Source organism: Saccostrea echinata, unplaced genomic scaffold (assembly GCF_033153115.1).
Source record: "Saccostrea echinata isolate AGI-Se365-2 ecotype Australia unplaced genomic scaffold, CSIRO_AGI_Sech_v1 ptg000030l, whole genome shotgun sequence".
NCBI classification, from domain to species: Eukaryota; Metazoa; Mollusca; class Bivalvia; order Ostreida; family Ostreidae; genus Saccostrea; species Saccostrea echinata.
In genome coordinates, this window is record NW_026889779.1 from 4,712,198 (window position 1) to 4,784,286 (window position 72,089).

A 72,089-nucleotide genomic window follows, 5' to 3' on the forward strand; every position below is an offset into this window, starting at 1 on the left:
AATTTCAAGTTGATATATGCTCAAATAAACAAGTTATGTGTGGTATCGTCTTACGGCGCACGGATATCATCAAATGTCTTAAGCAAAGTCACATTTCATCTTTGCTTGGAAAAACACCATTTAAATTCTGGAAATTTCACTGATGTACACGCTCGAGTTCCCCTTTATTCCCCCATTAACACTCGAGGGACCAATTTTGCACACACATGAGACCTTTTGAAGATTTGTTTTAGTAAGTTATGCAAGGTATTTCACTTTCATTGAACTAAATGGTCAATTTTTTTCCGACGGTCTGCAGTAATAGCGGATTTCGTTATTACTAGTAGCTGATTGTCTTATGTTTTGTTCTACCCTGGCGGGGACTCGATCAAAGAGCTTCCGCTTAAAAAAATTCCCATCCACTTAAAACTAGAGTATTGCTGTTATTTTCTGTTGTCGTTTAAAGTCTCTTAAGACGTCATTACTTAATCTACATATAAATGAACTGCTCTCTGGTGCGCCGTAATTACGTCATCAAACGTCACCATTTTCTCTTGTTACGTTTACCACTTTCCCATTTCCAATGATTTAAAATGTACCTAAATGTGATAAATAAACATTTGTTGGAATTTCAGCTTAGTGTGCACATTATTTTTCGATAAAAACGCGATGTCCACGATTTTACCGGACAACCATCGTACAGAGGTTTGCTTTTATTAATAGCTTTTCCTTTATATATATATATATATATATATATATATATATATATATATATATATATATATATATATATATATATATATATATATATATATATATATAGGCACTAATGGGCTTCAGTAAGTAATGATGTAGTGTGGTTGTTGGCGTAAAGAAATTATATGCTCTCTAAGCAAGAACGGAAATAGCTCCTTATTCTTGTCCATTAGGCACACTTTCTGCACGGAAAATATTTCCTATCAGTTACAAAATGTACAATTTCTAAAATACCATTTAACCGAATTCTAAAATATGGTCAAATATAGAAATCATATGGAGAAGATTTATTTTAATGAAAATTCTACAATGATGACTTAATATTATACTGTATGTGTACTTTAAAAAGCAGGCTTCCTATTTTAGCGGCTTTGGCGCAGACAACGATGCGCTAATTCATGAATACTGCTAAGAAATCTTTTATAAATACAATATACGGCACAGACATCTACAGTCCTAATTCATAATTTTGCCAACAACTCCATACCCAGTGGTTGCGCTAAATTTTTAACACGCCAATTTATGTACACGTACAGTACTCTCTCAGAATATTTTTTTTAAAAAAGCGTTTTATCAATTTATGTATAATTATATTGTTACGATGTTTTAAAAAAAAATCCCTCAGATTAACTCTAGTGAGTATTATTCCATTTATGGTTCATCATTCAATGAAGTATTAAGGATAAATAACACAAACTTTTTTCAAGAAATTAGCAATATTTCTCATAGATTGAAATTCAAATAGTTAACCTGAATAATGATTGCCAGTTAATTAAAGTGGGAGCTTTGTAAGATTGTGTCACAATGTATGTGTAAATGTGTGCAAAATTTTATATAAAATTACATAGAAAAAGACACTAAATCGCATATCTAAGCACCAAAGAAAACTAACGATTTCCATATATTTTAGGGATATTTTATTTCTGTCATTTCGTTTCAAAATCAGTCAACAAATACAATCCATACATCAAATACCTGTGTTATAAATCCTTAAAAGAAGCAAAGAAGTCACCCAAACATAATTTCATAGTTTTTTTTTTCTTGAACAAATACACTGTTTATTGACGGTTATTGTGAATGATTAAGTTTAAGCTTATTTTTTTACAAGACAAAACAGAAAAAAGGCCATAATAAACAGAGGAAACAACAACTATTGGATTAAGACCAATAATTACTTCTTTTATCCGACGGACGACTTGTCAATACCAGTTAAATTGGTGGATAAATATAATACAATTGTCAAGCCTAGCGGTAATGCTTTTCAAAAACAGTGGTTTTAGAATCAGAGACGAAAACGAAAATTTTCTCTATTTTTTGCCATCAAAAACAATAATTATACAAGTCACAAGGATCACTGGTCTATCAGACAAAAAATGAAAACTAACAAACCACAACAAATAATATCAAAGTAATCAGTTTGTAAACGATCTCTCTTCATCAGAGGAGAATGAAATGTCATCATAAAATCTAGGCATCAGCTGGCATTTGTAAAGAACCATGTAAAACGAATGATGGAAGAAAATTAGTTTTTAACAGAGTCTTAGTCCGTCATATCGTCAGCTTCAATGGCTTGATGTCCGCCAATTACATTATAGTAACTTTGTTTATAATTCGGAAACTTTCTCGTGTCCTCTTTGCTAATACTAAGACACTTCCTTAAAAGTAAGTCGTGTACTAACATTACATAATTTTTGGAGAACATGCATTACAAAAGTAAAGGTCAGACAAAAAGCAAGTACTTAATTTTTTTTTCTCAAGCTACATAACTTTGTATCGGATACTGTGCTAACTTTTAATTTGTCATACAAATAGTAAGAACAAAATGATTCATTCTATTTCCACAGTATATTTTGAAAAAAAATATGATCACATATGTACATGTATATTCTTTTCAAAAACTATAAACAAAAGAATAAGTTGTACATTACATCTCACAAATGTAAAATACATGGTTTAGAACGAAGATAAAATCACTCCTCCTTTTCAATTTTTAATTGCAAGACGTAAATATTTGAGTTTAAATTTGATTTTTTTTTTGCGAGAAATATTTTTCAGATTTTGAAGTAAATTCTTTGCAAGATTTCTTGGATCATTTTGCTTGTTTGACATGCGAACCACACCATAAGTCTGAGTATTCACGACACTTCACGACAGCTGTTGCCTGAAATTGCCCCTTAGAACGGATTGCTTTTAATAGATTAGAATTTATTTAGTATGCAATGTAGCATTTTCAGCCAAAACTAATTCCAGGAAGTGTCGCTCATGGACATGGAACTGTTGCATACCATTGGTTTTTTTTTTATACGTGTACTCACTACTGGAGAGAATATTTGACAAAACTATTATAGAAATATTAAAAATTATTTCTCAACCTACTTGCAGATCTCTCTCTCTCTCTCTCTGAGAGAGAGAGAGAGAGAGAGAGAGAGAGAGAGAGAGAGAGAGAGAGAGAGTATGTTTTCATTGTATGACGTGATAAAATTTTCTTTGAATATACCCTTGTTCGTTTGCTTAAAAATTAAACACTTAAGGACAGATGATAAAAAAAAAGAATGCATGGACTGGTTTATATTTTTGGACCTATTTTGAGTGTAAATGATGCAAGAAATAAATTTCTAAAATATTAAGAATTTGTAAACTTTGTATGATGTTCAAAATTCTACCTTTCTGCAACCCACCTTATTAATCTATACAATTGTTTGTCGCTTAAAATTACATTATTGTAAGACTTTGAATAAAAAATTAAAATTTATGCGGTTAAACTTATTCATTTTACTCACGTAACCATGACGAAAGTGGTTATTTTCAATTTTTTTTAATGAAAGGTTGTTTGTATCATCTGTCCTTACACAGTAGCACATGACATTAACTCGAATCTGTGGCATGTATACTGTGCAGCAACTTTTTGTCTTATATATCCTTCAATGCCAGTGATTTTGTCAAAACTTCATTGATTACATACCGGAATAAGTAATCTTTTTTGTTCTGGCAGATGTTTTCACCTTGTCTTTTTGCTAGAATATGATCAAGATTAGTTTACTTTTATTTGTAAAGTCATTGAGTCATTTGGTCAAAGGTAGTTTTTTGGTCTTAAGTGCGAGTATGTAATGTGTTTCCCTGTGATTTCACTCGGTCAGAAAGCAATGATAACTTCGTTGCTATGGATTAATTTTTTCCATGGTATCAGGTAAAAAAAAATGTTTTTAGCAACATATATTTGTATTGATTTCCTCAGTGTGCCTTTGTGCAACTATGGATGAAGAATGGAAATGACCATATATATAGGAAAAATAAATCTTATGCTTAAGATGAAATGGGGAAAAAATCTAGGGAAAATACACTTGATATAGATCGTAAATAAAGTGATAATTGAATAAAATCCTGAAATTAAGAAAAATTCATGTAAATTCTATTTGTTTTATGCTTTGATTTGGAAGATTTAGCAGACCAAAAGACATGAAACATACAAAGAGGCTGAAGAGGATTAAATATATTGATATCTACTTAATGGCGCCTTAGTTACCATGATAATAGAGCTTTATGGCACTATTTTTGTATAGAAAAGAATGATTTATCTCTCAAATTGTAACAAACGCAAAGATTCTATTTATTTGATATGATTAGACATATATTTATGCATATTTTTACACAAATTATGCCCAATTATCAGATTTGATCTTAAAATTGAATATTTGTTTAGATGTCATAAAAGTTACACTTGTTTTCAACCACTTACTAACATGCAAGTAAATGTGGCAACAATGAAGAAAATTCCAGCATTAAAATTCTGTTTGCATCTTGCAGTTTCTTGCATTTAGTTACTGAACCTTATTAACTTATCTCCAGGTGAAATTGAGAGCTAGTTTACTGAATTATAAATAACCATTAGAAATTAAGGGAATTTTTCTTTTAAAAAAGTATCAAATGGAACAAATGATGGCTTTTTCGTCTTCTTTCCATAACATTGCTTTATAATTGTCCCCTTTTCAAGATGACTACTATAGTTTATCTGACACCAATGTTACTCTTAATAAAACAATAATTATTTTCAAAGAATCAATTTTTCGTTTGTTGATGCTAACCACTACTTAGAACTAAAAATTTCAATTTCATTTTATGATTCCATTTCCATAGCAACGATGTAACTGATGTGATTATTCGACATTCAATAAGTCTATCTTAATTATATTCTTTTGTTTCTTTTGTTTTCAATACAATTGACTATATTCCCTGTAGACGTTTTGGTGGACATGAAACATTAAGTCGGAAACAGCAATGATTACAGTTCAATTTTGCCATAGGAATTTGCAGTTTGATTTTAAAATTGCCAAAAGTTGCATTTTCCCAAATTTGAGACTAGTTGCTATGATTACCATTTCTCTTTGACATCCCAGATTTCCAAAATTATTTCTAGGAAATCTTTTTGCTATGGACAGTTTGGGGGAAATCTGTGATCATGCGTGCCACATCCCTTATGTAAAACTGTAGCAAAAATGGCTCTTAAAACGTAATGTTTATTTGTTACACTTCGCATTGTCAGGGGGAAAATTAACATCTTTTTCTCTTCCTTATGACCTTTTAAAACACAAAACATAGCTTCTCTTGTTTAATTCAAAACGTTATTCTACGTGTGTAGTAATGCTATTGTAGTTTTAAAAGTAGGATTCCATGTTTTATATCATCAAGCGTCATAAGATCGTTGTAGTTGATAAACATTTCATGTTTACATAAGAAATTATTACAATATCATTGTAATTAAATAAACTTTCGGATTCGTTCTAAAAACAAGCTGATATCTATGTTCTTCAAAATCAAATTTCAGTGTTTAATACCTTTAACATTCCAGTCCACCAATGTGAGTTCAATCTACCCTACCTTTACTGGATTCCCATGCAAACCTCATAAAAATCCTTACAAACAAACAAACAAACAAACATATACATCACCGGATACAGCAAATGCTCTTCCAACCCCCTGTCTTCTTACAAAAAATGTAAACTGTCATAAAGGAGAAACTTCAAACGCACTGTAGTACAGCATATTCTAGAAATTATGTAAATCATATTGTGGATTCTCAAAGACTCCGTAAAGCTTTTAGAAAATTTAAAATAACCGATTTATTCAAAAGTCAGCAGCATCAAAACGCACGACTTTTCTACATTTTATACAAATATTTCTCACGATAAATTAAAAACTAGGCCCTTTGATAACAAAGACAACTGCCTCTTCAATAAAAATGGAACTCGGATATTTTCATGTGATTGATCACATCAATTACGAGGGGTTATCAAAAATTTCGTGGACTAGCGTCATAAAATTAAAACCGCTTTAGGTACATCAATGAATTTTTACACATTTAGTTAGCATCATCTTTTCTATCTATAGAATAAACCATAAATCATAATTTTTATTTTTTAATAAAATGTTAGTGTTTTTGTAAGCAAAAGTATGTCCAGGCGGCGCAACCTCTAATATGACGTTTTTTTCTACCTGAGTGTAACTGAGAAAAACTCTTTAGATATGAGTATTTGTCATCAAAAAATCTCGTTAATTCAGGCATGTGGTACGACACATTTGTTCAGTAAAATTTGCAATTTTTACCCCATTCTGTAATTTCTATGAAATTTTATCGTAAATTTTATATGGAGTGTCCAAACAATTATGGGCTTGAAAATAACGTCAAAAGGGGGATGGGTTTCTTTTTCAAACACTGTATAGAGTTTCGGTCCTGGAAAAACTGGTATTGACCTAAGGAATGTCTAAACTGGCTACAGAAAAATAAAATGCATCCAGAGTACTTGTTTTTTAATGCCCAAAAAGATTCAGAGAGATGAAATATGCACAGTTAGTGTCGATTTGTAGTCAGGGTGTCAAAAATCAGTCACGTCGAAAAGTGACGTTGATCATGTGTGGTAGAAATTGAACTCCAACAAGCTTAAGTATTCTGGCATAATCAAGTGAGGATCTTTCCCCATATAAAGATCCATTTACAATATTATATGCATTGAAAACAGCTGCTCATGACATTGTAAATTCATATAAATAAGACGGGTTTAAGTCCTTACTTAACTCCAGGTAATCTCATCAAGATAGGTGTATGAGGTAGAGAGAGAGGACATTAAGAAACAATGACTTTAAGCGGATGTCATGACACTAAACGGCGACAGCGCCGGGTGATCACATAAAGTCTTTTTAATTTTAGAATAATTTGGCAAATTATCAACTTATTAAGCTAAAATTTTCAACATTTCTTAAACTTTTGTTGTTTTATGTTCCGCATAAATTTTGTAAGCAAAGACTACATATTATTAATTTTATCGCGTCAGTCCACGAACTTTTTGATAACCCCTCGTACTTTGTTAAAACTCACTCTGATTCTACACACAAGTACTCTGAGCTGATATTAAAAGGATACTGGAGTTCCTCATTAACAACATCTATGTAGTCTTTGGAGATCAAGTCTTCTAACACTGTTGGAATTTCGATGGGAAGTAATTGTACTCCTTTATCAGTCGACCTGTTTTTATATTCCTATGAAACAGAATTTATTCAAAACTTCTACACGAGAAGAAAAAAAACCCACTTAGTGTGGCCTTCAACTCGGCAAAGAGATATAGCTATGACGTTTAATCAATTATCAATAGTTACTAAAAAGTCTTCCAATCATATGTCGACTCGATATATCCAAGTAAACTTGAAATTTAAAAAAAAACACCACAGAATCTGCCACATCTGTGTCATATTTGGATGTTTTACTGACTATAGACGATAAAGGCCAACTAACAACTAAATTGTATGACAAACGAGATAATTTCAGCTTTTCCATAGTCAGCTTTCGTTATTCATGTAGTAATATTCTGCTATCACTTGCATGTGGTGTTTACGTCTCGCAACTTATTCTAAACCTATTCGATACTACCAGAGAGCATGCTCTGAGTACGATCAATTTTTAAAACGAGACAGGCTACAGACAGATAAGTTGATGCTACAGGGATTTCAACAACCTTGTTTAAAGTTAGCATTTCGTAAATTCTATGGTCGTTATAATGACCTTGATAGCAGATATATCCTGTCATTGAGTCATATTTTGCCTGACGTGTTTCATACCAATTTATGGGACTTTGTTTTTATTTGACTAAAGAGCAAGAGCCACTTAGGGCCTTTATTGGCCCTGAGAATTTCTCAAAAATTGAAACTGCTCACTTCTGGTTGAAAATGCAGTATTTATAACTTGGACCCTTGGTGACCGTGTATCTATTGAACATGACGTAATTTTCTCTCTAGTCATGCATTATGACGTCATAAAATGCGTCATTTTCCCATATCCTTTAAATTCCCTTAAAAATGGCCAAATGTTGTGGGATTTTATCAATATTTCATATAAAGCACAACCTCTGATCCAAAAATATGCAATTACATAATGGAAGATCTATTTCTGAAGACCACAAAAGATGTTTTAATTTTTGGATCTTGAGCTGTGCTCATATTTTTATTCTTTACTGAATGTAGTAAAATACGCATGTTTTCTGCAAAATTCAAGAACATTGAATTTGCTCAAAGATTGTTTTTCCAATACCTGGATTCTCAAAAAGAAATTTTGTTACATGAAATGAAATCACTAAGTCTCTACTTTATTTTGATATATGAAATGGGACAGAGGGTGATAGTCAATTAATTGATATAAGGACGGGGCCATTTTATGCATAAAGTGAACCTAGTTCTTTGACTAGGGAATATTCCGTATACCGGATCTATAAATAGACTCACGACGGGTGTGATCGGTCGACAGGAGATGCTTACTCCTCCTAGGCATCTAATTTCCGGGGGTCCGTGTTTTATGCCATGTCCAAAGATTCGTAGTGTAAGATTTCCATGAGACCGATCACTGTTCGTTTTCTTCACCTTTTTCATTTCGTTTGTTTAATTTTTTGCTTTTAGCATTCTTTCCGAGAAACACGATGCCCAATTTTCCCTCTGGGACAGTGGTCTAGAAATAAGTTTTGAACTAAAAAAAAACAAGATTTTTGTGTGAGCTCATGACGAGGTTAAAGTTTCTCAAATGCAAGTCAAACTCCAAGTTCAAGGTCAAAAGATCGAAATTGTTGGTACCCAAAGAAAGTTCTTGTGACAAGGAAAACACGTGAAATATGAAAGCCCTAGCACCAACCGTTTTAAAATTAACGCCAACGTTGAAGTATTTCAGAAGTAGGTCAAACTCCAATGTCAAAAGGTAGAAATTGTAGGTACCCAAGGGAAAGTCAAAGATTACACACGTGAAATAGGAAATCCAATTCAAAATATAACCAATGTTAAAGTTTTTCAAAAGTAGGAAAAGTAGCTCCAAGGTCAAAAGGTCAAAATTGTTGGTACCTAAAAGAAAGGCCTTGTCACAAGAAAAACACATTTGAAATATGAAAGCCCTAGCACCAATCATTCAAAACTTATGGTCAAGGTTAATGTATTAATGTATTTAGAAGAAGGTCAAACTCCAAGTCAAAGTCAATGGTAAAAAGATATTTGTTCCCAAAGAAAAGGAAAATTTTGCAGAAGTTTGTCAAATTCCATGGTCAAAAGGTCGGTACCCCCAAAAAAGGATTTTATCAAAAGAAATCATATGAGAGGTATGAAAGCACTAGTTCCAACCGAGTAAAAGTTACGGGCAAGGTTAAAGTTTTTGCAGAAAAATAGACAGATAGAAGTGCGGACTATCAGAGCAAAAACTAAATGCTCCCGAGTCTTCGCTTACGGGGGCATAAAAAAGAAATGACATTCCATATTAAGTACCCAATACACTAATTGCCAAAATAAATTCTAACTATAAATAATCTCAAGGCTTTTCCTAGATTCGTATATACACTAAATATATACAGTGTTACATTTTTAATTTGAAGTTTATAAACAGTTATGAAGAAAGAACTCCGGAGCGCTATGAATTGCGTCCGGTCTATCGGGTGTACTCTGGTGAATTGCGATTTACATAATTTAACGAATTAATTATCGCTAATTAATGACGACCAAGCAGTAAATCGTACACTGTCTTATTCTCTTAATATAGCGTAACTATACATGAAAAAAAGAAACTAAAGAAAGATATATGGAAGGGCAATATTAAAATATGAATTTGGATGTATTATAAATTTGGAAATCGGATAAAAGAAATAAGCAAAAATGTAAGCTAAATTTATTTGCGTAGGTTGTTCCAGAATTGCTAATGCGAATTAACGGTAAAGTTCACACTATATAGAGGAATGAACTTGTTTGTTACAATCCGGGATTAAGTCTAGTTCACGTTCATCCTGGTGAAGTCATTTAGTTTGTTAATACCATTAGGGCGGAATGACTTCAGCCTGTGCATCCAGAACTTTTTCTTGCCTTTTCTCTGAGCGTCTGTCCATCTTTGGTCAATAACCTTTGGTCGTGTGGAGACTGAACTCGATTTCACCATCAATCAGGGTAGATGTAGTATCTAGGAATATGTTTTTCGAATTAGATACGTCAACTTTTAATTTGATAGACTGACGAAAGGTGTTGGCAAACAAAATGAATACTGTAGATTCCTAAATATACGCGAGGAATTAATTATCGCGTAATTACGCGAGAAGCACCACTCGCGATATAAAATTACTCGCTTTTATTCTTATGGTCATGAAATTAATGTAAAATCTCTTGATCAACCGTCCACTCGCGAATTATTGTTCTCGCGATTTGACGTCAAAGAGTCATTTCGCGAAAATAAGTACTCGCGAAAAATAAGGAATCTACAGTACCTCGAGGCTCTCGCAACATTCCACCCACTTCATCTCTATATCGTCAATGAAACGCAACCAGCTAATGGGACCTAAATGGTGCTTGAAGTAACAAGTTGCGTTCATGTCTGCCCATGAAAATATTGGCGTAAGATGGTGCCATTTTCGTACCCATAGCAGTGCCATTCACCTGCAGGTAAAGTTCTCCATTAAACATGAAGTTGTTAAACTTGAGAACATGTTCAAGGAGCTTGGCAAGGGACTCAGTAGAAGGAATTTGTATTGATCTACTATCCCAGACTTCTCTACAGGCTTCGATACCCTCATCGTGCGGAATATTGGTGTACAAAGATGTGACGTCCATAGTCACTAGAAGGGTATGATCTGGAAGGCCAGTAGAGGGCGTCTTGTTAATGTAGTCCGTGGTGTCCTTGAGATAGGATGGCAAATTCTCTACGTGTGGACGGATATGTAAATCAATGTATTCAGAAATATGGGGTGCCCAATTGCGCTAACTATAGGGCGACCTGGCTTGCCTTCTTTGTGTATCTTAGGAAGCAGATAAAATTGTCCTGGTCTACAGTCAATAGGATTAAGTGTCTCATAGACGTTGATACCAATCTCGTTTTTCTCAAACATTTCGTCAAGAGTTTTGGTGATGGCGGTGGAGAATTCTTTAGTAGGGTCAGAGTCCAGTTTCTTATAGAAACGTTCGTCTGAGAGTTGTCTATGGGCCTCCGCCATGTACGTCTCTTTATCAAGTACTATTACTGTAGAGCCTTTGTCTGCTTTCTTGATTACAATGTCATCCCGATTCTTTAATGATTGTAAGGCCGATCTCTCTTCCTTACACAAATTGTCGGGAGCCTTGTCTGGCATTGAAAGGAGTTTCTCAATGTCTGTTTCAACGGCGTCAATATACGACTCAAGGGCTCCGCATTTGCTCGATGCAGGTTGCCAGTCACTTTTGGGCCGATAGTTTGTGTTTCTCTAGGTCGTGCAATTGTAGCTGAGAAGAGTCATATGGATCAACTTCGGAGTCTTTTTCTCGAGAAGTGCTTCTTCAACTGAAGTCTCCGAAAGAATGCTCGGGTGTACTCTCTGACTTGTTTTTCGTCGACCTCATGTGGCGTTGGGCAGAAATTCAGCCCCTTGGAAAGAAGTGAGGTCTCCGATTCGGAGAGAGGAACACTAGATTTATTGAGCACTGGACAGACGTCAGGAGTTTGTAAGAAAGCAGGCAAAGACTCTACAGTTGTAGTACTTGATAAAGAGACGTACATGGCGGAGGCCCGATTTCCAAATTTATAATACATCCAAATTCATATGGACATTGTACGATTTATTACTTGGTCATCATTAATTAGCGATAATTAATTTGTTAAATTATGTAAATCGCAATTCACCAGAGTACACCCGATAGACCGGACGCAATTCATAGCACTCCGGAGTTCTTTCTTCATAACTGTTTAAAAATGTAACACTGTAAATATATAGTGTTTGGTAGTTTAGTAGTAGTGCTAGTGGTTTTTGTTTCTCTGTTTCCTTTGTTTTATGACTTCTTAACTTTTTTCCTTGTCCTGAGGAAGGGACAGGTTATCCCGAAAATTTGACAATTTTTATTGTTCATGTCGTTGGTCATTTGTAGTGCTTTAAATAAATTTCCATCCGTGACCTTGTATCTACTTAGTAGATCTGACACTTAAGATATACAGTTTTTCTTTTTTAGTGCTCTCTCTCTCTCTCTCTCTCTCTCTCTCTCTATATATATATGTTCTAATGTTAGATTCTTTAATACTTCTTTAAAAAAACAGAAGTACTATATCTTTTATGGCTTGAACAGACTTAAATAAATTAAACCTGGATAAAAGAGCTATTTTAAATTTGCAATACATGTACTACTTTGTTTTCTTCTTCTGCTTCTTTCATTTTGTTTCATTGTTGTTGTTGTTGGGTTTTTTTTTGTTTGGTTTTTTTTTTTTTTTTTTTTTGCATTCTTTCCTAGAAGTACGATGCCCAATTTTCCCTCTGAGATAGTGGTCTATAAAAGCCCTTAACTAAATAAAAAAGGGAGTGAGAATAAACCATCAATAACATAATTGCCAAACTAAATTCATCTTCACAATATCGAGATTTTGTGATATCGTTCCTCTAGACAAACCCTAGGGTTTATCTGAAATTCGTATGTAATTTTTTCATCTTTGGAAATGTTATTATGTTAAAGTGTTTTCAAAGTTCAAATCATTCGTATTTAAAACAATACCAAATAGCACGTCCAGCTTATTTGAAGTTACTCTCGAATGCATTTTTTATATAACTGTACAAAAATTAAGTACAATTCCATTCAAACATAAATCGCAATGCCAAGCGAGAAAAATCGCAAAATCTGTTTGCTGAACTATTCCTTAACCCTGAAATATGTTTGTCTTGAAATTAGACAACTTAATTTATCTACGTATAATGCAACTCGTAGGACAATGAAAAAAAGAAGAGTACAAAGAAATCACAGTGAATCACTATTTATTATTTACTTTCATTTACATTTATAGACAAATAGTAGTTAATAAAATATGATTCCAGATTTTATATCAGATGTAATATTATTGCTCAAGTTAATTAAGTAATATTCCAGGTCTTAAATTAGACGTTGTTAGTTTAATTGTAGTTAATTAAGAAGGACCCAAGGTTTTATATCAGACGAAATATCATTTTAGCTAATTAAGTAGGATTCAAAGTTTTATATCAGACGTTTATGAAAGACTTTAAAATGCTTCTTTTACAGGGTTTATGAAATTGATTACTGTTTTGTTATCTTAACCTTATATATATATATATATATATATATATATATATATATATATATATATATATATATATATATATATATATATATATATATATATATATATATATGTTGTAGACGGTTATTTTAGACAATGAATATTTCTTTCTTCGTGGCATGATGATCATTTTTATATACATATACGTGACTCAAAATATCAAATTCTTCCGTGGAACTATGATGCTTGAGTCAATTTATAGCGATGTAAAAAAAAGATTTAAACTATTTTTTAAAAAATTAAAAATGAAGAGACATATTGTGTTAAGTATCCAAAAAAGCATAATGCTTGTATATATTAATTCCAAGTTTTACAAAAAAAAGTCTTAACTTCAGAAATTTGTACATCTTTGTTAGTGTTATAATATTGGTGTTTTCAAAGTTAAGTCAATCATGTTCCGTATCAAATCAAGTTATATACCAAGCTCAGTAATGCAGTCGGAATTTATACTTGAATACATTTTGATATACTCAGTATATTACATGTAGACCATATAACTTTGCAAAAGTAAAGTACAATATAAAAAGTACAATATAAAGAATATAATATCATTATATATGTGCAGTAAAAGGCGTGAACAGGTATTTGCACAACCAAATGATAATAATAATAATAATAATGACTTATGCCCTTTCCTGGTATCACTTTTGTTATTTAAAATATACTTAACTGGCATTATATATATACTTTATATTCTTAAATTTATTGGAGCAAATTCTAAATTGTTTTCAAAATGGAAATACATTTATGAGCCTATGATAAGATTAATGAAATATGGTTATCATATATAATGACGAATCTCAATGGGATAAATACCGATAAGATAGAAGCTTTGGGGTTGGGGGGGGGGGGGGCTGGACTTATCTAAGAACGAATCAAAGGTGTTTTTTTCACTTCCATATCATGAGGCAGTTTAGTAATTTATGGGGTAATCTTTAGCAATAAATTCTATTTGATTGCAATTTTTATGAATTTATTTTTCGTTAAGGTACCTATGATTTAATAACGATCGTTTAATAAAAGCACCATTTCAGTGAAGAAATTTTCAAGCGAGGCCCCTTTTTACAAACTGAATTGTCTACAGATTTTTTCCGTTTTTTTTTCTCCAGGTCATGGCAAGGAGTACACGGCGGGTGTGACCGGTCGGCAGGGAATCTTTCATGGCACCTGATCCCACCTCTGATGTTTTAGATATCCGTGTTTGCTCTGCTCTTGATTTGTATTGTTTGAATGGACTTATATGAGCTTGAATACTGTTCGTTTTCTCCATATTTCACGTACAACAATGTTACTATTCCCTCGAGACAATAGTTGATCTCGTTGTTGCTGGTGTTATTCGCCAAAAAAAAAAAGATTTTATTTTCCCCTTCTTACTTAATCACCAAGGTTAAAATAATGTGATTTACAAAGTCAAATTCTTACTTTCAAGAATATCAAAAAAAAAAAAAAAATTAAATGGCGATCTATTCATTTATATTGGCGAACTGTAGAAAAGAAAAAAATCCCATAAACTTTTCATTGCACGTACTTAAAAATCATTAGCTTTCTCTTATTTATTACCGAGTTTGCCTTTTCTGTACGGAGTAGGAAAATCCTTACATTTTTTGTAAGTACATTTTTACTAGTTAGTCGCCTTGGGAATAGAAATAAATATTTTTTTAAGCATTCCTATCATTATTTCAACAGTAGAAAAATTAAAGAATATTTTTCTCCATGTTTTAATGACAGACGGAATGGTTTATTTGTTCATGTTTACTTTGATTGACAAAGAAATATGAAGATAATGAACAGTATTCAAGCTTAAAGTCCATTAAAACAATACAAATCAGGAGCAGAGCTAACACAGACCTCTAAAAGCATCAGAGGTGGGATCAGGTGCCATGAAGGAGTGAGCATCCCCTGTCAACCGGTCATACCCGCCGTGTGCACCATGTCATAATCAGGAAATAAAGGAAAAAAAGTATGTAAATAATGGCCTAACAATTAGTATGAAAAACGTAAATCAGCATAAGACTTAATGATAGATTGTATTTGCTGACAAGGTCATTGTATCAACCATAGAACTTACGAAATGACAACTTTAACAGAGACTGTTAATATTCTTGTTTCATCAACTTGCTTGTCAATAATTAACCTCGTTTTAGAAATTGTTCATACGTAGAGCATGCTCTTGCGTATCGAATCAACTGAGAGATATACACCCCATATGCAGATGATAAGGGTATATTGCTGCATAAATTTTATCATGATTCTTGCTTCGAATTTTTTAACTGTATTCTTTAACAAGGTTGGCATAATCAGATATTTTGTAACATCTTTATAAATAAATTTATCCAGTCACAAGTATCTACATACCCGTTTGTCCATGACGTTCTTCTTTGGATAAATTGGTGGACCATGCGATCTTTGCCTAAGTGATCAAAATCATTAAAGTATGACATGGCACCTGATCCCACCTCTGATGTTTTAGAGGTCCGTGTTTGCTCTGCTCCTGATCTGTATGTTTGAATGGACTTTTGAGCTTGAATACTGTTCATTAGCTTCATATATTTCACTTCATGGTAGCATTCTTTAATAAGATTAATAAGACTACCATAATAGATCAAATATATCATTTATTTTTGCAATAATTAGTAAGATATGGTCTCTTTGTGAACTTTTCCTGTACAATTCTTTTTTGTTTTTAGATAAGTTTGCCAATACATCAAAAACTTTTCATTATTACTTACCAATGATATATGATTGCCTATATTAAAAAAAATCCAAAGAATTGTTAAGGACAGGGGCTAATAAACCACAACCTTGAAGTATGAAGAAATTAAATTGAACAATTTTAGGTCTAGAGAATCAAAGACCTTATTTCAGATGGTAAAAACGAAATACAAAATTTATCATTCTATAGATTTTTTAATAATTTAATTCACATGTCAAATGTGTATACATACATTTGTACATAACAATAAGCCAAGCATCGGCTTATAATTAGACAATATAAAATCATTGCACAACTGAAATGATATGAACTGGACATGAATTCCATTGGTTCTCTACTTCAAGCTAGGCATGCGCGCTGTAACGATAAATATGTGCATTTATGGTAATATAATTGTAATACAGTGAACAAAATCCTAAATAATAATTGTTAGTTTAATATAACAAGGACAAAGTAGAGGAGATGTTAAGGATAACGATGCATTATAATGAATAAATAATAAGAGTATTAAATTATAAAAGGCAAAGTAGTATAACTGATAAAGAGTTCAGTGAACACAAATTAACCGCTGTCTTAAACTGGCATCTATTGTCGTCTTGTAATACTATGAACTCACGCTTAATCCCGCAGAATGTCAGCATCGACATCCTTCAGTAAGAATCCTTTTAAACGCCTTTCGGAACTCTGGGTTGAAAATTGTATAAATAACCGGGTTGAGAAAGCTGTTGATGTATCCTAACCACGTGAAGAGGCTGAAGAGCATGAGGTCAAATTGACACACCGAGTTCGTAGTTATTGCGTCATATCGCAAACAAATGGCGTTGATGATGTTTAAGGTAAAAAATGGCACCCAACAGAATAAGAACACTCCTAGAAAAGAGAGCATTGTATGTATCACAATAAACTTTCATATATATTTTTGCCCTTTTTATATATAATTTTAATAATTTGACCCAATTATTTATTACTACCCTTTCACACTCAGGCAACTGTCCTGCAATGGTTGCAACCATTAACCAGCATGAACAAAGAAAGAAAGACATTTTATTGTTTAAAAATCTATGGTGTAGGTTTAAGCACGTGAAATATTGTATTGTTGATCTGTATGCCATGGTATGTTTCATTGATGGAAGAGCCCACTCCTTAAGAAATCTTTTATATAGATGGCCTTGTAAAACTGGTTTTAATTAGTCAAGCGTTAATGGACAGATTAAAGGAAATGACTTTCATTAGTAATAAATGAGGAAATATTCAGTGAATGTAAATATAACATTAAACAGTCAGACATGAAAAAAGTCATCTTTAACATTTCTCTCTTTCTAAGTACAGTTACGGTATTTATTATTCATTGATCCTGCAAGCGTTTATCATAAATACATCGAGTCTGTACTATGTATTGTAACAATAACAAAAAATTACAACATAATGAAAATAAAAATAATCATTAGTAATACAACTACTTCCTTAATCAATAAAATCTCATAAATAAATTTACAAGTCTACACTACATTGTATGTCGTTCTGTTATGGACGACTTTACTGAAGCATGTGGATAAATTGATGGAGACGAGAAAATGCATCGAAACTTAACATAAAAAAAACATTTTAAGGCCCGTTTAGTCAATAAGATTTATTTCATAGAGAGCTTTAAATATACGTATCTATTGTTATAAAAAGTAGTATTTTTCAATACATTCTTCATTCAAATCCACATACTGCGATTTGGATTACACAGTGAAGACATTAATTCAGTCTGCTTGGAAAACAGACCTTCAATGGCAATGAAATATATCCAATATTCACTATATATATACAAGTATGTAAAACTAAAACATAGTGCGTCCAAAAAATATGTGGAAATGTGTTTCTGGTGACAACTTTATCAAACATAGGAAGCCAATTGGATCTGTCATGGGTATCATAGAATCTTAACTAATACATGCCTGTAAGTCTATCATTTTCAATTATCTATCATTCTAAACCTCAAAATAAGAAATACTGAGGCAACTAGGAGACATTCAGAACTTCACAGGTTCAATGGCTTCATTTACAGCAAGCTTTCACGTAAATAAGTACTGTTTTATCGCTAAATCGACTATTTCTTGTACATTTCCAGAAAAGACGGAAATTGAACAAGGCTGACTACAAGACAAAATCAGAATAAATACAGAGAAGTGCCAAGTTCGTAACTGGTTAATTACCAACATTATATTTCGTAAAGAAATGGAACGAAGGACGTGATCTGTTGAAGACGCAAAATATCTTAAGACAATTGCACACAACTACAAGCAATTTCTTTAACTTGCTTTTAATGGATTTTTTTCTTTGCTTTTTATATATCGTGTTTACATACATGGTTATTGTATGCATTCAGTTTAAGAATGATTTTTTAAAAAAAGTTGATTGAACAGGAATTGATTTCATAGAATGTGACACATACATTTAAAAATTACGACAAAAACAACATCCATTTCAGGATCACAGAATCATCTCGTTTTGAGCAAAAACACACTTTGTCCTAAAGTACTAGTATGGCCATGAACCTAACTTTATTCTATTACATGTAAGATACAATGGTTGAATGGTCCTGAAAAATTTGATAAAATCATCAAAATGGAACATTTTGTTTTCTAACAAGGATTACGGAAATGAGATTTATATAAAAGATTGAGTATTTATGAGGTCATTGGGTAGGTTTTGATGAAGCTTGACAGAATTCAATAGAGTGAGAAATTGCTTTAGTAATTAAGCTGGACAGCTTAAGAAGAGACTCCGTATCCTGTAGTCAATTTTAAAGGAATTCTTGTGAAATAAATAGTGCATGTGCATTTTTGGATTTATATAATGATACAAGAACAGATATATCCAGAATGCAGGACCCCTATAAAACTAATCCCCTAATTTTTAAACTTCAATCGATACAGCTATTTAGATAGCTGAAATTCTATCATAAATACCTAATCTGTGGTATTTTACAGAGAAACTTAGATGACCATTTAGGTATTTTTATTTAAGACAGAATAATACTGCATGTTTGTGTTTATATCTAATATACATATACTGCTTTGTGAAATGCTCCTAATTTATGTATCATCGTACATTTTACCTATAAGCGTAAAGGAGCAGAAAATACATATGAAGTATTCGTTACAGAAGATTTGAGTAAGAAAAAGAAAACAAAAACAACGAATAGAAAAAAAATGCGGTCCCCCGCCTTTTGGGACTTATTGGTTTGGGTGCAGTGATCTATAGCATATTATAACTGCCTTGTCTGTGCTGCCTGTCTCATCATGCAAAAAAGATTATATTTTTGAAGTAGTATGTTCTGGTGCAAAGGCTACGATCAAGATTAAAGCTTTTGAAAGTCAATCTTTGAGGTCTAGGTCATGAGGTAAATAAAATACATTCTGAAAGATTAAGTCACAGGTTATGCACATGTGTAAAGTACTATGAAAGCCTTTTCTCTTCTGCTGCAAAAGCTACAGATAAAGTCATTTTTTTTTTGTGAAATGTGAAAGGAGTTCAAACTTCAAGGCCAAGAAGTGAAAAAAATTAGTACATTTGGAAAGGTCTTGTCACAGGTAAAGCATATAGGAAAAAAATATGAAAGCTGTATCTTCTCTCATTCAAAAGTTATTACCAGAGTAATTTTCTTTTGTTGAAAAAGTAGGTAAAACTTCAAGATCATGAGATACAAAAAATCAGTGCATTCTCAAAGGACTTGTCACAAGTAAAGCATACATGTATGTGAAATATGAAAGAAAATAATAAGAATTCTTTCAGAAGAAAATCATTGTACCGTATAGGCATGAAAATGAATTGTTTGTAAAACCAAATCGAGGAGTTTATAGGGAAAATGTAATATGTTCTTCAAAAGAAAAGCTCACGTATAGTTAATGCAGTAAAGGGATTGCTCATGTATATTGAAATTAGATTCGTTCTATTTGATGTCACGTCTCGGAGTCTAGCGGAAGTGCTTATTAACCCCCAGAATAGAAGAAATATACATTAGTGACGGAAGAAAAATGATTCCAGTATAGTTCTGTCTATTAGAGAGATAGCGCCAGTGATAAAACTGCCATTTTTCGCAGTATAATCGAAAAGGGTGCCAAACCAAGACAGGACTGTCTATGTTCAAGATTGTCTAAGGTATTATTGAAAAATTCTACTTATCTTTCATTGTGGTCAAAACTCAAAACAGACGGGAGATGATATTTATACATGTAGCATGGCTATGGTCTAAATATAATTTTTAGCCTGTTCAAGACAAAGCTAATGTCAGCAAGATTCGTCGACACTAAATATTTTGTACTAACGTCTCTTCCGGAAGAGACGCCAGTACAAAATGTTAAGTCAAAGCCAATATGTAATGTAATGTATTGCATTAATGATTATTAGACTGTCGCTAATTAACAAGAATATACGCACATGCATTACATGTTTAAGTATGCAATTTAAAATTGGTAAATTTCGAAATGAATTTTAGACAAAAATGAGAAAAATTCTGTTGGTCATCAAAACGAAAGGCCTTCTAGCTTGTATTAGTTGTAGTGAGGAAGATGGCCGTGGCCTTGATTATGTAACCTTGGTTCAGGGCTCGTACATATCTTTTGATCATAACTTACTCTATATTAAAAAAATCCTAAAGTTTCTTCATAATTAAGTAAAAGATCACTTCCAATTCTTATAAGTAAACCCTGAACTTGTCCAAATGACAATAGGTCAGGGTCATTACACATTTCTTTTGATTATAACCTATTTTTGTGAGGGCCTCAAATGTATGAATTCCTCTATATTACATCCAATGGATATTAACTCCTTTATTTCTTGTGAAAACCATGGTTGTTTATCAATACGTAAACGCCGCTAAGCAAGTCACCAGCAATGAAACATACAACGACATACATATCAATACTGCAAACCAACTTTTATTCGCGTGCGAGAAATATCCGCGAGTTTCGCGACCTACTTTAACTCACATTTATTTTGTGGTGTATTTGTAGAGAATGTTTCCCAAGTCGCGAAAATTTATAATCGTGGATTGATTTTAAACGGACTAATCGCGAATAAAATGTGACGCGAATAATAGCTGGTTTACAGTAATACAATATTCCTATTTTATATGATTATTTATACAGATATAAATATAAACGGATAAAATGTCTTTCTTTCTTTGTTAGTATATGGAAATTAACATTAATTCCCATATTAACAACCAAAGAAAGCATTTTATTGTTAAAACAAAGTTGAGGACAATCTCAAGAATCTTAAACTAAGTAAACAGGACCATACTGTGACTTATTTATTGTTGCAAATCTATCCTGAAATTTTCGGTAATTGCTCTCTCAATACTTATATGTTTTTTACAATTATATTTATATTAATGCTGGAACATTATGTAAATAATTTGTTTACATTTAGGGGGTCATTATCTTTTTTTTTAATATAATACTGATGAATAATACTTGATTATGAATCTTTATTTTTTTTATTATTAGCATGTTTATTATCATGTACAAGTATCATTATTATTGACTTTGTCTTGACCTATTATACAAGGAGAGGGTGTGCATAGGCTTTGCTTGTTTCCCAATCCTTATTGAATTATTCAATAAAATATGTTTAAAGTAAGAATCTTAAACTAAATGATCTTGGATAAGGTTTGTGACATGCCTCTTCTCCTAAATTAGTGCTTACTTAAAAGCATTCGAGCAAGGTTATATTGTAGACAGTTAAGCCAAAAACAATATGCCACTTAACCTCGATATCAAATGCATAAAAAAAATTAGAAAGATTGTATGATATCTTGAATATACTCTTTAAAGCTTATTCAGTAATTATAGAAAGTTCATACAAAAAATCCCGACATTATGAATAGTTTCATGAAATTAAAATGCAATAAATTCCGCTTTCTCAATAAGTCACTTCTTTTTTAATTGAAGAGCTGAGCATGCATTGAAGATGCAGAACCTGAAAGTCTCAAAAATATCCTACAAATATAAGGTGTAAATTGAAGCTTATTGTATAATTTTCAGAGACATGTTTCTATGTAGGCAATAAAGTAGAAGAAAATAATTACGACTCTTTCAAAATGATCAATATTGAAGCCGAGGAAAAATCGGTATCTCTATAGCAAGAGTTGGAAATTAACTACAGGCCTTGAAAATAAACTTGGAATTAATGTTGTACTTACTTACATATGAATACCTACAAATTTTACCACGAGGTCACGCTGATCTGATACCTAATTTTATAAACTGTAGATTGAGAAAATTAACAGAACTTTATGATCTGACCTTGAGTAAAGTTATATACACACTTTAAGGTCATTGGCAACATCATTTTAAATTTTAAACATAAGTTTTGGTAACAGACAGATAACCATACAAAAATCAGTGTATCTCCCTTTTGGGAGACATAATTGGATCTGGCTATCAATATTTCGGTAAATCTGAAGACCTACGATGTCGACCTTAAGGCTCCAAGACCATAAACTGATGACAGAGAAATCCAAATTTATTTCAACATCTTGATTTTATTTAATAAACACACTAATAAAGTTGCAAGTTTGTTTATAATATTCTTATACAAACATATTATGAAATATGTTTTACTTTCAAGATAATTTTAGAAGTTCAACTAATTAATCTGTTCTCAGTTTAATTTCTTGAGACCTGGCTCAGGGGCCATAAAACTTAGATGAGCTCACTGTTGATCTCAATCTCACTTTTCCACTATATATTCCTATTATAAAAGTGAGACTGAGATCAAAAGTGAGCTCATCTAAGTTTTATGGCTCCGGAGCCTGACATCCAGATCTGACATCCATCTGAGAGTTTTGAACATGGGCCTTAAAGATATAAAATTGCCTTTGGAAAAATAAATATCTCTTGTTTTATATGAAGATGTAAATATCGACCCAGGTATTCCAGTAACACCTAACAGTACATAACTAACAAACCACTACAGACTTTCATATTTTACCTTCAAAGTGGAAAGAAATGAGGGGAAAAGTAACTTTATTGAGTTAAAAGGATTGTTACATGCAATTAGTCCTAGTTCCATTAATTTATCTATTTGATAATATTAAAACAATCATATTTTTTTTCCTGATTGAGCAGGGTAACTTTCAGAATATAAACCTTTTCAAAAACATGCATGATGGGTTAATGTTTAAAAGAAAAATATCCCAAAGCAATCCCTTTTTAGTTTTTAATTAGACTTAGATATTATTATGTTTGAATTTACTAGCATTACATGCAATTAACAATAGCTGTTATATAAAACCGAGATAAAAACACTTATCCTCTGATGTTATGCAATTGCTTCTCAATTAACGCAATGCACAAAAGTGCAGACAATATTTAATTATACGAGGAAAAGTCTTGTAATTAAGTGCAAAGACCTTCTTTATTGGATTCTGTGAGGAAATTTGCACAACTACTTCTGAGTAGAACATTTTTTATTAGATATTAAACGCACCAGTAAAAAGAAAAATTCTAATTATTTGATGCATTTTCAAATTAGCCATTAACTTTGATTATACAAGAAAATAATTGTGTTTTATGGATGTCAATTCATATATTGCTGTGTTATGACGCCGTTGAGTTACGATATGGGCTCCCATGTTTATACGCAAAGTGCGCTACATATCGTGCTTAAGAGTATCAAAGGCATTTTGTTTGGATTGTCTGGTTAATCGTTTATTTACTTTTGGGAAATTGTTTATTTATATATTTTGTTTTTATTAGAAGTGCCAGGGCAAGCATGAACAATTTAAACACCATGATATCAGATACCTATATGGTAACGAGTTTGAAGTGGTATCTAGATCATTTTCATTAGATGGTGGCAAAAATTATGCCAGAACATTAAGATACCTACCTAAGACTATTGCAAGCGTTTTGGTTGCTTTGCGTTCTTTACGATTGGAAGATTTTTCTTTCCGTTTCCGGCTACTGCGCATGTGGAAATTAAATTTGGCCACTCCACGTTTATCTTTTCGTCTCTGGGGATTTGATTTGCGAGCTTTTGAATTTAATGTGCATGCTTCATCATTAACAAGTTTAACTCTTGATTTAACTTCGTTAATTTCACTAAATTTGGTCTCACTGTCTGTTTGCGTTTCAGCCACGCATGTTCCATTTCCGTTCCCGTCAAGTTGAATTTCAACATGGCGTACTGCAACTGGATTAACTATTAACGCACCAACGACTCCATCGTCCTCTCCATCGTCACTTCCGGGGCTCTTTAGAACACTTCCGTCTTCATTATACCTGTCACTAGAATCGGAATTTACGTTTACAGAGGGTTCCTCGTTTATTTGCATGGATAACTGATTCGAACATTTATTAGTATTATATGTTGATATTTTACCGTTGTCTATAGCAACATTTAACTGTGTTGTAGCAGATGGCTCTGCGCGACCTGCGTTCACAGTTGCTGAATTTTCTATCACATTTGCTTCGTTTTTGAGTTTTAAATTTTTGGCTTTTTTGGACTTAATGGCATGTTGAGCCCGTAAATGCAGCACACGGTATATTCTCCAGTACAGGCATATCATGATAATGGAAGGAATGTAAAACGATCCCATTGAAGAGTAAATAAGAAAATCTGAGTTGAAAAAAGCACACATTCCCTCTTTCCTGTGGGCGGAGTAGTTGACTCCTAGAGCAATGGGGGCTGCGATCGCCAGAGATATGATCCAAGTCAAAGCTAGAGTCACAAACACACGTTTAGAATTCTTGTGTTTAGAATACTTTATGGGCTGAGTAACAGCAATAAATCTGAAAAAATAAAATATTGCCTTAGAAGATGTCTTACTTTTGTGCTCAAAATAAATAGTTTCAAGACATTTTTCTCTACATCTCTTATTCTTTTCTGTTTTATATTGAATTTCTTTCTTTTTTTAACATCGAAAGTCACAACTTTGGAGATTTTTTTTCTGGAAATAGGAATAGGATAAAGTAAGGGCGGTTTTGATGAGAGGGGGTGCTTACGAGGTATAAAAAGACAATGTGAGAACTAAGGAAGAAGGGAGAGAAGGATAGAGACTATACAGTTATCTTTGTACGTTTTAATGATCTAGCAACATCAATGTACTAGGAGCTGAAATATATTTATTTGACTTTTTTATCAATCTAAAGATTCTCTTTAATTATTATTAATTTTTACTTGTGATGTTATTATTGGTTTCGAACTAAAGGATACAACATGACAGAGTGGGCGTTATGACTATTTTCTTCCTATTTTTTGTGCAATAAACAGTAATCTTACATCTAACTGCTTTCGTTCATGTAAGAAAAAAAACCCCGCAAAATATTCAACCGTTCTGACGATCTCCTTAATCAACGAACAGCAAAACAATCCTTTAACGAAAGATTTAGCATCACTTCAAAAATAAAACGTAAATTCTCTTTTCCCTTCCTTTGTTTTGCCTTACTAGCTTTAATTCACTTTAGCACGAAATTCAACTTTCATGCACTAGGGTCGTATTTCTTCTTTTTAAAGAATTGCCTAATTAGTCATGTGTTTTCGTGTGAAAGTGGCTAAATTCTTCAAAATGACTACTTTTTATGTGTTTGGATTCCTTAAGGTATTAAAATGAAATCCTATTTGCCATTGGGCTAAATGTATACATATAAAGATCTTGTGATTACACCTTTTCTACATTAGGTCAGAATTTCTGATAGAAAATATAAGAAACATCCAATAAATGAGAGATATGCAAACATATAGAATCATATACAAAATTAAAAAAAAATATGTTGAAGACAAGAGACTTGCATACAAAATATGGTCAAATCTCTCAAAGAATCCTCATGCTGAACATTATTGTTATTCTTGGATAATGAATAAAAAATAAATCAATTCATATAGCAAATTGATTATTGAACTAGAATCTTTAATCTACTCAAAAATTTAAAGACATACCCATAAACGATATCAAGTCCAATAATCTAAAATTGGTAGTAACCAGTAAAACCTCTTATTAAAAGCTTACTTATATACATCAAAAAATGAATTCAAGAACAGGAAATTCATGCGGAAGAATTTTGGCGATCCCTTTTTGTACTCTGTTTAATGGATATTTTCATGTGGAATATATACGCTACATATATTTGCTTGTGTTCTATTTAGGGTAACCCTACATACATGTAGCAACAACGCAAAGTGTGACAAAGACTCAAAATGTTGCAAACAGCAACGACGCATTTAGAATATTAAAATGCATATGTTATATACATGTTGCGCTGATCTCGATGCAGAATGTAATATCAAAGAACGTAATTATCTTGGTATGATCATTACTATGATTTTGATTAAATGGAATGTTCTTGAATATTTCATGTTTATAATTGTTGATTGTTTTTACTTTCAAAATAAATTGGTATGACTCTCTACTACCTTATGTAAATAAACAGTTAGGTCTTCATCACATTCGCACCAAACTTTACTCTGTTGCTTTGAGAGTTTTAAATAGTTTACTTGAAAAGGTTAAGGGAAGTCCATATTTGGATCTTTTGACACCAGAATACAGGCTCGGATCTGTGATTATGGATATTGCAAATCATAGGCTTTTTAAACCGCCAAGTTTCACGGAAGAAAATACTGCTCAAACAACCCGTTTATTCCTTAAACTTCAATATGCCAATAAAGGAATTGAGGGAGTTAAAACAGTAATATTCTTAATCACAAAAGGGTCCTGTTTTGTATTCCAATATATATTAAGAGTTGAGGTCCACACCTTGTATTTCTTACATATATACATCGACAATTGCTTCCAAGCCTTTTAATTACAAAAAACCTATAGTGCCTAGATATCGAACATCTGAAACATAATCCTCCAACGTGTCCATGTTAATTTTTTCTTTACCCTACAAATATAGTCCTGCTGGACCCGTCATCACTGGTAACCTAAACAGAGTTTATAATGAGGACCTTAAATCACTTATTTTAAAAGGGCAAAAATGTTGGGAACCCCGATCTTTCAACTGGCGTTATAATTTCATAAATATTTTGAATTATGTGGAAGGTTACGCCAGGCGATGGGCAAAACATGAAAAAGAAGACTTGACATGAAAAAGAAGAATTGACACTTGGTCAGAATGGATTAAAAGTATAAGATGTTAAAATCTCGCAGTAAGCGATTGAGGGGCAATATGAAAACCATCTATCCTTCTGTGTTCAATAATTCAGAAGTGAAAAAAGAACTAGATAGTTTACAGGATCAGTATGTACTGGTCCTAGCTGACAAAGCAGATTACAATATTATCTGTTTGTAATGCTCATTGTTTTAATTGTATTTTAGAGGAACTGGGATTTAATTCTTACCAACAGCTTCCTTTCTTAGGAGGAAGTTCTTCAAAATCATTGGTCAGTTTTAAATATTTTCATACTCCTAACAATCAATATGAATTTGAATTATCATACATATACTGGATTCCTAAACTTCATAAAAATCCTTACGAACAAAGATACATAGCGGGTTCCAGTAAATGTTCTACCAAGCCTCTTTCTTTACTCCAAACTAAAATATTACCAGCAGTGAAGGAGAAACTTTAGGAGTACTGTATAACAATTTATTCGAGAAGTGGTGTAAATCAGATGTGGACATTTAGAAACTCCAAGGAACTTTTAGAAAATTTGAAATTACAAAATTTTACTAAAATGAAAAGCATCAAAACGTACGACTTTTTAACACTATGCAACCATTTCCCACGATAAATTAAAATCCAGGCTTTTTGACATCATAGACAGCTGCTTTTTCAATACAAAATGGAACTCGTAAATTTACATACCTTGTCATAGGTCATTTGCAAAATTATTTTGTAAACAAACATTCTAACTATACACACAAGTACTTTGAAATTGGTATTAAAAAGATGTTTTAGTTTCTGATTGACAATATCTATGTAGTTTTTAGAGATCAGATCTTCAAACAATCTGCCGGAATTCCCATGAGTACCAATTGCACCCCGTTCTTAGCAGACCTTCAAAAACATCCAAGAGAAGAAGAAAACACTTGCTTTGGCCTTCCACTCGACATTTAGATATATCGACGACGTATTATCAATTAACAATAGTTGCTTCCATTCATATGTCGACTCGATATAGCCCACTGAACTTGAAATAAAAGATACGACAGAGTTTAACACATCTGTTTTATATTTGGATATTTAACTAGAAAAAGATGTCAAAGGTAACCAAACAACAAAACTTTATGATAAACGTGAGGACTTCAACTTTTCCTTCGTCAACTTCCCTTACTTATGTAGCAATATAACCTTATCACCTGCATATGGGGTTTATGTCTCCCAGTTGATTCGATACGTAAGAGCATGCTCTACGTACGAGTAATTTCTAAAACGAGGCAGGCCATTGACAAACAAATTGATGAAACAAGAATATCAACAGTCTCATTTGAAGTCATCAATTCGCAAGCTCTTTGGTCGATACAATGACCTTGTCAGCAAATACAATCTATCATTAAGTCGAATGCTGACTGACGTTTTTCATACTAATTGTTAGGCCATTATTTACACATTGCATTGTCTATGAATTTTTCCATTTCCCCGATCATGACAAGGAGCATACAGCGGATGTGACCGGCGAGCAAGGGATGTTTACTCCTCCATGGCACCTGATTCCACCTCTTATGATTTTGGGGTCCGTATTCGCTCTGCTCCCGATTTGTATTGTTTCAATGGACTTTGTTCGTTATCTCCATATTTGATGAATAAAGCCTTGTATTAATATAAATTGTAGTAGTTCTTACTTATTGCTGTTTAGGAATGATTTATATTGACATTTTTTTTAGAATTGCTTATTGCTATATATATATATATATATATATATATATATATATATATATATATATATATATATATATTGATATTGATATTTGACTCCAAAATTAGATTTTCACAGATTGTGTACATTGTATTTATATTTCGTGTAGACCGTTCACGGTAGTTCTGTCGGTAGAGCGCTCGCTCCGTGATCGGGAGGTCGTGAGTTCGAATCTCGGCCGTGACTGAACTAAGTCGATAAAAAATGGGTAGCAACTGTTCCTTCGCCATGCGCTCGGCACTTTGAAGTGAAAGTTGCGGGTCCTTCGGATGAGACCTTAAAAACCGAGGCCCCGTGTCACGGCAGGCGTTGGCACGATAAAGATCCCTCACTGCTAAATGGCCGTAAGTGCCGAGTAAAGGTCAAAATTTGAAGCCCTTCACCGGTATATGGTGACATCTCTATATGAGTGAAAAATTCTCGAATGGGACGTAAAACAGCATACAATCAATCAGTCAATATATTTCGCGTCGAGATCATAGCAAAGTGTGCTGATGCAAAATATATGTCTTCGTTAAATACATTTTGCGTCGTTATAGTGCATGTTGAGAATATCTTTATGCTTCATTCTGCAAAACTTAAAGTAAAAAAATAAAATAAAATAATTCATTGCAGGAACACTGTTGAAAGAGACTATAAAGGAGTAGTGGTAATTAAAACAGATTGTATTGAACATGTAAAATGAAAAGAGAATTATTAACGTACTTTTTTGTTGTGTTATAATGATAAAACTAAAGGGTTCTTATACATTTTTAATCAAATATTCTTTTAAATCAATATTTAAAAAGCAGTTAACTCTAACCAAACTCAGAAAAACGGAACATGAAGGGTAACATGAGCCGATTTGCATAAAGTTTTGTCTATAATTCTATGCTATAAATGACCTTTAGATCAATAGTTAACATTCTGTCAATTGTGACACATGATTTTTTTGTGAATAAGCTTTTTAAGGTACGGCAATTCATCCGTTGGGAAATGAGACAGTTATCATTCTATTTCTTTGATAATTAATCAATCATTCATTCAAGTCATTATTACTTACTGTTTGAATTATGAATATTTATACTTCAAACAGTGAATTATGATATCTCTAACCTGGTTGTTCTAGTCGCTACATTGGAGCAGAATCAAGTTGTGGATGTGAAAGATAGCAGAGTGAGCCTTGTTAACACCGTAACAAACTTAATTCAAGTATTTAATAAGAATGGGGAAATCTGTCCTATTCCAGTCGATATGCCTGCTTTAATCTTAGTAATTATTAAGATATTATTTATTTTTAAAGAAATGGCCAAATTTTTATATCATATAGAGATCACTTTTTATCATTGATATTACCTTATTAATTTGTTACATTAATCTTGTCTTAAGAGTATCTACCTTAATAATATTATTAATTCGTTACATTAATCTTGTCTAAAGAGTGTCTACCTTAATAATATTATTAATTTGTTACGATGGTCTTGTCTTTTCGGGTGCCTGTATACCTTAATAGTTATTTTACACGTAGATTCATCTATAAGGCTTAATAATATGCTAGAAAACTCAGTGAAAGTTTTTTCATAGATGTGCCATTAAGCACTATTTTACTGTAAAAGTTAACGATTTTGATCATGTTTTGAATGTTGAAGTCGTTCAAGTCCATGCTTAAATGTTTTACGAATTAAAAATTCATAATTCTTAAATAATTATGAATTTGATTTACTTGTATAAAATTGGCATTAATTTTGGTATTTTCAGTAAACAAGAACAATAATGGTATGCAAAATTTATGCATTTTAGTTTTTTTTTTTTTTCAATCTTTTAACAAATCTTCGATACAGTCTTTAAGCATTTTCTTTCTTTTCCTTCCTGGATGTATCTCTCCTGTATATCAAAAGCGGTGATACACTTATGTTGGACTTTGGAGGAAAGCGCTCGAAGATTTTATTTCTTGATCATGGATGACTCTTGCCAACGATAATTTTCCTGTTTTAAGTGTGCCAGACATTGAATTGTAGTAATTTGTGCAAAAATTAAGCACAGTATACAGAAAAATTGGATACAAATATAACAAAAATGTCCATTTTTAATTTGAAATCTTGATAACCAATTAAGGAGGAACAGGACCTTGAGCTGAAAAAATCTTAGTCAATGATTTTTTTTTCTTCATATTTTGTACATTTTTAATTTAGTATGTCCTACATATCTTAAAGCAATACACAAAATTCGATAAGAAACTTTACCGTTACATCAGGTGGTAGTTGTCTAATCACTTACCTATCTACACTAATTGCTGTGAGGTTCAAAATGGAGGCAGTGGAGGCCATGACGTCAGAGGCTACCCAGGCATCACATAAGATGTCGCTGAGTAACCACACCTGTGTAACCTGTCAACAAAGATTTTAAAAGAAAATAGAATAAGTAAATTTGTCATTTTGCAGAATAAATATAAATCTTTTTATGGCCAAAAAAGGGATAAAACTAATACTTTTTGTCCGTAAGTAAGGGATAAAACTAATACTTTTTGTCCGTAAGTAGTTTTCCCGATGGAAGCATTAATGACATAACGATTTCTATAACATATTGATGAGAAGGGCGCAGACTTTAACACGCTTGTAACTTATATTTCACTTTCATTAATGCTAAAACGCACAGCAGACGTCTGATGATCAAGGGAGGTAATACTAAGGGTTAGGGTTGTGTAAATAACTGTCCGCCATCGATCAAACGTCACTGTCCTTCTCATAGCAGTGATTGATTTTCCTCGTTAGCTAACCTAGACATGAAATGAACAATTCCATTCAAGTATGGCAGGAGATGAATTTTCCGACTTGAATGCGACTTTGCAAAATGGTCAAATTGGGAGCAGATTACTGATTACCGCCAGCGATGAGAAGCGTTTGGACAACAATGAGTGTTGGAGATCTTTCTGATTAATATCAGACCGACGTATTTATTCAAAGATCGACAGAAGAGAAAAATACCAGAGAAACGGGTTCTTATCATTCTTGTGTTGAAGATACTTTGATTTAAAAAAAAAATTACTGTCCGTAAATAAGAAATTTTAGCTCTCATGCTTTGTGGCTACTCATCTTAAGTATTGGGTCTTAATTCTACGAAAAAGACGATTAATGGTAAATGATGCGCAAGCAGTATATTTTTTTGATTGTGTAATAATACTAAAAAGTTCCAAAGTCTCCAAATTGTGTATTGTCTAAGAAAGTTTCCTTTTTTACTTTACTTTTACTCAACAATACATGTATCGCTCACTTTGAGTAATTCACCATTACGATCATTATGTTTAGAATAATTTTGTGTACAGTTGGCAATCCATCTAAATGAGATGTTTTAATTTTATTCCCAAATGTATTTGTTTTACGTATAGAAATCGAAATAAAAATCAATCTGACTAATGTAATATCAAAGCATTTCTCGCACACTGGTTGCTCTAACCGCTGTTTTAAACGTGTATCAGCACAGCTAGGATTTTATTTCTGGCGCATTGATTCCTAAAAGATCTAATATCAAAGAACTACTAAAACTTCTTGCTATTTATCGGTAAATTAAACTATTAGAGAGATCGATTTACTTGTTATTGATGTAATGTGGCTGTAATTTAGCGGAAAAGAAACACAGCAATCGAATTTCGAAGTTCTTGATTACAAACAAAATCTTTCAAAAAGGCATTTATACATGAATCATCCCTATCTCGTTTAAGCTTGACATAAGTTATATAATAAATTCTTCATCAATATTCAAGCTGGACACAGAATTCAAGGAACCCTAGAAAGCAATATTCCAGAAAATAAAATTCATATCAGCATAAGCATATTCCATGCTGAAAGTTCATGGAATTTATAAACGACTTGTCAAGATCAAATAATCAAAGATAGCTGTTCAAGTTTTAGTTCTTCGGATTTTTTACCATTACCTCGGGTTTTCCATCAAACAGGACAGGACTAAGATTTTCCATATTGTACTGAGACCCAAATATTTGGTATAAAATACCTTTATGAAACTACCGTATCAGTCTGTACAAAAGTACGTCATGAAAAACTGGTGTAATGAGGTACTTTAAATCTCCACATAAAATTTTATGACATTAGCTTATAGAAAATAAGGAATTTTGATCGTGTGTTTTCAAGGATACCATTTCCTAGGAAAGGTTAAAAATATTACATTATTTCCCATTACAAACGAAATTCTCGAAATCGATGAAATTTCAAAAGTTCCATTCATTAAAAGCTGGAAACATGACATCAGTTATAAGGTGTAAGCAAGCTCCGGTGTGAGACTATAGTGTTGCCAATTGCAATGATAAGTATAAATGAGACAACCTAAAATAATCTGCATGTGAAAAATAACTGTTACAGAGATAAACAGCTCAGACTTTATCTAGGAGTTTCAAACATTAAAAGCATTAATTGGCATATGCAAAAATGGGAGAGTCTTTTTTTTTTGCAGTTGTCCATTAGTGAAAACAAGTGTTCAAAACAGTTGTAACAATAAGTAAAAAGCACCCATTATTTTCCGAACATTATCCTATCAAAAAACTGCATCGTTATTCCATTCTGAATGAGACAAAAATGCTTGTTATCTTGTTGACAATGAAGTTAATATAGACCGACAATGTCCCTTGGTGATCCCTTAAGAAGATTTGTTATTTCAATTTAAGAACCCTTCGCTTCCTTTCTCCATGTGAAACCCAAGTCAATCAATGTAAAACACCAGATTCCTCATAAGACAAAACCGGATTCCAGATCTTCATATACTCAGATTTGTTTCCTGGAAGCAGCAATGAAACTGCAATTATTACAGCTAACGTGTACTTGATGAGGTGGGTCCTATATTTGTGTCACCGTTATATTTTAGGTGAAGGACATTTTTCATTTTTTTTAAATTATAATTTAATAATTAACGACACCAGTGACATAAATATACATTATAGATTGTATAGGGAAAAGGATTTATGCAAAGCATGTTGTCATTAGTTTTAATGAAGTGGAACTTGATTCTTATACTGAAATTACGCCCACGTTTACTTGAAGCAGTGCAGATCAAGCACAATTAAATCCCATCAGTATAATGTGTCATTCATGTTGTGCTGTAATTTTATACATTTTATTGCTGCTGATTAGGCTTTGGCACTGCCTCAGATTATTATATTGCCTGTCTTACCTAGTACTAGTAATACATATAAATTGTTCATTTTAAATTTCATTTTTTTTTTCTACCTTTAGGTCGATAACTACGAAGAAATATTTCTATGTTCAATACTAGTAGCCAAGAAAGGTTTATGGTTATGATGAACTGAATATCAGTATGACTCTCTCTCTCCCCCCCCCCTCTCTCTCTTCTCGCCAGACTTTTTTTTTTAACTTAAACGTGTAGAATTTTCTCGAGGCAAATATTGAATGTTTACAAATTGACATAGTGATGAATATCCTGTCATATCAATTGCATAGAGTTCGATATCACTTCCCCATTAAGAACACCTAACCCTCATTAGTCCTTGCCCGAGGTATGCCCTTGTTCTTGTTAAAGGCCGCATCTGGTTTACGCTTTATAACTCTCTGCACAGTGCAATTTCATATTAAAGGCAAATGTAACCTAATACAACTATTGAGTTCTCGATTATGATAGTCAACAGAACTTATTACACACCTTGAAAGGTTTGCCCTGGGTCAGAGTGTTTATCATGGCTAATTACCAGAGAGACCGGTTTGAAAATGCATCTATTTCCAATGAAGCTGCTATTTAATTTCAGCCCAGAGCAGACTCCAAATGAAGAACGGTATGAGAGTGTACTCCCATCATTATCTTAAACCGTGTTGCAATTGAGAAGATAAATTCACACCTTTTGCAGAGGCAATTCTATAGATGTTCAACAATATCTAGATAAATTAAGCTGCAAACTACTGATACTAATACCAAGGGTATTACTAACAAGGTTATAGGTATGAAATAATGGTTTAGAAGGTATATAGAATATCATACTACCGTCTCTTAATAATGGCACCAAACCATATACAGTTGAACTTTGTCAACTTGAACATCAATACCTCCAATAACATGGATTTGTCAAATTAAAGAGACACCGTGACGGACAAACGGGAAAATTGACAAAAGTAGAATTTTTGCAAGACACATGCAGATTTTATTCAATTCTTGAAAGTATTAGGTTTCAGAAAATTACAGGCTTCAGAACCTAAAAAAATCTACTTTTATGGAGAAAAATATAAGTAAAAATAATTTTAGTTTGCCCCAACACGAAAATATTGCTTCATTTATTCTTTTTTAAGATACGCATGCGCAGAAAAGTTGAAGACGTTACCATGGTGTCAATTCCATAGATATAAATGTCGGATGACCGAGAATTTTGATATAATCTTCAAAAAAGATGATCAGAACTTATTCCACACTTTTGATTGCTCCAATTCAATGTTGTTTACTAGTTTCACGCTAAAAATAAAAGACACACGACCTTGACATTGACGCTAACAACCACGCCATAGATACGGCTTTTCTTTTTCCGGCACTTACATTCTGCAGTCTTTTCTTGCTTTACCGTGCAGTTGAGATCTCAAAACGCCTTATTCATATTTCTCATTAATCTTTAGATTTATGATACAATTATCTTAAAAGAAACACATGATATTGACTCACTATGTAACTTTAAGTTGAAAGTCCCAACCAATTTTTCTTTACATGTTCTAAGCTCAATACCAAGAACCAAGATTTCACAAGGTATGACTGTATTGCAATGTTACAAATAAAATCAATATAAAATGGTTGAAATAAAGATAAAAATTATTGGTATTGCCTGTCATTTTTAAGGTACTAGAAAAAGAATGGATATAGGATTTGATAGAAATTATGCATTTGGATAGAAATGGGGGAAAATCAAGAAATTCGGTAAAGAAGTTGTGTATTTCGATAGAGATAGGGGGAAATCAAGAAATTTGGGAAAGAGAAGGAAAGAGAGTGTATCATGAATACAAAAGACTTTACATAGTTCTGTATTGTCACCTGGGATTGAATACATGTATGTTACATTTGACTACCTTTGTCAAGAAAGCAGAAAGATCAGCAGACAATTCAAGACACGTTCAGATTGAAGACACAAAGCTCATTTTACTGTGAATATGATCAACGAAGATTATGAAAAACGCAGCACAAAAAAATGGATAATAAGTCACTTGATGCAAAAAAAAGTAACTTAAGACAAAATCAGGGTTATATAAAAAAAAAAATAACCCCCCAACCCCCCCGCCAAAAAATGCATACTCGTAAGAAATTAGGGCTAACCTGACACACCATTACAGAAAAAAGAAAAAAAGAACGCTGAAGGAAATCAAATGGATACGGTTATGAAAATTTTTGAAGAAAAAGGAGGTTAAGAAAGAAAAAAACCCACAAAAGGTCTTTTGGAGACGAAAACTGTTGCATTACAATTACAACTTAGATGTAAAATACTGATATGCCCTTTTCCATATTTCTTCTACCTATACATATGTACATGTATTTGTTAAATTATTGTTGCCCCAGATTCTTATCATTTGCTTTCTTTCGCATTGTATTCTTTTTGTAGTCTATTGATATTGCATAATGTTCTTTTGGTATTCTTTTTTGTGCTATTTAGTAATTGGACAAAAAAATAAGCTTTTGATTTTAACCCAAATAATACTGTCTTTTATTAATTTTCAATCTAAAGTTGAAAATGATTACATGACAAATTTGTCATGTAATCATTTTCAACTTTAGATTGAAAATTAATAAAAGACAATACGGTTGATGTTGATTTTTCCAGAAATAAATTCCTGCCATCCTCTACTATCTTGTTGCAATCTTGCTGATCAAGTTAATAAATCTGATAAACGAAGACGCAAAGGTATTTTCTAGTCTTGTCATGGCTAGGCAAACAAGACATATACTGTATATGAAAAGGAATCAGGCTGCTGATTATAACTAAGAATAATCAAGCATCTACATGTAGCTGGTGAGATGGTGATTTCGCAAAATAGAACTAATATTGAAAGTATCAATTAAATAGATTTCACAGATACTTAGAATTTAACGTTATCATTTTATTTTCTTTTTAAATTCAAAATAAATTTTGAGGCATTTGCCTCAACGGTTGTTACGGCCTTGCGTGGAGTTATTATAGAAAGTGTTGCCCTACTAAATTCGGCTCAAACAAAATTAAAATTCCTACAGATGATTTTACAAGAAAATACTAGTACACTGCTCCAAGACATTCGGTAAAGAAATTGTGTATTTCGATAGAAAAAGGGTATATCAAGAAAATTTCTAAAGAGAAATAAAAGAGGTCGTATACTAGTATCATGATTGTGATAGGCTTTATATACCACCCTAGATTGAATATGTTACAGGGGACTAACTTTGTGAAATGTGAAGATAACGAACAGGGATCATTTAGGTCTATTTAAACACTAAAAGCAAACAGGGACTTCTGGTGTTATGGAGGAGTAAGCTTCGTCTGTCGACCGCTCACACCCGCCGTGTGCCCTGTCAGTATCGGGTATACGGAAAAATTCGTAAATTCAATGTGAAAAGTAATGGCCTAACAATTTGTATGAAAGACGTCAGTCAGCATTTGACTTAACGGCTGAATTTATATGCAAACAAGGTCATTGTATCAACAATAGAATTTGCAAAATGTTGAATTTAAAGGAAACTGCTTATATCCTTGTATCATTAACTTATTTGTCAATAGCCTGCCTCGTTTTAGAAATTGTTCGTATGTAAAACATGCACTTGCTTATCGAATCAACAGGAAGACTAAACTCCACATACAGGTGATAATGGTATATTGCTACATAAGAAAGCAGAAAGATCACCCTGAAAACATTCTTGGATTAGAGGCCATAAATCGAACCCAACATTCCCAATAAATTTACATTTCAATTAGAAATTTGAATTAATATGAACATCCTCGTTAAATTAAATTTGTTTTTTCCTGTACAATGAATACAATCTTACCGTTCAAACCCTTTGATAATGACTGTGTGTGGAAAAACAAAATGACTGCGATATAAGAAATACCAAGTCCATGCACTTTAAAACAGTGTCACATGGTGTTACAGTTAAAGAAAATTAATATTATTCATGCAAGTTCATTGTCCTTTGAGCTCTTTTCCATTATACCGATCCCTGATGAAAAATCTAATTACATACATGAAGAAAAAAGTCTGAAATTTAAAAAAAAAAGTAACATCAGAGTGCATACTTTCTCAATTCCCCATTCCTAATCAAAATATTTCTTACTGCACTTTTTTAATTGCATCTAAGAAGGAAGAGTCTGAAATTAAAAAAAAGTAATATCAGAATGCATGCTTTTAATCTTTTTTATTTGAAAGTAAGACTATGTAGCCCCAATAATACCGCACAGCAAGCTTTGCAACCCTGCTGAACAGTATTGTCCAGATAGCTGTAAAGCTTTAGTCTGGGTAATACAATAATCCGGTCACAATAGAAGCAACTCCAACTGTGATACAATACACTGGTAAATTACATTTTTCGTAAAATGATTAGATTACTGTTAGCTTTGCCTGTCTGAAATTGTGTTATGCATGAAATGTCATTTCCATTGTCAAGTCGTGTATTCAGATGGTAAGGACGCTCAATAATATGTTGTATATTCAGCACAATTTTTGGAAAGCGTTATGAAGCAGATTTATTTGTGACTTTGGACTGATTAACGTGATGATTTTATTTTTATTTTTTAAACATTGGTACTATAAGTTATTAAAGCTTCTTTTTAAATAAGATCCTTTACCTTTATTTAAAAAAAGTTTTTATGGCAAAGTAGCAGGTGATGGTATTCTGTGTAACTCACATTAAATATATATATTTGATGTGCTGGTTGTCGTCTTTCAATGTTTTACTTAAATATTTTATTTAAATTGATGGAGTAAAAACAAGTCTAGTACACCAGAGATCCAAAATAGTGCGAAAGAAATGTATATTCCGTTTATATAACTTCTGAAACTGGACATTTACTACTTCTCTTTAACGTACTGAACTTATAGGTGGGTATTAAGTATGTTCATAAACGTTATTTGTTTTGGACATTTCAGGCTGAAACAACATCTTTCACATAGAGGATAAAAAGCAAATATTAACAATATTTTAATAAGATTAGTGCATTTTATTGATACGAATGACAAGGTCATTGTATCGACCATAGTACTTAGGAAATGATGACTTTAAACTATACTGTTGATATTCTTGTTTCATCAACTTGTTTTTCAATAACTTACCTCGTTTTAGAAATTGTTCATACGTAGAGCATGCTCTTGCGTATCGAATCAACTGAGAGATATACACCCAATATGCAGGTGATACGGGTATATTGCTGCATAAGTAAGGGAAGTTGACGATTGAAAAGTTTAATTCATCACATTTATCATAAAGCTTTGTTGTTAGATTACCATTAACGCCTTTTTCTAGTAAAATATCCAAATATGAAACAGATGTGTAAGACTCTGTGGTTTCTTTTATTTGAAGCTCACTGGAATATGTCGTGTCGATATACGAATGGAAAAAAAACTATTGTTAATTGATAATACGTCGTCGATAAATCTAAATGTCGAATTGAAAGCCACAGCAAGAGATTTCCTTTTCTTATGTATAAGATTTTGAATAAATTCTGCTTCATATGAATACGAAATTAGGCCTGCTAACAACGGGGCGCAATTGGTACCCATGGGAATTCCAACAGACTGTTGAAAGACCTGAACTTCAAAAACCAAATCAATATTGTCAATCAGAAACTCAAGCACCTTTTAAATATCAACTTAGAGTACTTATGTATACAATCAGAATGTTTTTTGACAAAATAATTTTGCAAATGACCAATGACAAGGTAAGTAAACTTACGAGTTCCATTTTTATTGAAAAAGCAACCTTCAATGATGTCAAAAAGCCTGGACTTTAAGTTATCGTGGGGAATGGTTGTATACTGAGTTGAAAAGTCGTAAGTTTTTATGTTATCGATTTTGGTAAAATTTTGTGATTTCAGACTTTCCAAAAGTTCCTTGGAATTTTCAAGCATCCACATCTGATTTACACCACTTTTCGAATATATTGTTGCACAGTACTCTTCACTGCTGTTAATATTTTAATGAGGAGTAAAGAAAGAGGCTTGGTAGAACATTAACTGGAAACCGCTATTTATCTTTGTTTCTAAGGATTTTTATGAAGTTTCGGAATCCAATATAAATATGCTAATTCAAATTCATTTTGATTTTTTGAAATATCAAAAAATATTCAAAACTGACATATGATTTTCAAGATTTCCTTCTTAGAAAGGGAGCTATGGGTATAAGTTGGATTGCCACTTGTAGAATTAAATCCAAATAAATTCATATTTGAAAGTCATCAAATATCCTGCATCCATGCACAATTCCTTGAATTTCTAGGCAATAAATGCATGACATAATAACATGATTGCAGTTTTATTTTGTTTTGTCTATCTATTCAGAGAGTGTTATTAACTTTCAACAAAATCTTTATTTATAGCAACAAAGTCGGAGTGAATGAGTTGCTGAAAGTTTGTTATATCATTGTGATAGATACTCTGTCGTGATGCGAGAATTTCCTTTCGAGTCCCGTTATTGAATTAATTGAAATTAATTGTAGTAGATAAGCACAGATATGTTTCGCCTCAATTACTCTTACAAAATCTGTTTTCTCAGCTCTATTATGTACAAAAAGCATTGGATCCATCACTTGTGAACAGAACATGTAATTGGTTTCGCGATAGCGTCTATACTGCAATCACTTGATATGGCGATGGCGATGCCGTGAGCTTTATCCTTCTTTATTGATCTATTATGTCTAACAAAATATGGTGTAATTTGCGTAATAATGTTTTTTGATTTGCTGCAAGACCCGAAAATGCCATCTTTATCTGATTTTACCGCAAGACTTTCCTAAAAATTGATATTCGGTTGCATACAACATTTGAAAAAGACATCGTATAATGCAATTTGAGTTTGCATGAAAAGCTCGTTGAAGGAAGATCTAGACCAATTCGTCATTTTATTTTTTGTTTAATGTCTGGGGTTGTTATTCGCGCCCTATCATTGTATTACACATTTACAAATCTCAGGACAGATCAGTTGATCAATAAATAAGCCCAATATTTGTTGTATCAGATTTTAAGGCCTTTACCAAACAAATTATATAACATTGATAGTAAGGAAGCAAACCAAGACAGTCTTGGAAACAAATGATTTCACAAGAAATACTAAATTTGAATACTAAATGTGATTGTTTAGGGCGATAGTAAACGTATTTTTTTCTTTATATCTTTAACAGAAAAATTGTTCTAAACTACTAAATGATTTCACAAGAAATTATTTTGTCTGAAATATTCTACGTGCAGTCAGTTTCAAGTGCCATTGATATACTTTATAAAAAATCAAAGATTTAGTTGCTCCTTTTAACATTTATTTAGAATAAAGTTCCATAATATATACAAGTAAACTTTATTCAATGATAATTCTTTATGGTAGTCCTCCAAGACGACTAGTGGTCATTGCTATATTTATAAGCTTTATGAAAAAATAATAGAAATGGAATTGATTATAGAATGAATGCTGCAAAGTTATATATATGAAGTATCACTTTTGCAATTTCCCTAACAAATATATATGTTCTAGCTCACACTTTTTTGACAGAATATCAGATACATTGAATTAAGATAAAGCATTTCACTAGTCGATTTTTCTGCAACAAATGCTTTATTTTCTCAACATGCAAGACTGGATATCAGAAGTGAAGATCATTACCAATACCTCAGTTTTCTTGATATTTTTCAGATGTTCAGAAATCATATTATGGACACGCAAGATCATTTTTAGTGAATACAAATGTTATTAATCCGTCTGTTGAATATCGTCCTGTCTGAGATATGATTTACTAACTTAACAATTCCGTGGGCAGGATAAAGTTGTCGAAATAAATAAGAAAAGATTGCAATCAAAATATAATTTTGAGTAACTTTAGTCAGTTATTAATGATGTTAAAATGTTTTCAGGAAACTATTATTTACCTTCACTGCAAGAGGGGAAGATGTTTTAATGTCAAAATAATTTCCCCGTATCATGCAATATAACAATTATTTCTTTCTGACCCCTTTTTTCGCATTCAATTGTTCAAGTGAAGTGGGGGAAAATACAGAAATATTTGAAATATCTCAACCTTCTCACATTTTTTTAATATCTAGATCATCATCTCACACAATCTTTCCTCATTAAGATTGTCGAAGCATGAGTAATTAAAGAAGAGTGATGCAATTCACACATGAAGAAAGAATATTGGTGATCAAGTATTTGCTCATTTGATTCAATTAAGTGTGTGCTTAAGCACTCTTCAGAGGAGGTAAGTTATCATTACGTGAAGTCTGAAATAGGTTACTGATAATACATTGATAATCCTGGAAGGTAGAAGGAGGGGTATAGGGTCCGAATAGATTGGCAAGAAAATTCCAGAAAGAACCACAATTTTCATTTTAATAGACAACTTGCGTGAAAATAAAATCGGTGGGTTTACTTAGATGCATAGATATGAGAATGATCGGGAATGCTGAATCATACCTATATTTGAAAACAATCATTGTTCACGATATTTCAATTAAGTCGACGTTTTTATTTTCAAGTTCTTGCATATTGCCATCATATACCAAGTGTATACAAGGGGAAAACAAGTAGAACTAATTTGAATTGAACAGTTATTGGTTTTTAATTGCGAAATGAATACGCTATCACTTATAAGTTTGGTACTGACTGTCTACAAAAATATGTCGGGTTGTTCAAGTCCATGGAAGGCGAGGCGAAGCCGTTTGCCTCACCTTCTATGGACTTGAACAACCCGACATATTTTTGTGGACAGTCAGTAACAAACCTAATAAGTGTTTTATCTTGTCAAGGACCACTAGCACTAACAGTGAACAAACCTCAGGTCTATTATCCTATGACAGAGTGTCATTCTACAGTCCGAGGCAAAACAAAGTAATGTTACATCTAAATAAACCTTGTTGTAAATCAGGAATTACAGTATGTTGTGGCATTTACATTGTGTGCAACTTCACAAGATTGGCTAAAATATCGACATCAATGTAAGACCCATTTCTATCTCTTAATGCATCACGTCTCAGAATGAGTCCTTTATGCATTCTACTGAGAGAAATAATTAAAAACTAACGTGTATTACAAATTACCATGCATGATCAATAATTATTGCTTTACACAAGAACGTGAATACCAGAACACCCGAAATTAACAAATCAGACTTTATGGACTTATCATACTTCTATTCATTCAACACAGAATTTCTGGGAAGTACACATCTATCAAGACAATTTATACGATATAAATTATTTCTTTCATTATGGAAGCTAATTTGTGAATCATTAGCTGACGAATGCCTTATATATATTTCGAAAAGTTTCAATACATTATTAAACTATGTTTAATGACTCCAAAGAGAATAACACGAAATACCAAGGATACAAAATTCGATATGGGAATAAATTCCGATCACGTGACTTGAACTTTGTGAGTCTCTGGTGGGCAACCGAAAGTGTCACTGTTGACTGTTCCCTAACATGTATGTTAATATGTAACGATAATTGTTTAAAAAGTTATTGAAATAATACAATTTTAAAACCACATTTATAAGAAAATGTTTGTTTCGAAGAAAGTTTCCTGATTAAGTTTCCAAGGAAGTTCCTTTAAAAATTATCGAAAATATAAAGATCAAGATCTCATTAACGATTTTTTAAAAAGCCATTAATGGGATATAATCTGAAAAAAAAATCTTTCTCTTCATTTTGTGTATCTCTTAATTTCTTTATTTTATACAATCTGATTTTCGGTGTTCACATGTTAACCTTCGGCTAGTAAGAAAGTTGCCCATGGTACAAATAATTAGAGCAGAACTCTACTGTATTTTTCACTAAACGTGTAATCTAATTTTAGCACATCTATTCTCATATACAAAATGTTACATGAAATAAAAAAGCTTCCACGCAATGTAAATACAATGGAATTGGATAGTAAACAATATCTCTCGTTATAAAAGCCAGCTTGATTGAGAAAATGACAATTTCGTATCTCTTCCTATGCTATGTAGAAAAATTCAATCAAATGAGTAGAAGCCAAAGGAGGATTTATTTGAATAACAGAATGACCGGGGGCAGATGCAGCCTAACCACAAAGTGAAATGAAAATGTGCCAGAACCGATGGGGGTCGCAAAGGCTTTAGCCCACAGATTAATTCAAGTGACAATGTTGTTTCTCGAGACAACGAGGAAAAAGTTCGTTATCAAAAACGAATAATCTTACATGGTATCAATAAAGCTACACGATTTCGCTTATTAGTAGTATGCATCTCAGGGACAAAGCATTGGCTAAGTCATCCCTGGAGAAGTGAAGGTCTTGAATGCTCTAAACATAACAGGCAGATGATGAGAAATTGTATCCATGATTGCATGATTGTTTGAACTATGTATTCTTACAGAAGAATGTGACCGTCTACGACTAGGGGTCTTGAGAATCATTTCATGGAATAGAAAATTGATTCAAAGTTGCATCTTTCATAATTAAATCTGGTGAAGCGGTAAATTTGATTATTGGATCATCCTAAAATACCTTCACTTTTCATGTTTGTTCGGCTTGAGATGGTGCAAGACAAGAGATAAATTCAATTATGCACGGGCGCCCAAATAGGGTTGATTGCTTTCCTTCATGTTACTCTTCAATTAAGAGAGGTATAAAGTTTGTGCATTCTAATGCATTAACGTCATCATACCCATGCACACAGTCTGATTCATGTACACAAAAAGGAATAGAATTACAGTAATAAATACAATAATCGTTTTAGATAAGGTCGCATACTTTGTCATTTAGGAACTGGAAATGTAGGTTTTCGCAAACTTGAACAAATTCATCCTGACAAATGAAACAATATCTTGTAGAACAATAGAATTATCCCTGTGCTAAAGGTAAATAATGAAAAAAAGAAACATAAACAATCATTAATCTATCAATAAAATATATCATGGCCGTAGGAACCGGGGGGGGGGGGTGCCCCCCCCCCCCAATAATTTTGCCGATATACAGTTTACTATAGAAAACATAGCTACTATATGCTTGTGCCCCCTCAATTAAAACGTTTGAGGACCTTTTTTTTTTGCTTGGCAAGGAATTTTTGGTAGTTGATAGTGCCCCCTCAACTGAAAATGTATAGCTACCCCCCCCCCCCCAAAACTGAAATTGCTTCCTACGGGCCTGTATATAAATGTTATAAAACAGAGGATGAATTCTTTTTATGTATAAAGCATATCATGAGATACAAATACACAACATACTGAAATCTTCATACTCTTTATGGAAACGTCAAATATATATATAATTTATATATATATATATATATATATATATATATATATATATATATATATATATATATATATATATATATATATATATATATATATATATATATATAATGTGGAGTTAGAGCAGCACCGGAAATTTGTATGCTTTATTATTAAAAGAAAAGTGCTAGATCTTTAATTAAAATAATCTACAACTGATATTTTATTAAACGTATAATGAATAATGTCGCTTGACCTCCATTTGACAGCCTTCTTTCTTAGAGAAAACATTTATTGACTTAAGCCTTGAGAAAGTTCATAAAATATTCAGCGACAGATGATACAAGTTATCCTGGGATGATTCTACTTATAAATTCCGTGAAGCAGTAACATATCTGCGTTTTCCGAGAAACTAAGGTTACTAGCTCACACGGGTACCATTCAAAGTGTCCAGGGTTCAAAGAAACTCAGTGATGATAATTGCAAATCGATTCGAAGATCAATCAGTACTTGTCTAAAGTAAAACTTTCCCGAGTCTGTCTATTGTTCCTCAGTGCTGATATCTCGAATAAAAACCTCTTGCAGTAAATTGTATTAGTGTCCGTCAATTTTATTAAGCCTCGGTAATGATTACAAACACCTGTCACCCTTTCTGAAATAAACACTGCTTGCAAACTTCCAAGTTCAACTCTTAATATCATTTCCCCTGAAATTCGATTAATGCAAAGGGAATGCTAAATATCCTTAGAACTCCTCGAAGCTATTACAAACATCCTCTCATTTACTCGGCCATTGTGAAGATCCTCCTAAATATCACCCATAACCTCAAGGCTGGATCTGCAGGTATTACTCAATCTCTTTTATATATTTAGTACTAAAAAGGTTATTAAGCGGTACAAATCAAACTTATATCTTTTTATTCTTCGATAAACCAGAAAGATTTGAGTATAACAAAGTAGAAGTCGACCATATTACCCTACCCATGATTTGTAATCTATAGATTAAGATTTTATCAATTAACTCATATCTTAAGGCGAGTCGAGACAATTGAGTGTTTTGATGGGGAAATGATATCAGTTCTGGGTTTTCGTGTCCTAACCTCCTAATCCACTTCTGCAGCATTGTATATTGAAACCTTTCTTTCTATAGAACACGCTGCCATTTTTTGGTATCCATTCAAAGCAAATCAAATAGACTGTCATTGCAAGACTATATTTTTATTTTTTTTCGATTTCATGGATAGGTCTATCCGTCAGAAAATCTCTATCAAATGAAGAGATATTTAGTCCAAACCCTTGTAACTTGTTCTCTTTCAATATTCACCATTCCATGAAAGTATGTAGGCGACATCTATCATAAAAGACTCTTAAGGAGAGGTTTGTCCAATTTCATAGGATTTATTGAGGTAATCTGAAGAGCATTAGTTAACAGTCTGTCTTCGAAGGGTTTTTTTCATCCTGACATCCGCGTCTATTAAAATGCTTTTGACAATAATCGTCTGTCATTTTCTGCTGTCAACCAGACGACAATGGCTCGTGTTCCAATGTATCCGCCATAGGATGGATCTTTTGTTCAGGGTGACCCAGTGGTGGTCGAGTGCAAGGAAAATTAAAAAAAAAATACTTCCTCAACAACACAGACTATTATAAATTGACATATACTTCATTACCATTTGAACTCTAGAGACTATTGATCAATAAAAAGAATCTTTTTTAAATAAAATCTTTAGTCTTCTATTTGATCAGCTTAATTTCTAATAGTGTGTTCTATTGATTTTATTTTACACTTGGATGCAATGTCTTAGGCATAGCAACATTGCAATACTGAAGGTATATCTCAACAATTTTTTCCTTTACCTGTGGTGACTTTAATTCTTGTATACAATTTAATGTGGTTATTTTTTCCCCATTCATTTCAATATAACGTCTTAAATGTTCCTTCAATAAGTGTCCCTTCATTCATTTATACCTTTCTAAAACAGTAACACCTGGGTGTTAATAACTAACGATTAACTCTCTGTTGTAATACTTCATCTTTTCAGAATTTGCTAGTAGTGGTTTAAACTTATCAGCAATCAACTCATAAATCCATTAACGAGTACTTAACATGTGTGCTGAGCTAAATCACATTGTAAAATCTCTACTTTTTAAAGAGGAAAGCCAATACTAGAGCTGGGAGACGCTTGTTTTGCTATTGCATTCATTTAAACCATCGACTGCAACAGGTTGCATTCTCGTCTGAGGTTGTATGGTGATGCTTTAAGTGTTCAATATTACTGAAACAGGAAGAAATGATAGACAAGTCAGGCGAAAGGACTGAAAAATAAAACACGAAACATGGACATGCGAAACATAGAATGCTTTTCAAAACATTAGTTATCAAACCAGAATGCATAAATTTTACTGTGTAAGATTTTTAAAAAAAATCATATTTTGAATACCTTATACATTGAACGATTATAAAAATTATTATGCAGACCATGAAGTTTATAGACTTTAGTAAAACTACATGGTTATTTGCCTACAGTGGTTTTTTTTCTTCATGCATCTATTTTCTCGATTTCTTATTGTTATCTCACACTGTATGCTTAGGCGTGTTATAATGTACTAAAAGGGTAAAAAAAAATGTCGTAAAGCAATTTTTTTTTATTTTCCCTGATATCTTTTTTTCTATGAACTGAACGAATAACAATTATGTAAGGAAGCCATCTATTTTTGATGTATTATCCCATGAGCATATGTTTGGTTATTTGTCAACAGTGTTGCTAATCAAGTGGGCGATATTTCATTCATTAATCAAAAGGTTCTATTAGCCTCCCACTTAAGCATTGCAAAGTGTCTGTGAAACGACATATGGGTGCTTTTGCTAGACTGATTGTATCTAATCGCCAGCAACGACAAAACACCTAAAAATTCAATGCTTTTTCTGTACACATTTAAACGTAAGATAAAAAAAAAAGTCTTCGCATTTGTCTTGCTTCTAGAGAACTTAAACTGTTAAAATGGATCTAATATTTTGTTTTGGAAATCTTATTTTAAAAGTTCATTGATTTCAATAGATTAAGATTTAAAAAAAAAAAAGAAGAAGAAGAAGAAAGAAACATTATATCATGAATGATGCTTGAGATTCGTGTTGATGTGCAAATTGAAATTTTAATATTTAGAACACTTACACAAATATTAGGTACGAAAAAAAACTTTAAAAATTCTGAAACGGGGTCTAATAAATTATATAATTGTTTTTCTGTCCAACAGCACTTTTTAATTTCAAAATCGAAAGGAAACTATATTTTTGACGCATAGAAAGAAAATTTTAACTCGATATATCCATCGATTGCTACTGAATGCCTATTTATATGTACATTATAAACCATCTGCTATTCCAAGTACATTTGTTGACTTACAATGTATAATAATCTGAGATAGAAATAGTTATTTGAATGGATTCACATGAAAACTGGCTCGTTACCTCTATTTCATTTTGGTTTTCTTGTGTTTCTGTATATGTCTTTACTAAAGATTTGTGAGCAGAATTCTGTTCACAATTAAAGGTTATAGACAGCAATTTTTCATTAAAAAATGCGTTGAAAATTAGTTTACGTTCGACTCATTGAGTTAGAATGAAATAGTTTTGACTCAGTTTTAATTGGCATGTTTTATTATGTTTTACACGCGTAATGGATCTAATATTTTCTCAGAAAACCATATGAAGAAAATTTCATTGTTTCAAACTGTTCAAATTGTTTTTCAGGAGACCTAATTTTCGTCACATGATTGTTCAGTAATATAATAAGTTCATAATATTCATCTGCATCATATTTCACAGTTCTTTTCTTTTTATTATTCATTCATATTTCCTTTAATGTAAGTCATTCATAAAATAATGATCTAGATTAAGTTTTGTATGTTTATCACACATAAGAGACAAGAATTATTAATTTAAGCATTGTAGATTGATTCGTAAACAGGTAATACAGTACATGTGAAAAATACTTAACTTGAAATGCTTTTAAGTTTTTGTGTGCATTTGTATGTTAGTTTGTTATAATGGTACGTTAAATCTATCATGTTGTAAATTCTGAATTTACTAGGTAGAGGTAAATGCAAAGTTTAGTTATCATGTTGTAAATTTTGCATTTATCTTCGCCTAGTAAATTAAAGATTTACAACATGATAAATCTTTGAGTTATCTGGAATAAGAACTAATATGTTTTAATATGATTTATGAATCAGACAAATTTGTACACAAAAAGACACCCAATTCCAGATAAATGAATCTTTTACAGCTTTGCACATGATTTCATATATATGGCTATTTAAATAGGCAAACATTCAATCCAGTTACTTGAATATGTATGCAATCAAGTACACCTGTCATGAATACAAAAATATTTATTTTAAATTTGCATATTTTAAAAACTTACTATGTACTCGATTTTTTTAGCTTAGCATAAATTTATGCATAAAAAGAATGATAAATTCATACCAACGCAATAAATTAAGGAATATATCATTTAATGAAAAAATCCTTTTTATGCCGTGTCTCTGATAATGAAAAGCATAAAAAAGTGATATGAGACAGAACTAGACATCTGTTGGATACTGCTGTGCTGGTGTATAATTTCTTTACACCGTTGTCGATTGTAATAGAAGCCGATTTTACAGCTTTTAATCTATTGCAAACTAATACATCCAACGTGTCACAGAAAACAAGTGAAATTGATCGTGGACGAAAGAGAGAGAGAGAATTTCACCGCTCCAGATCAATGTTTGATCTTCAGCAGTTTGTTTAACTTTCCTCATTTATTTAATAAGATTTTGCACTTAAAAATCGAATTGTAAACCATTCCCAAACAAAAACATCACCAAATAAAGCAGATTACTATAATAGGGGGTGTCACCCTTCAATGTCTGTGGGAAAAGAAAATGACCTTTAATATCTTAAAAATACCCCCCCCCCCCCCAAAAAAAAATCAACGGAAAGGTAATCATTTTGCTACTAGACACGCGACTCAGACAGGGCTTGGACACGCAACTACTTGCCGATAGCCAATCGAAAGACATAAAATACTCTAAGGTTCTTCATCTTCTTTTTTTAATGAATTGTTGGATATATTTAATACCATGAAAAGAAGTTATATTTTTAGCCAGTCAAAACCTTCCTTCAACCCAATCGCACCTGCTTGCCAAGAATCTATTTGAAAATATGTTTCTTTTCAAATACTTACAAATTTCTATGATATTGTATAGTATCAACCTAAGTACATGTTTATATTTGGAGAAACGCATAAAAGAATCGTAGTGTTCTGTCCAGTTTCCAAGATTCGCTTTAATGATGAAAATCAAATGCCAAGAAATCTTATGAAGGTTTGCGTTGATAGAGGACTTTGTTTTGGTTTAAGATCCTGAAAGGAACTCAATTATTTTTGCAATATATTAATCAGTTACGCTCGTCTAACTTTAATTTAGAATTCTAAAGCCATTCGTTCGGCAGTTAGGACTGCCACTTTCACTTATTGACAGATCTAACAAAAACAAACAACGAGTCCAGACAAGTTTGTTATTCCAGTAAAAAGAAAAGACTTAATGATGCCTAATTCTCAGGATTGCCGTGTTAACTACATTACTTCAGCATAACTTTTGTGTTTCCTCGATCCATATTTATTATACAGTATTTGGAACGTCTAAGAGATAATTAAGACATAACTGAAAAATCATGCAAATTAGCTTCCTTGAAAGTACTCCTGGATTCAATATTGTATGAATTTTGTCAATATATTGGCAACCGTACTTAAAGCTTATAAAGGTAGCGTGACATTCAACTGCAAACTGAGAGTAAATGAATGGTATGTGCTTCATCACACCATGTGTCAATGGGAAAGGGGCATCTGGTTCTGTAGGATATATCTACACCTCAATTAAATCATATAGATGTCTGCACATTCCATTGTGACTGAACAGCAGTCACCACAATTGTTTCAAGGAAACATGTATTTCTGGTTATGATAGGTTATTCTTTTTTCTGGCATTTAAATACACTAAGAAATACATATTTGCATAATGACACTGTTTCCAATAGAAATCCATTTCCTGTAAGACCGTACAAAAACTAAAATTGCATATAGATGTCTGCTTTATTGAATTGTAAGTGAAGTGCCAAAAGCAAGACACCTTGTCATATATAAGTGCATGGTTAATTAATCTATATGTTGTTCGTATAGTCACAGGTTCCAGATCTGTCTTACTATCAGTCACTCACAAGACCACACCAGCTGTATTAAAGAGTCTTAGAGACCGAAGTCTAAAAGCTGTACTTTTGCACATTCTAATAAACAGAAATAGCGACAGACTTATAGTCATTAGCATAATCAGCAATATAGGTATTATAATCTTTATCATGACAGAAGTGAAAGAAATGATTTATTTCAGATAAAATGACTGACGTAGGTTAGTGTTCACGGGAGCACAAAAATTTCCACATTTCTTTTATATCTTGCCACACTACTACAGAGAAAATATGATTTATGTGTCTGAGATAATGTAAGAAGGTGCCAGTTACACTTCGGTTTTTCCCCCGAAGTAAATACAACCTCGTTACTTTGATACTTTATCACATAGGACCTCGAAGACACCACCATAACTATCTTATATAACATGAATATAAATACAAGTACTCACATTTCCAACGGCCGTGTCTTATTTCCACATTTTAATTTATTTTCAACTTCAAGAGTTTCTGATAGTTAGGGGTAAAATAATGCTATTATGGTAATTTTTGTTGCTATTGTTCAAATCATGTTTTATGGTGTCTAGTTATCTATCTTAATGATGCCTGCAGCTATGAAAAAACTTTTTTTTACTACCGAACATGATGGGTATGATTTCTATCAGATTCCAAACATTTTCGCCTCCAATCTAAGGAACACTTTTGATGAATAATTGATAACAAGGTTAGCAGAAATACGGATCTCGTTATAATGGGAGTCAATAATATTATCTGAAAGACGATAAAAACAATACAGCACGACCATTTCAAAGATAATTTTTTTTCTAAAAGAGTTTTTAGTTTTTAGAATAATGTCCCTTATCAAAGGTTAAGGAACAACAAACTCAATATTCATAAATCTTTCTGAATGTTGCTCATTATCGAAATCATGATTAAATACTGTGATTCGGTTTGAAGTTCGATTCAGATCCTGCTTTCGGAACGCCCTCTCATACTTCATACAACTCTCACTTTGATGTTTAGATTGTAAAGACTGGGCAATTGATTCTTAATGGACAGTTTTCAATATTTTTACTTTAAGAAAGGATGCAACTAATTTATGAACATATGCTAAAATGTATTCTGTACTAAAATATTCAGCAACAAGTTGTGAGATACATGAATTCTAAATAAGGAACAAAAATTCAACATTATGGAAATCAATACATGTAAATGAAATCTTAACCATCGATTTCAAAGTTAATCTGATTTTCTCTCTAGAATTTGGCGCAGCAGCTTAGTAGTGAAAATTAATACTGAAGCAAAATAAAAAAAAAAAAGAAAAGAAAAAAAAATTCCGTCTGAAATTTATAGTTCTGTATAAAAAAAAAATAGTGAAGCAAATTTAAAATAATAAGTGGTGACAATTTTCTCTCGTTTCACAAAAATTGCAAAACAAGCACCTCTATTTTTTACATAAAGCAAAATTTGATTATTAATAATGTCGTCCTACATTGCTAAAAGCTAATTATTGTATAATATATCCGATGTTCACGAGACAAAAATCCTTATTTCACATTCCACGACATTTTCTCATTAGTGTCTGTTAATTCATATGGATTACGTCTGAACTGGGACTTACCTCCAGGTAGATAGCTAATGGCATCACCATAAGGGCAACCATAAGGTCTGCAACAGCCAGTGAACATATGAAGTAGTTAGTGACAGTCCTGAGACTCCGTTCTCTGTAAACACTCATCACCACGAGGACATTACCAAAAACTGTTAGAAGAGGAAACAAAATCAAGGAGAGAATCCAGTATCGATACTCCCCCTCCAACAAGGGTTTGGAGGTATCATTGTCATACAGAAAGCTACTGTTCAAATATGACATTGTTGACGAGGAATTGGCACTATTATTTACACACATGCTTATGTACTCCGAATCAGTATCGTTCAAACCGGAACATATCAGGTCGTTCCAAAAGTCTGACAAGGACTGATATGTTGTTTCATCGGTGTCACTTCCGGATTGACCACTCGAATACGGCGCAATCAGATTGGCCTGTCTGAGTCCCTCATTCACTCCCTGTGTATTAGTGTGCCAAAGTTTGGAAGTTGTCTGAGCTTGTGAGGACTCGGTTGTGTGTAAACTAGGGGAATCCATTTTGATATCAAAGACTCAGTCAGTATGTTGGATTATAATGTCCACATTGTGATACTAGTTACTCAACCTGTTCATCGAAAACTGTCAAAAGATAATGCACGCCCTGAAATAAATACAGCGCGGTAAAGTATTCCATCGATCGTAGCTTTGTGTGCCATTTGGGGTCTGTTCCTCATACACAGATATGTGATTACTATAGAAAGAACCTTTCACTTCGTTTTAACCTGTAATTAAAATGAAAATGTTTTGTGTAATGTAAAAGAAAAATTTGAGTTTGGGGGAGAAAAATCAAAGGAACAGATTTAAAACATTGATTTTTCACAAAGCAGATACTTTACAATTTTTTGGTTTTAAATTTATCATTGAAAAATGAATATATTTATTTATAACAATAACTTTTCGATACCTATAACTCTTATTAAGTACATTCAAGTCAAAGCATACTAGATAAAATAAATTATATACCGGATAATAGGAAACTAATTATGATATTCTTAATTTAAACCAAAGTCTTTCTAATTGCTAAGTAAAGTTTCTTCCACCAACATCTATCTAAACATTGGAAGCATATTTTTTATTTTTACAAATATTTGAAGTTTTGATAGGTAACAAAGTAAAGACGTTAAGACAAAACTGCTTGTTTACGGAAGCCTGTCTCTATCGGAGGCTAGACATGATGGCACTTCCCATGCAATGCCTAAGTTTTATGTAGCTTTCAACGTATAACTTTATCATTTGATTTGGATCCTGGAGCATGCAGAACGGACTTCTTTGCAAAGGAAACCGAAATAAATTGAATTTAATGTAAGAAAATAATTGTACGTTTCATTCAATTTATTCGAGCTAGCGTGTTTTAGGAATTCTGAGTATCATGCAAAGAAATTAATGATGTTACCAGTGATAGTATCTGTCGTGTAAAAGGCAAAGAACATGTAAACCTTTCCTATATCTATCAATGCTATACCATAAGAAAACATTGTGGCGTATCACTTGTCACTCAACACTAACAATGCATTCAATTTACTCTAACCGGTACTAATAAAAGACGGGGAAAAGAATCCCTCGGTGGTAATAGTGTAACAATTGGCCAAGACCTAACCAATCTATAGTCCCTAATGATAGGCCTAGCGTTTATCTCGGGTCCCGTGATACCTCAGTAATAGACTGGTGTTTTATTTCTCAGGGGATAGAATCTGATGACAACGGACCCGGCTCTTCGTAATGCCCTTCCGCATTGATTTTTCGAAGACATTGGAGTAAACTCGAAGACTTGTCACTGGTCATAAATCTACTTTGGGGCATTAGTAAATGTGGAACAATCACTCATGTTGGCCAGTGGTTGCGGTTCTGAACTCCGAAAGATAAATCTTTGTGTCTCTTATTGTCTGTATTTGGCAAGTTTGTTTGATATGCTTAGAGCTTTTGATTCATTGGGGAATTAAGACTATTGTTTATTTTTGGTGGGTTTCTTTCATTCATCTGGTTATCAAAACACATTTATCTGGTTTATCAATGTGATCAAACCTTTTAAGGTCCGGCATAATTTATCATTTTCGTTTGGTTACCTTAATTGGTAGTGGTGAATGTTATTAAGCTGAGCAGCAATTTGTACAGATTTATTTTATTTACTTGTTTATGTTTTGCCGCCTTGAATTATTTATATTCAAGATGCAAATAATCATATCTAAAATGTTTTAGAATTGATTACAGATTTTTAACCAAAAAAAAAAGAAGAAGACAACAGAAAGAACAAAACAAAACAAATTAAAATCCATAAATAACAATGGTTATTCTAAACTAATAAGGTTATTTATAAATATCATATTTCCAGCATCTTTCTATCAATCATAGTTGGACTTTGTTCTGAAAATCCGTAAATCAGTCTTATAATTGTAAGATTCCCTAGATGTGCGCCAAGAAATTGATACTGCAACACACATAATCGAAAAAAATATATATTGCAAGGTTACCGAAGTACTGGATATTCATGTTTTTTTTGCAAACAAAGGAAAATATAAAAACCTAAAGAATAAGCATCAATTCTAAGAGGTAGGGGTTACAATTATGAATAGATCCAATAATGGATTAATTTCAGATGGAGATTTTTTCTAATAAATTGTATTACTTAAAGTAATTCTTGGTTGTGGAACTTTTTTTCTCTCAAGTATTTTATACTGTGAATATCTAGTAACAAGAATGATTTTGTTGTCGGTTGCACAAACCTATTAGACCCATATACTTCAAAGAACGACAGACGACACACAGTAAACAGATCCCTAACTTTAATTCAAAGCGTCGCTGGCTCTTGTTGTTAACTTGGGTGTGAAAATCGCTAATCGATGCTAATATAATTAAAACGAGTTGTAAATTCAAACAGAAAATATAATCCAATATAACTGCGACTGACTAAATAACACATTGTCTGTATAGTAGGCAGTATAAGAGCTGGACCTCATATAAGTACATTGCGGTCTTGTGTAATTATTTATTGAACTCAGGCTGCCTTTTTCAAACTTTTTCTGAATTGACAATTTCTGAAACCAGGGAATCGACAGAATTGCAATGGAATTTCCAATGAAGTTAACGTCATTTTTCTTCTCTTCTTATTAGTCTAATTTGCGAAATTGAATCTGTTTTTGCACAGCACGCTCCAGAAGTTAGAGGAAAAGTTGCATTATTCGACGTAGCTGTAGCTAATTACTTTCTTGTAAGTTACGGACAAAGGACCAAGTTAAACCATAATATTCAATTTCGATAACCTCGAAACTCGATGTGCATTTAATGACTGTTTTCAAACAGAATGTTTACTTACCAAGATCATGAAAATATGCACGATCCAACTTCCAAATTCTTTTAAAATGCAAATATTGACTCACATTTACAACCTTGAAATACGGATCGCTCTTTAATGTTTGGGGAAAATATCCAAGAAATTTATTTTGGTAGTTGGCTCACGGATTGCCGCGTATTACCTTTTTCACTGAAGTTCCCTACGGAAATTATTTTGTTTGAGGACTGTAATCCAAGCACGCACGTGACAAGTTTCAGAGTGGGATCTCTGTTAATACCCCGTTTAGGTCCTGAGGAAATTTTTATAGTTCGGTCGATACCGCAATCAATTGGTTGTGTGGTTTGGAGAATCCTATATATACGGATTACACCGCCAATATTTAGAGTGACTGGGATACACGGAGGTTGAACATTTTCTCTGACGCTCTTCCCGTGGTCGCACTTGCGCATTGAACTTTTTTGCAACAGTATTGGCCAATTCTTTTCCCTACTTTGAACTTTAGATCTTGATCTATAAAGTTTGCTGTTTCTATTAGCTTATGTAATATCATTTCGGATATCTTTCTAGCTCATCGCTGTTCATAAAAGATATTTCAGACTTCGGAATTCTGTGAATATTAAAGACACTTATGGTGTGAAATTTTTAATCGAAGATAATTTGGTTAATGTCAGATAAGAAAGCCTTTGGTGATGGAAGGGATTCCCGAGCGCTGGTTTAATTGGCTCGTAATTATCCATATCAAAACTTGCTTATCAGTCAACTCAACATGCCACCATGTCAGATTCAGCATGTTCAGTATTCATTCAAAGACCCTTTCACCGTGGGTGAACTGGGATGCATATCTATATCAAACTAAATAAATTCACCTTTCAAGTATCTAAAAATGAAACTGAATTATTAAAATCAAGTCCCAGGTTCAAACAACAAGGCTTTCGTAATTTTAACACATTTTTTTTTAACTTTTAACGATTCAGTGACTGATCATAACATTTGCTTCGATTGTATGGAAGTTACATCGCAGCACCAGAGGAAAATGGTCGTTCTATTTAGGTGACGCGTAATGACTTGCAATAAGTTTCTAAGGTTACTTAAAAGCCCATGTAAGACCAGGTTTTATGAACCTAATAATACTTGGCGCGGGATTTTTTGTAGGGGTTACAATTTAAAAGTCTTTCAGAGATGCTATTTTGTTCTTGGAAAATCGGAAAAGACGAGAAATTATTTTGACATCGATACAGTAGTAATAATATACAAATCAATATTTTCTATATAGGAATGAATGTTTTGTGAACGAAAACCGTTTAAATCGCTCAAAGAATTAGTAATAAAAGATGTTTATTGGTGTGACGTAAGTTGAAAACTCGGTTCTAAAGTATTGACGTAACGATTTGTTCTGTGTTCACATAGTGTTGTCCACTAGTAATGTTCGTACCTAATGATATTTTGATATAGATTACTTAAATTGTTAACGTCAAGAAACTAATACATTAAATGAATTTTTTTTATCGATTTCTTGAAAGAAAAAGTAGTTAATTTGAAATTATAATGAATCCTAATGTATCTCTCCTAGTAATAGAAAGATTAGAGCTTCATGTTTTTAATTATCGTGTTTTAGTAGAACAGAAAAACAGAATGTTTACACTCGATTAAATTAGGTGTAGTATATTTTGAGCTGGTGGATTGAAGTCATCGTGGATAGATTTATCTATGTCGTAGAACATGCATCATATGGGAAATACGACAACTAAATTTTCATGGAAATTTATGTAATTAATTATTTAAAATGAGCTGTAAATGAATAAATCGACTGGGAGCAAGTAGCTCTACATGATCGAGAATAGGAGTATTGTAGCTGCAGATCTGTAGCTCGCTAGTCTGAAAAAAAATTGTGATGGACGACCATCCCAATTTTTTTTTAGACAAGCGGGCTACAGATCTGCAGCTAGGAGTATTGCTAAAGACGGCTATATATTATTCTGGGTGTTTTGGTGTTTCTATAATAATAATTTTCATTTTCACTGTGATGCATAATTGTATATTACCATTTATTACATTTTCAACAGTGAAACTGTGATTTATTTATTGAATAAATGTTATATTCTATCACTGTGTGAAAGAATATCAGTGATATTCTGTCACAATGTGAGTGCGGAAAAACACTCGATTTTCTTTCCCTTCACGAAGGATGTTCTAAAACGTACTCACTGGACTGTTAGATAGAGAGAGAAAATAAACCATCCTGACAGAGACTAAAACTGCAAAAGTTTCTCCAAATATGTTGTTGAAATTCATGTTTACAATGTTTCCATTCTCACAATTGCTAAGTTATAACATCTCAAGGCTCAACTATGACTTCACATCCTATAACACAGTGTTAAAAGACAGAGGCAACAGGAAAATCAAAGAAAATGTAATAAACAAACAAGATGTGTTTGTGAAACACTGATGCCCCCGTATGGTAGCTTATTGCGAAGGTTAAAGTTTCTCAAATGCAAGTCAAAATCCAGGCCAAAAGATAAAAAATGTTGGTACCCAAAGAAAGGTCTTGTCTCGAGGAATATACCTGTGAAATTTTAAAGCCCCAGCTCCAACTGTTCAAAAGTTTTGGCGAAGATTAAGGTTTTTTTAAGTAAGTAAAACGTCAAGGTCAAGGTCAAAGTTGTTGGTATCGAAAGGAAAGTCTTGTCATAAGGATTACATATGTGAAGTATGAAAGCCCTAGCACCAACCGTTCAAAAGTTATGGCCAAGGTTAAAGTTTTTCAAAAGTAGGTCAAACTCCTAGGTCAAGGTCAGAGGAACAAAGTGGTTGGTATCCAAAGGAAGGTCTTGTCACAAGGATTACATATGTGAAGTATGAAAGCCCTAGCTTCAACCATTCAAAAGTTATGGCCAAGGTAAAAGTTTTTCAAAAGTAGGTCAAACTCCAAGGTCAAAGGGTCAAAGTGGTTGGTATCCAAAGGAAGGTCTTGTCACAAGGATTACATATGTGAAGTATGAAAGCCCTAGCATCAACCATTCAAAAGTCATGGCCAAGGTTAAAGTTTTTCGAAAGTAGGTCAAACTCCTAGGTCAAGTTCAAAAGGTCAAAGTTGTTGGTATCCAAAGGAAGGTCTTGTCACAAGGATCACATATGTGAAATATGAAAGCCCTGGCACAAACCATTCAAAAGTTATGGCCAAGGTAAAAGTTTTTCAAAAGTAGGTCAAACTCCTAGGTCAAGGTCAAAGGGTCAAAGTATCCAAAGGAAGGCCTTGTCACAAAGATTACATATGTGAAGTATGAAACCCCAAGCACCAACTGTTCAAAAGTTATGGTCAAGGTTAAAGTCTCATAAAATTTTGCAAAAGTGGATCAAACTCCAAGGTCAAAAGGTCAAATATGATGGTACCCAAAGAAAGATCTTGTCACAAGGAATAAACATGTGAAATATGAAAGTCATAGCTCCAACCAATCAAAGGTTATGGACAAGGTTAAAGTTTTCGCGGAGAAACAGACAGACAGAGGGACGGACAGGGCAAAAACTATATACCCCCAAATCTTCGATACGGGGGCATAAAAATTCAATGTTTTGTGGTTGAATATAGAATTTATTTCACTAATGAGACAGGATGTTTTGATATTTTCACTTGTGCTTCGCACTCGTGAAATTATCAAAAAATCTGCCCCATGCACTCATGAAATAAATTCCATATCTAAATGCAAAACATTCAATATACTCTATATAATTATTTACATTTGCATTTTGCTTTAGATGAATTTAATGAAGAGAAAATATGCTCAATTCTGTATTCATGAATTTATTAGGGGGTCAGAAGTCATAGCGTGACCGAATCAAAGGCGAGATGATATTTTGCCCAACGTATTTGAGTTTTACGTATTTGAAAAGTTTCATTTATGACAGTGAACTCTCATAAAGACGATTTTATATTGAGAAAATCCTCATTATAAATATACAATTATGGACTCTTTTGGTGATGAATATTGCCTCACTTCTTTCAATATTGATATTTTTATGGTGAATATCAAACCATGTTCACCACCAAAAGAGTCCATAATTGTTTTATTGTGTAGTTCAGTTCCTTAAAAATAAGACATAGAAAGCTGCATGACGACACCATTTTCAATATGACGGTACCCAAAGAAAGGTCTTGTAACAAGGAATACACATGTGAAATTTGAAAGCCACAGCTCCAACCAATTTGAACTTATGGACATTGCAGGTTAAAGTTTTTTGTGTACATACAGACAGACAGACAGATGGACGGACAGAGCACAAATTATATGCCCCTGAATCTTCGATTATTGGGCATAAAAATCCGTCATTGTTGCTGCACGCGCATTGACCCTCCGGTGAATACAGCTTCAAATCCAGTGTTAATGAACTTATGTATAATATACTATTGGTGAATATTGGCACGAGTTGGCTGTACAAATGCACGAGCTTGCGAGTGCATTTGTACGGCCAACGAGTACCAATATTCACCAATATAAGTTCAATAACACATTCATTATATAGCTAAAACATTTCCCATTGATTTAATTTAATCATTTCAATTTAATAATTCAGAATTAATAAGAATTTTTCAATATCGGTATTCAAATAAAAACAAAAATTCAATTTAATAACTCAGAATTAATGAGAATTTTTCAGTATGGGTATTCAAATAAAAAAATATAAAAACTGTGCTATATCAGCGTCCTTCCTTAAGTGTTCAATATCACATCATTCCAAAGACCCCACCAAGCGTTATGGTTTGCATATTAACTGAGGTTTTTAATTAGGCTAATAGGTACTAAATTATTATTAATTATAATTTCAATTTTGAGTGAAAAAAGACGCATCTTACCTAGCTGCCACTAATCTTTATAAATAATGCCTTTGGAAGGTTGACCAGACGACATTTTTTGTTTATAACGGGGCGTTCGATATTGAATACTCGCATTCGAAATGTTCGGGACATACTCGTATATGTTATGCAAAATCAGCTTTCAATAAAACGCCAAGATATTGAAGGCTGAAATTCTCTTGACTTTTAGTAGTTTTTTTATTTTAGACTATTTATTAGCTATTATGTAAATATTGCATGTTCTTGAGTGTAACATTGAAAATTTTTACCCCAAGAGGCCCAGCTGATGTTGACAATGGTTTTCTTGGGGTAAAAATTTTCAATGTTACACTCAACTTCATGCACTATTTATTATATTATACTGAATGTTTTATACAAATACATATTAAAGTGAACCTTGCGCGCATAAATTCTGCGCAGTCAATATTTATTGGAATATCACCGTCGTCAAGCAATGTTTACTGTTGCTACGCTGGAGGGCGTGGCTTCATTATTCAGCGGGTAATAGTGTTTTTTAACAAATGTTTCTCGACGAATCAGATTCAACTAATTTACATGAAAGTATAATATATTACATGTATAATTATAAGTATTATGTGCGTTTGTATAGATTATAATCTATAACATTTACATTTGCAAAATTTAATGTTATTCCTTCTTTAACACTATTTGAGCAAAGCGTATTTACACCTGTGTAAAGCAAGTTCGTCATGTGACCATAAATTGATTGTTTAGTCATAAAGATCTACGTACGTAATGTCATTGTGACGTCATAAGTGATCAACGTGTTTAACACATTCAATTTTTACCGTTGAAGTTTGACAAAATACATCATTTTATGGTTTAAAACGATAGTACCTTACTATCTGTAATAAGTCACTCACGAATGTAAATATAAATAATAAGGTATCATTTAAAACAATGATACATTATTTCTTAAATAACATAATTTATGGGTATCTCTTTTCTGCAAATTATGTAATATCGGTTTTTAAAATATATATTATGAAAGTATTATATTTTATCCAGTATAAATTCTATATATAAATTTTTCTACATATGATAGCAAGTTTATATATAGTTATTATATATCTTGTACATAATTGTGTGAAATATATCTCACCTGGCGTCAATATAAATCTAATAGATGTGTGCATTTCGTTTAGTTATTCTTGTTCCACATAAATAGCTTTTACAGTAAATACCTGAAGAGTACATGTATACTTACATGTAATTATATGTTTGGGAGATAGATTCTAGGCTTGTATATCCTTGATAATAATGTTTTCACACTTTTTTATCGGGTTTTTGTTAGACTTATTCACACAAATATATATAAAGTAAAAAAAGTGATAATTTGACTCCGACGTTCAGTATAGTCTCTAATTACTGATAATATTCTATTTTCCGTACCAATATTATAACAACAATATTTTAGCAAGTGGCAATTTATGTTTGCTACGAATGTATAATGATATATATAAAAACACATAAGCGAACAGAAAGTAGTCTAGCAAGTGTAGACTAAGATTTCCTATTGTTTCTTTCCAAACTTGATATGTTTTTGGTAAAAATATAAATCTGCAGATATCTCTCTAGATAGAAAGAAAAAAATGATGTTTTAGCTAAAGGATTATCTTCTATATTAAAGAAAATCCCGACAAGACAAAAACACTTTTTCAGTTTGTGAGATTTCATGCATTTACCGAATAAAAAAAAAGATTATTTTAGATTATTGAAATATCTCACAAAAACATTGCATTACTCTATGTATGTTACACAAAACTCACCAAATTGATCTAAGTACATGTACTTTTACGGTTGATAAACTAGATTGATCAATTGCAAACTATAGCCGAAGTTAACGATTTATTAACTATACTTTCCATGAAATATATGGAGATAACGAACAGTATTCAAGCTCAAAAGTCCATTAAACATTACAAAATAGGTGCAGAGCAAACACGGACCTCCAAAACATCAGAGGTGGGAGCAGGTGCCATGGAGGAGTGAGCATCCCCTGCCGACCGGTCACACCCGTCGTGTGCTCCTTGTCATGATCGGGAAAGAACGGAAAAATCCGTCGACAATTCAGTGTATAAATAATGGCCTAACAATTAGTATGAAAAACGTCAGTCAGTATTGGACTTAATGATAAATTGTATTTGCTGACAAGGTCATTGTATCGACCATAGAATTTACGAAATGATGACTTTAAACGAGACTGCTGATATTCTTGTTTCATCAACTTGTTTGTCAATAATTTACCTCGTTTTAGAAATTGTACATACGTAGAGCATGCCCTTGCGTATCAAATCAACTGAGAGATATAAACCCCGTATGCAGGTGATGAAGGTATAATGCTGCATAAGTAAGGGAAGTTGACGATTGAAAAGTTAAAGTCATCATGTTTATCATAAAGCTTGGTTGTTAGATTACCATTAACGTCTTTTTCAAGTATAATATCCAAATATCAAACAGATGTGTCAGACTTTGTCTGCAAAACTAGTTTTACGGTTGCTCACCATGGTTTACGGATGCTTAACAAAGTTTATCTGCCTTTGAACAGAAGTTAATAATAGATTATATTTAACAGACGTATAGTATAATTTACGGTCGTAAACTATAGTTTGGAAAGATAAAATTTCCATTTTATTACTAATTTATTTTCCACACTAGTTTACTTTTGTTCAGATCTATTGAATACAGTTTATGAATTTAAAAATCTGTAAACGATGAATTATAATTCAAAATCTAGATGAAGCAATTGCAATCAATGATTTACGAACAAAACCATTGTTAACTATGTTTTTGAACGTAAACTATAGTTTAGAATAATAAAACATAGTTTCATAGAAAAATATGCAACTTCTAAACAAAAACGGAGATTCTGTCTTTAAAATATATTTCACAAATGTAAAACTCTGTTTACCTTGACAAATCTTACAAAGCTGTAAATATTCGTTAACTATTATTCAGATCTTAGTAGAAGAACATTACTTTACTTTAACTATAGTTTACGCTTCGTAAACTATACTTTACAATTGATAAACTTGGTTTATCAACTGTATAACTATGTTTTTCACAATTTTGTGACTTTGGCGTGTCCTAACTGTGTTCGACTGAATCATGTGCGCTGGCATCTCTCATTGTAAAATAAACATTTGCACTGAAATATTGAACTGTTTTTAGTGTGGACATATAGTTCATCATGAAAATAGAAAAGGATGAACCTCCGTAAAAAAAGATACTGTTAAGTATTTTTGGAATAAACAGTAAACCAGCTCACCATTAAATCATCAGTGAGAATTGATTCTGTTAGTATGTTTTCGCTCCTCGTCGTTAAAACCATTAGTATGTAGTTATATAAAGCTGTAATTAGTATGTACATATATTTCTTTGCGATCTACATTGTACATGTATTTAGGTTTAGCATTTTGTCTTTGTTAAATGCTGTACAAAATCAAAAAATTTCATTTTTTTATACAAGGGATTTCTTGGTATTGTGAATTTTGCTTTATAGATTATAAATGTTATGACTCCACCTTTACTAATCAATTATAGAATCTACCTATAATGTCATGTACAGACTACCAGAAACATTGTCTATTACCGAAACACTTCCTATTGCAATCAATGAATTGAATGAATTACACCTAAAGAACATTTCTTTGTAATGACCACGCACCCATTATACCTGTGTATAATGCATTATTAAGAAACACATTTTTAAATATTATAGATCAGATGACATCATGGTTATTAATGATTTTGGGGGGGGGGGGGGGGGGAGGAGGGTACTCAGGGTTATTTTCTAGACTCTTCATTTAATAGGAACTCCAATTATTTTTTTCAATTCTTTATTCGGTGTACCGAGGTATTAAGCAACATAATTATCACAATATGTCATAATATTTCGAACGAAATTACGTCGCTGTCATAGTGAAATGTCAATTTCCAATTTCCATTTTGTTTTATAAGTAAAAGTTCCTACACAATGCTTTGCTATAGAAGGGTAAAATGTAGTTGGACAAATTAAAAATAAAGTCTAACTTTCAATTCAACTGAAGTCTGAAATTGAAAACATTTGAATAGCTATAAAATTACAAGTAAGTTTTTTTTTCTCCCAGAACATTTGAACATGTACATTTATCTCAGTTAAAACTAAGTTTTACATAGAGAATGGTAATGTTAATAAGCATTGAAGACAGGAATCTTTAAAATAAAAGATCGTATCAGAAAAAAATCATCATACGTGCACGACAGGGAAACGGATTTAATCCGTGTATTAGGAACTTTTTAATCTAATACCAATTACCAGTTTTCAGAAGTGCAAAGGTACATAATATTTAGCTATAAATAACAGTTTGAAATATTTGAACGATGTACTAACTGTTTTTATACCAGAATAAAATCACCCTACCTGACTTTTATTGAATCCACCATTGAATTGTTTAAATCCTAATCAGAGATTACAATTTAGATTATAGTTGTATATGTATAATTTTTATAGATAAACTTTAAGAAAAATATTTTTTTTTCTTGAAATACATAATCTTGAAAAAAAAGTGCTTAAATGTTATATTCTTTCTAGCTTCTGAGTGGAGCTTGCACCAAGTACGAATATATTTACTGCATCCATAATTGATATGTATATAATCTGTAAGTTGATGTTACAGTGCTGATTAACAATGATGTAGGTCAAAAGGACTGTCACATACAATAAATCTTCTGAGCATGTTTATTGAAGCCACACAAACCAAAAAAAATGTGTCGACATTAATCTGTTATTGATTCGAACATATTCAGAAGATTCAAATACTTTTTCTGAATACCGAGTAACTATGGAAACAAGTCACAATAATTATACATCACTGTCTTACCTTGAACATTTCCTTTTTTTAGCGTATAGAACAAGCATATAAATTTCCTTTTCTAACTTATAAACATTTCCTTTGTTATGCTGTACCACTTGAGGACTTCATTTTACTTGCGGGATCATGCTCCAGTTAAGATAATTCAGAGAGCTTTTTATATGTCTATCAATCGAAGCTGATCAAAGTTATGTGAATATTAAACTTTAAAGGTCGTTACCTAGCCTTTTAAAGTCACATGTTAGTGCTTTTCATATTGTGACACATATTAATTGTATCAAAAGGCATTTTTCTGATTACATAAAAAATGGCCAATAACCAGTAGTGAAGGCATGGTAGCAAGGGAGTGATGAACATCAACTGGTCAGTTCATTCAGCATTGCAAAAAAGAGTAAGCAATTTATTATTAAAAAAAAAAGAAGAGTTTATTCATACATATGTCTAACTGCGTTGTACAACTTTAAAAAGAAGCATCGCTTTACGACAGTAAACATTTGTATGTATTTATAACCGACGGCAAACTAGAGTTCATCTGATCAGCCTCCTTCATACTGTATCAAAAGAAATTTGGCAAATTTCGAGTAGATACCTGCATAGAAAGTATGTACATTGCGGAATTGAGTGCGAAGATTAACACCTGCGAATTGACGAAAAGCCAGATCAGCTGACTTGTGTACATGTTGTTTTCCATGCTTAAGTTCAAGAGGTAAGTATACACAAACAACTTAATAGAATACCTGTTTCCTAAAAGTTTCCACCAAAGACACATGTACAGCATTTATAACAGTGTATGTTATTTATTATATACTAGTATACAAAACAAAATAAAGCATCCGTAAACTTGTTTCCATTGTACAACTTTCTAAAGATACAGCCTGTGCTTAAAAAAACCCAAAAACAAACAAAATTAACGTGTTGAAGAGAATTTAATTTGTCTTTAATTTAAAAATTTTAAGTGAAGAACACACTGTGTAGGAAACAAATGTTTAGTAGACGTAAAAAGTGTTGTTAACTCCATAGAACTCTTCAACATACCTCTCTTTTTTTTTGCTCTGATTGTCTTGCATTTGCTAAAGAAAATGATTGATTACGTAAAAAAAAGCAATCCGAGCACTTGTAAGACTGTCTGATAAAATCACTGAAAGGCGAATGTCCCCATCTCAAACTGGAGATGTCGAACACACCTAGACTACTCTCCGTGCAAATACAGCTCAAAGGAAAGAAAGGAATCACAAAAAATCATCTTCCTTTATGAATGATGACTTACAAATTACCATATAATTAGGCACCCCAAAAATCAAATAAATAAATGCATCTGTTAAGTACAACCATAAGAAAAAAAATACCCCTGTGCTCCATTTACTCTTTAAAAATGTTTTATTTTATCTTATTTTAATACGTCATAGCCTGTATTATGTCAAGATGATTTACAGTTTCAATTATTTTTTTTTAAATTCTTCTGAACCCCAAACGCTGAGTAATGTTAGTTTCCTAAACCACAGGAATTCGAATACAGTCTATTTCACTTTAGAATAATATTCTAAGTGAAATATTATTCTAAAGTAAAATAGACATGTTTACTTTGCAATCTGTATTGGTTGTAGTACTGAATAACTGCAGAATACGCTTGATTCTTACATACACGACTCTGTACACACTGGAATAATTCTGAGAATACATTTCACAGCTGTACAAAACAACCTCTGAATTACCCCAAACACCTTGTGTATATTCACAGGTTAATGTATAGGTCTATTCATTTTTTTTTGTTCAAGGTTTCAATACATGTAGAGATAACTATGTTCCCTCGAACTTGCATGAATACCTGTGACCTTTATTGTATAGCCTGTCAAAAGAAAATTGATACTCAGTAGAGCTATACATTAAGTTACTTCTATTAGTATCTTTCGACAATTTTTTATTATCAAATATTACAAATTTCATCAGATTTTGAATACCGTTACTGTCCGTTAGATTAAGAATTTATAAGATACGTAATATATAACAATGATAATAGCCTAAAAAATTATAAATAAGATCCATTCTGAATAAACTGTGAGCTTAAGCATAATTGACCTTGACATCATTAACATACTGGGACAGTTGATAATATAAAGAAATAGCTATTTAAACAGTTAAAGCCTTCACGCTAGATATAGAAACAGTGCATATGACAAATCTTCTACGTAATACTCATAGAGACTCGGACTGATAAATGGAAGATATTGCTACTCACAGAGAAAAAAGACCAATTTATTGGTCACTGGATTTAGGGACTAGTATCTCTCTGACCTTAAACCAAACGGTGCTAGAAATAATTATCCGAACTCTAAAAAAAATTATAAGTAGCACTATGCTCTTTAGTTATGCTTTATCATATTTATCATTTTTCAGGTCTAAAAGTAAATGAATGTATCATATATCTTTTCACTGCATAATTTTCCCCCGCTTTGTGAAACAGACTTAAACAGAGTACATCATGACCCTGGTCCAAGATGTTTATCAAGAAATAACAGGCGTCTCTATGTTGTCCTAGGGGGAGATGATGACATATGATCGCGATTAATATCAGAGAGAAAATTTGAATATAGCTATCGTTTAGGAAATTATGAGTTAATGAAACCATTTGTTACCCACATATTCCCTTAGACCTTTTCTACCCTTTATTTAATATCTTTGATGGGGATTATGACTATTTAGGTTTCTATCGAATATCTAATTGGCAAGCCTTAAAACAAAGATATATTAATTCGAAATTCCCTGCAAGGAAATCCCTAATCCATTCATAAACACATAAAAAATATCATTAATCCAATTTACAGTTAATTGTATACATCTCTTTCGCATAGATATAAATTGAACAATGCATTCTTTTGGTCTTTGTCCCTTATCATGAATACGAACAGTATATGAAAAAAGTTTTCGAAATTCCAATTATGATTCTTTAGAAAAAATACTTGTTTGTCACCTCATGTGTAAGAAATGTTCATGTTTTACCTTCATTGTTTCGTGATCAGTCCTCTCTCGTTTGATTCGGATGAGCACCGGTTAAAATCCAAACTGTTTACATAAATCACGTGTATCTGCGGTAATGGGTAAAAACAGCAGAAATCAAATCTTATACAATGAAATAATGCAAAAATAATTCATTGTCTTTGGCTGATAGAACATGGTTACAACATTTGCAAGACTAGCTTTTCACAATCTGCATAACCCGAAATGAAATTCATAATGCAACCATATATATCTGCCGTTAGCAGAAAGACGTTGAAGAAATGAAAAGTCCATTTGACATACCCGTCATTAACAGTAAGTTATGATCACAGAATACCTTCAGGTCCACAGAAATATGACTAAGACAGAATAATAAATAAAGGAACTTATTCAGCATATTTTCTACTTAATAAGATGAAATATAGAGATAACGAACAGTATTCAAGCTCAAAGTCCATTAAAACAATACAAATCTGGAGTAGAGGTGGGATCAGGTGCCATGGAGGGGTGAGCATCCTCTGCCGACCGGTCACACACGTCGTGTGCTCCTTGTCATGATCGGGAAAGAACGGGAAAATCCGTGGACAATTCAGTGTGTAAATAATGGCCTAACAATTAGTATGAGAAACGTCAGTCAGCATATGACTTAATGATAGATTGTATTTGCTGACAAGGTCATTGTATCGACCATAGAACTTACGAAATGGTGACTTTTAACAAGACTGTTGATATTGCTGTCTCATCAACTTGTTTGTCAATAACTTACCTTGTTTTAGAAATTGTTCATACGTAGAGCATGTTCTCTCGTATCGAATCAACTGAGAGATACACATCCCATATGCAGATGATAAGGGTATACAGGTGCATAAGTAAGGGAAGTTAACGATTGAAAAGTTCATCACGTTTATCATAAAGCTTTGTTGTTAGCAGGCTTGGGGTAATGCTAAATGTAATGGTAATGCATTGCAATGCATTACTTGAACTCGAAGTAATGCTAGTGATGTGTAATGCCAAAAAATGTGCATTGTATGTAATGGTAATGTAATGCATTCCTTTCTCAAATCCAGGGTAATGTATTACATTACCATTGCATTACAAAGCATTATTTTGTATATACCTATATTTTAAAAACTTGAAAATGGACACGAAAGTTATTGTTTAGATTATTTTTTTTAAATAATAGAAATGAATGAAAAAAAGTTAACCTATTTAAATAAACCCTCTGTATCTATTTAAATACATTTTTTACTCTGTTGAACGTACAATAACCACACATTTAAATTTTCATAGTTATTTTAGATCAGATTTAATTTCAAAGAATATTTTAAAGTTTTTTGTTTTTTTTTTTTTAAATACCCTTTCAAAATAATTCCGGTTTGATGCACACTAATTAATGTACACTGTAAACTGATAATTACCACCTTTTGAATAAAGTGTCATCAAAACACACAATGCCTCTAAGTTTATGTAATTAAAACAATGTTACAGTATTGTTTTGAGAAGTACTTCAAAAACCAGCTCCTTTTTTCTGACTATGTTTATGAAACAGTAATTGAGCTGGACTAGCTTGAGCTGACCAAGACAAATCCATTGCACCAAAAGGAATAGATGATAGGCATTCTACTTCTAGAAGAGCAAAATGTACATACTGCCCAACCCTTTTTACAAGTTTATCAATGCATTTAATTTTTGTCACAATTTAAGGTTGCTTTATGACATCAATAGTTGCACAAAAGTACATATTGTACATGTTTTTATATATCTTATTGGCAATTGAAAAGTTCAAGCTAATCCAATGAATAATAAAAAGATTTGTAAATTATTTACAGTGTAATAAATACAAGTACTTGAAATTAAATTTGAATTATCATTCATAATGTTTAGTTTTGAAGAGGTGGGGTGCATGTGTCTGAAAATAGTTGCAAAGTTTTGTATTTTTATTTTTGAAAACCTCCAAAAGTAATGGTAATGGTAATGCATTACTTAAAGAAATTAAAGTAATGGTAATTTAATGCCCAAATTCTTGAAGTAATTGTAATGTAATGCATTACTTTACAATGTAATTCACCGCAAGCCTTGCTGTTAGATTACCATTAACGTTTTTTTCTAGTAAAATATCCAAACATGAAAGAGATGTGTCAGACGCTGTGGTATCTTTTATTTCAAGCTCATTGGGATATATCGTGTGGACATATGAATGTAAATAACTATAATTGTTAACTGATAATACGTCGTCGATATATCTAAATGTCGAATTGAAGGCCTCAGCAAGAGATTTCTTTTTCTCATGTACAAGATTTTGAATACTGCTTATTATCATAATCTTTAAGGAAGTTGAGTAAATGAAAAAGTTGGAGATAACGCACAGTGACCGATCTCAAAAAATCTACAATACAAATTTGTGAACAGAGCATAAAACATCCCAATACCAGAGGTTAGATCAGGTGCCTAGGAGCAGTAATCTTCCCCTGTAGACCGGTCACACCGCCGTGAACCCTATGTATTGATCAGGTAGACGGAACATTCCGTAGTCACATTTGGTATAAAAATAAAGGCCTAACAACTGCCATGGTATGAAACACGTCAGCCAAAATACGGCCCAATGAAACAACCTCTTATTTCAGTCAGTAACATGAAATTTTAAATCAATATATACGAAAAATGAATATTCTTAACTGAAGGGTAGAGTGTAATAACAATACTTTGATGAATTTCATAACAAAACTTTCCACACCTTTAACGCCACCCTTGTATTTATAGCCAAAGGTACTTGTATAGTGTTGGCAGATTTCCTTCGTATGCCCTTTTCCTTGTTGATCAAGGTAATCTGGGATTTTCGAAATATCAAATATAACAAATGTAATTAAATTGGAATGCAAATATTTATGCTCGTTCCATGATAGCATTAACGTGAAGCAATGCTAGGAGGCTGGCATA

The 72,089-nt window shown here is 32.4% G+C and overlaps 1 protein-coding gene across 2 annotated transcripts; it reads right to left on the reverse strand.

Annotated features, from left to right (window-relative positions):
* Positions 1 to 16,232: 16,232 nt before the first annotated feature.
* LOC133197132 (dopamine D2-like receptor) lies at positions 16,233 to 56,852 on the reverse strand. 2 transcript variants are annotated; one of them, XM_061332989.1, is made up of 6 exons: positions 56,457 to 56,852; positions 53,120 to 53,868; positions 31,143 to 31,252; positions 23,919 to 24,820; positions 16,651 to 16,904; positions 16,233 to 16,391 (listed from the first exon to the last, which is right to left on the reverse strand). In XM_061332989.1, exons 2-5 carry the CDS (start codon positions 53,642 to 53,644, stop codon positions 16,669 to 16,671), a joined length of 1,773 nt encoding a protein of 590 aa, XP_061188973.1. In that variant the 5' UTR covers positions 53,645 to 53,868; positions 56,457 to 56,852; the 3' UTR covers positions 16,233 to 16,391; positions 16,651 to 16,668. The 2 variants fall into 2 exon arrangements, with proteins under 2 accessions (XP_061188973.1, XP_061188972.1); XM_061332988.1 differs by having other exon boundaries at positions 16,233 to 16,904.
* Positions 56,853 to 72,089: the final 15,237 nt, after the last annotated feature.

Excerpts from the sequence above, each read along its gene's own strand:
- LOC133197132 (XM_061332989.1), bottom strand. The coding sequence starts at position 53,644 with ATGGATTCCCCTAGTTTACACACAACCGAGTCCTCACAAGCTCAGACA. Across the intron at positions 31,253-53,119 it reads CATTAGCTATCTACCTGGAG|GTTACACAGGTGTGGTTACT; the intron begins GTAAGTCCCAGT and ends CTTTGTTGACAG. Across the intron at positions 24,821-31,142 it reads ACAGCAATTAGTGTAGATAG|ATTTATTGCTGTTACTCAGC; the intron begins GTAAGTGATTAG and ends TTATTTTTTCAG.